General features: G+C 35.0%; 3 protein-coding genes across 4 annotated transcripts in view; 2 read left to right on the forward strand and 1 right to left on the reverse strand.

Moving 5' to 3' along the window:
* The first annotated feature begins 22,011 nt into the window (after window positions 1-22,011).
* Window positions 22,012-25,264, forward strand: LOC111994391 (beta-amyrin 28-monooxygenase). The gene is made up of 3 exons (XM_024026261.2): window positions 22,012-23,013; window positions 24,412-24,599; window positions 24,825-25,264. The coding sequence occupies exons 1-3, from the start codon at window positions 22,059-22,061 to the stop codon at window positions 25,122-25,124; spliced, it is 1,443 nt and encodes a 480-aa protein (XP_023882029.1). The 5' UTR covers window positions 22,012-22,058; the 3' UTR covers window positions 25,125-25,264.
* Window positions 25,265-30,770: 5,506 nt separating this feature from the next.
* On the forward strand, window positions 30,771-40,341 carry LOC136069010 (uncharacterized). The gene is made up of 5 exons (XM_065777025.1): window positions 30,771-30,784; window positions 32,885-32,935; window positions 33,856-33,912; window positions 38,186-38,569; window positions 40,071-40,341. The coding sequence occupies exons 1-5, from the start codon at window positions 30,771-30,773 to the stop codon at window positions 40,339-40,341; spliced, it is 777 nt and encodes a 258-aa protein (XP_065633097.1).
* A 26,439-nt stretch (window positions 40,342-66,780) lies between these two features.
* The window catches only part of LOC112034708 (uncharacterized), a 16,287-nt gene continuing 10,978 nt past the window's right edge, over window positions 66,781-72,089 (reverse strand). The window contains exons 11-16 of one of the 2 annotated variants that reach the window (XM_065777060.1): window positions 70,736-70,924; window positions 70,335-70,618; window positions 69,347-69,548; window positions 69,024-69,263; window positions 67,692-67,777; window positions 66,781-67,185 (exon numbers count right to left, since the gene is read on the reverse strand). In XM_065777060.1, coding sequence (XP_065633132.1) covers window positions 67,029-67,185; window positions 67,692-67,777; window positions 69,024-69,263; window positions 69,347-69,548; window positions 70,335-70,618; window positions 70,736-70,924 — 1,158 coding nt within the window. In that variant the 3' untranslated portion in view covers window positions 66,781-67,028. Of the gene's footprint in view, window positions 67,186-67,691; window positions 67,778-69,023; window positions 69,264-69,346; window positions 69,549-70,334; window positions 70,619-70,735; window positions 70,925-72,089 lie in introns of those variants that run through there. The other variant, XR_010630301.1, reaches the window with a different exon arrangement.

Below are 72,089 nucleotides of genomic sequence, written 5' to 3' on the forward strand. Positions count from 1 at the left end.
AAGGTAGTGTTCTGGCACCCAATTTTCCTCTTCTTGGTTCCATACCTTGGATTTGAGGTTTAGGGGTGTGGATGTAGCTTTTTTAGCTACAATTCACACCCTTTTCTTTTTATTACTTCCTATCATGTCTTTATGTTTTTTCTTAGCATGTTTCCTTGCTTATGCCATGATTTATCGCTTTGATGTTGTTGGCCTAGCCTTCTTAGGCTAAGATATGTCTAAATTTAATGTTTGTGCTTAGATCCACATGATTTTAGGCTCCTCGCCATGTTTATGCTTAGATCTACATGCCTATGTGTTCTTTGCCATGTTTATGCTTAGATCTACATATTTATGTTTAGATTTACATCCCTATGCTTATATCTATGTGTCTATGTGCTTCGTGCCATACTTGTGTGCTTAGATCTATGTTGGTTGCTATGTCATGTGCTTTTGTAGCCCTTTTGTCCCTTGATATTTCTCTTTCTTATGTTTTGGCCCTTATTGGTGGGTGTAGATTTAGATCATGTGGTCTAGGCCTACATCCGCGCACCTAGGCCTATATCAAAGGGTTTGGATCATTTCCTTTATGCATGTCAATGTTTGCTTGCTTGCTTCTATGGTTTGTGTCAATGTTTGCCTTTCTAGATCTAGGCTTTGCCATCGTTTGGGCCCTCCATGGGCTTGTGCTTGTCGGTCCTTAGGGGCCACTTGCTTGTGTGGTTGCATCCATCCCTCCTAAGGCTTGTTTGGATGTAATTACTTGTGAGATACACCTATGTGGTGTTGGTGTGCTTAATATACACCTTTCTCGGCTCTGTGTGATGTTGATATGCTTGCCTTGCTTGCTTTGTTCCACCTGTTTGGATTTTTTTTCTTCTTTTACATCTTTGCACGCTTGCTTACATGTTCCTGCATGAGTCTGTGTGTCGTCTATACTCCAATCCAATGGAACTATGGACACTGGATCCAAACCTACATTTTTCCTCTTAGGACACCCTCATTTTGTTTAATAACAAGTTTGTTTGCCCCCTTTATACGCGTAGCATGCTTTGTTTGCCCCCATTTGGCTCTTTTTGTTAGTCTGTTATTGGCATGCTCTCTCTTTTCCCTTGTTTCTTCCTTTGCTTGTCTACTGGCTTATTCCTTTTGTTTTTGCATGTACACGTATGGAGCATGGACACTTGGAACAAGGGTGCAACCTCCTAGGCATAAGCAAAAAGGGCAAGGATGCAAGCTCACCAAAGGGCAATGTTCAGTAGATTAGGCGGCCTAGCCCCTCTAGAGCGGTTTTCTCTTTCTCTCTCTCTCTCTCTCTTTAAGCCTCTTCTCTAGAGCATGTATTAGGATTCCTCCTCTCCTTGCACCCTTTGACTTTTCCTGTTTCTCACTTTGGCCACATTCCCTAAGGTATGGCAATGTCTATTTTACATTTCCTGAACCTTGCTGGGCCATTCCCCTGGAATGTTGGCAATGTCTGTTTACTTTCCTACTTTGTGTGATAGCATTATGCATGATGTATGTGTGTATGTGTGTATATATATACATGTGTGGGTGATTGTGCAATTTTTTCTCTTTTTTGGTCTGTCCCAACTTGGTTCAACTTGGAATAATGCCAGAATGATTTTTTTTTTCCTATTTTCTTTTAAAAAAAATTTAGGAATTCTCTAGTCCAGTTCGGGTAAAAATGATACCAAAACAAAATTTTATTTTTTTTCTCTTTTTTGGTATGATGGACTTTCGTGGAGTGACCCTCTCTAGTCATGAGAGCTCTTGAAATTGTAGTGTGGGTATGTGCTCAAGGCGATTGTTGTAGGTGCGCATTTAGTTATATTGTGTGCATGATCATTGCAGTGTGATTGCCTTGATCCATGTCACCAAGTGATATTGATTTCCCCGTGTATGCGACACATATTAACATGCTTGACGCTTTGAAAGGCTTTGACTCATCATAGTATGAGCATGTCAATGGCGTAGTATACATAGATGCGAAACCCTATTGGTGCGCCATAACGCACCAAACGTGAAACTATGTCGGATTTTTGCCATGAAAATAGGATATCCCTATTGCCGTATTCTCATGTCGAAAGCTTGGTAAGAATAGCGTTATCTGTGCTATGATGCATCTGAGGCAAAGCACTACCGGATTTCCACCTCGAAAATAAGGCGAAATGTTGCTGGATTTTCATTGTGGAAATTTGGTAACGATTCTAGACACACTTGTGAAGCATTGATCAAGACTACACCCATTCCGAAACCAAACCTCAAAGCCCAATACGTTTAAAGCCCCAAAAACTAATGCCAATAGCTTGTTTTCAATTGCCAATGTCTAACAATTAAGGTTTTACCAAAACAAATGATTGTCCTTGGACAAGCATTGTACGAGGCCTAACACCTTCCCCTCACGTAACTAGACTTCTGAACTCAAGAACCAAGATTTTTTCCTCATCTATGTTAGATTAGGAAAAACAAACTTTTTCTTAGCCTAGGATCAATAATAAAATCAAATATGGTCAGGTGACCCGTCATACCTTAGAAAAACCTAATGATTGGTGGTGACTTCAATTACCCTTGGTAATTTCCTTAAAATTGACTCAGATTCTAGTCACACACCTGAGGTACGACACACCTCCTCTATATATGTATACTCTCACATCGAGATCGAGAGATGAGAGGCATGTGAGCATCGCCGCGATAGGTGGCTGAGCAGCCATGAGGTGTTGACAGACTGGCAACTCCACTGAGATATTTAAAGAGATTAGCCTTTAGAGCTTTTGATAAAACCATAATCTTTGGACATTGGCTTTCAAAAATGTAGAAATTGGCATTAGCCTCTGGGGCTTTCCATTTGAAATATGCTTTTACTATATCCTAGTAAACTATTTTCAAAACTCAAAAATATTTTCCAAAAATGATTTTCAAAACAGTTTTCCAAAAACCGGCTTTGAGGTATTTTCATATGTGTGAAGCTTAACTGCTTTCCTGAAGCATGCTTTACAGCTTTCCTTCACATGTGTGAACCTAGGGTAGTAAGATTTAATTTTTGCTACACCTTATTTGTTCATATATCTGTGGTGCTTGGAAAGTCTTTCCCATTTCATTTCAAAATGCATGACATCACCCTTCATATTGGGTCGAACCCAAACTCAATGTTGAAGGCTAATGCTGGATGCACATACCTTAGATTGTTATTGGATACCAAATAGGATTTTCCTGGGTTCATAGGTGGACAGGATTATGCTAAAAAGGCCCCCTTGATTCACTCTATCCCACAACTTTTATGAAGGGAAGGATTAGATGATCGAGGTCCCCCCTAAGAATAAGAGCAACTTACCAATTAAGTCGTGTCTTATATAGTTGGCCTAGACTATGTCAAATCTGTAAGGACTAGGAAAAGCCAAATCCGAGTGATCATCCCAGCTTAGGATTGTTTTCAAAATGAGTTAAAGGGAAAGTGTCCAATTTCCGTTTGTAGGTTTGCCCTCTTGCTTACGTCAAAGAGTTATGCTCTACTCCAGGTTCTATCCATCCTGTTTACTTCACATCTTTGATTAAATCCTAGGGAAAAGCGACCTTGTTGCATACACATTAAATCATACCCAATCCCTAAGAGTTTCCAACCCTACAAGGGCATCCATGCATACACTAATGGCTTCACCATGTAAATGTGTACAGATAAAAATTGTGGCAAGTAGCTGGAACTCCACATTAAGGAAGACATTGCTAAGGTTCAAGATCTTCTCCGAGAAGGCCAGGCTATCAAGAATGGAGCTCTTACTATTGGAGCCATTGTCTACAACCCTTGATCTTAGGGCATTGTAAAAAGCTAAATTTTGTAAAAGGTATTTCAATGTAATCAAAAGAGGAGGGTCCATCTTACAATTTTGGGCATGATATGAAAGTTTTGGTTACTAGCCAAGCTTGTGCATTAATTTTGCATCACTATAGAAATTCACCATGATAAATACCCGATCAAGGGTCTAAGCTAATATTTTGAAAATGATAGGTGCATTTTACATAAGCAAGAACATAAACTACGGGTTTCTTTTGTGTTTCCAAATTGTCAAATTTTCAAATGTAAACCCATTTCTTTCCTATACCATTCTTTTCCTTTCCAGGATCCTAAAGAGAAAAGATTGCTCAAAGGAAACAGTCTAAGTTACCATCACGTTGTGATCCCATTATCACTAGGTTACCTTCTGCTAGAGAGATGTCTACTAGTGACCCTTCAGCTTTTGAAGTAAGTGTTGTCGAGTTCATATAGATGAAAGAACAGATGGCAGAAATGATGCGCATGATGCAACAACTGGTTGTAGGAAGGAATCGAGAACCATTTGGTCCCACTTCAAAGGGCTTTACGTCCCATTCTAAAATTGAAAACTGGCCATTGCCAGATCTGAATCAGGGCCACACCACCTTGCCATTCACCCCACAAGGGAATAACTAGGAAGTAGATCCTTCTAAGGATAAGATCTCAAAGTTTGGCTACTGTCAGGTCAAAAGTCAAGTAGAAACCCTGACAGAGAAAATCCATATCATAAAAGGCTCTAGCACTTGAGAAAGTGTCGATCTAGACAGTCTGGCCAATTTCCTCTAGGTCATTATGCCTCCCAAGTTCATGGCACCCGAGTTCATCAAGTATGATGGCACTAGAGATCCTTGCGCCCATTTGCACAAATTCTATAGGAAGATGGCACCCTATGGAGACAATCATCCTTTACTTTGCTAGATTTTCCCTGTTAGCTTGACTGGCCCTACAGCCAAATGGTACATGAGATTGGAAAAGACCTTTAACTAGAGAAAGATGGCTGATGCATTTCTAATATTACTAGTTTAATACTGAGATAGCTCCCAACCACATAGTTCTTTAGAGGATAGAAAGGATAGAAAAGAAGAGTGGGGAATCTTTTCGTGAGTATGCCTAAAAGTAGCTTGAGCTAGCCACCCAAGTGCTTCCTCCTAAGATGGAAGACGAAATGATCAAGTGGTTCATTGATAACCTCAAGCCTCCTTACTACGAGAAGATGATCATTGCCTAAGTCACCAACTTTGTAAGCCATATTCCTATTTGGAAGCATATTGATGAGGGTATTAGGAGCAAGAAAATAGTCGATCATGAGGCTTTGAATTCTATGATAGAACAATAGGCAAAGAAGGCATTTGGCTACAAAAGGAAGGAAGTCGATGTTCGTATGATTGACAAAGCGCCTAAAGGGCCAAAGGGTGTTACTTCTGCTTATACAGCCCCAAATGCCTGACCTTATTAGCAATTGGTTTAGCTGGCCTAGGCACCTTATTGAGCATTCAACCAATGGGGAAGGCTAGATTAACCCTGCAATCCTAGAGGGGAACCTCGAAAATTCTCTCTACTACCAATGCCATGGTAGAGCTTTATGCTTATTTGTTGGAGAAGAAGCTAGTGACTCTGATATTTCCGAAACCTAGAGACACTCCTCCTCTGCTCAATTTTGACCCATCCAAGAAATGTGAACACCATTTTGGAGCCGAGGGGCGTACCTTAGAAGTGTACACAGTTGAGGCATCAAATCCAAGAACTCATCGACAACAAGTTAGTATAGTTCGACAACACCATCAAGCCAAACATCATCACCAATGCCTTGCCTCCTCATTAAGAAGGGAATGTGAATGCTATCTCTATAGTGGGGGAGAAGACCCCAAATTTCTCATCCTTCTCATTCCCTAGGAAAGCCATGTTGTGGGCTTTAGCCTAAGAAAGTCACATTATTCTAGATAGTATAGTAGCTCCAGGTTTCGATTGGGAAGACTGCTCATTCTGTCATAGTGGGGACCAACATGCCCTATTCAATTGTAGAGTGCTCCAAGAACAAGTTCAAAGTCTAGCTAACTGTGGCATCATATGGATCGAAAGAGAGGTCGCACAAAGGAGCAATTACATGGTAGCTAGCCTATGCCTTCCAAGTACACAAGTAGGAACTAGTCACAATGTTATGTCAGTAGGATTAAGAGTGTGACTATGTAAGATTCCTCCGGCTCCTCCGACTTCGGTTGTTATCAAAGAGATTATAGAATCACCTATGGATTTAGGGGCACTAGATCTGAAGAAAGGAAAAGCCATGCCAGCCATTGAAGGTTTTACTCCTTCGGTCTTAGCATTACTTGCAATTGCAGACCCATCTCTAAGATTTGTCCAGAAGGAAACCCTTGTCATTCTTGCCATTCGAGGTTTTAATCCTCTAATTCTATCAAAGCCTATCCAAGGAATCTCTTGGACTCCTGGCCTAAAAGCTTAGGAAGCTGCTTTGCCCAGCCCAATCATCATCAGTCCAAAGATGTTCTCCCTGACGCCAAATCTACAAACTTAAGAAGGCGTGGTCATTTGTATGCCGAAGCCCTTCCCTTACCAAGATAGCCATCATGGCCCATGGAAATACAATGTGACTTTGATCTCTACTCGAATTGGAAAGGAAGAGGTTTGCTCTAATATCTCTTTAGGCCTAGCTGGACTTATCAGGAGTGGTCGATGTTATACTCTTGATGAACTGGAAAAAAGGAGGAAAAAGATTGGTAAGAGCACAATTGAGCTAGTCAGAAATAGGGTCACCACTGAAGAAGCCGAGGAATTCTTAAAAACCATCTGAAAGGCCAACTATAGTGTGATTCAGCAATTGAACAAATCTCTAGTTCAAATTTCTATTTTAGCCCTGTTACTATCTTTCGAGGTCAATCGTGAAGCTTTATTAAAGGTGTTGAAGGAAATGCATGTTCCTACCGATATTACATACTCCTCCTTCAAGGGTATGGAATCATTGGTGTTGGTCACCAACCAAGTCTCCTTTTTCGATGATGAGTTGCCCTCAGAAGGTAGAGATCATACCTTGGCCATGCATGTCGTGGTCAAGTTTGAAGACATGATTGTCACAAGGGTGCTAATCGACAATGGATCAACCTTGAATGTTTACCCGATGGCCATTCTTGAATGCCTAAATGTGGATATGTTGCTTATTGAGCCTAGCACTATGATCATTAGAGCCTTTGACCACACGCGCCATGAAGTGCAAGGCAAAATTGAGCTAATGATTGATATCAGCCCAAGATCCCTCCTGGTTAACTTTAAAGTGATTAAAGTGGACTCTCCATACAATATGCTCTTAAAGAGGCCTTGGTTGCATACAACAGGTGCAGTCGGGTCGACCCTCCATCGGAGACTTAAATTCATCTTCGAGAATCAATTAATCACTATTATGGCTGAAGAACCCATGACTATCTTCCAGGAGACATCTATCCCCTACATTGATGCCAACGCCTTCCCTAAAGCATCTTTCCATAGCTTCGAGCTAGTTTACATGATTCATAATGCTTCAGAGCCTGAGTTCGGCTGGCCTGCAGTAGTTTTGATGGCTACAAAAGGAAATGCTCAAGTTTAGGTACAAACTAGGTCAAGGCCTCGGAACCATAGGAAGTGTGAGCCTTGCTCTCGTTGAACTCTCAGATAACAAAGGAAGATTCAGCTTTGGGTATGAACCCACTCATAAAGAACTCTTTCAAGCTTCTAGAGGCAAGAAGAGGAAGCACGACACTTTAGTGATGTCTATTCCCCATACGAGAACCACTTTTCCGGTTTCAACTGAGGTCATTATGCCTGAACCTTTCAAGGAATTGGAAGATGAAGAGCTTGATCTGGCTTGCATTATTTGACTTCGTCCCAAAGAGTTCTCCATGAATGCTATCAAATCTCCTGAAGATAATTCAACTTCTTCTATCCGACCAGGGATGCTAGGCGAGGCAGCAGGCCTTTGGATGTTGAGCCTTGCTTTGTGGTTGCATCGGCTAAGTAAGGGAGTATTCCGTCATTGAGTGGTTGGGCCTCCCGATCACCTGAGAGGGTTGGAATAGCATATCTAGTTTGTTTTATGTGCTTATGTTATTTCCTACTTTATTTGTATTCCCCATTTAATTCCCCAGTTTGTTTTCCCAGTTTGTATTCCCCATTTAAGAACTTTGTTTTCTCCCTACCCATAATCCATTAATGAAATATTCTGTGTATTATTCAAGTATTATAAAAAATAAAAATAAAAAAGCATCTCTCTTTATTTCTTTCCTATAAATATGTGTGTGTAAATTATCTTATGTTTCTTTGTATATGTTCCACTCTATAGGATCTACTCTAATTCCCAAGTAGGTACATTGTCCCTTTGCCATAACGAGGGTGTGGATGGTGTGAATGAGATAATAGAGTTGGATCATGATGTTGAAGGAATGGAAGAGGTCCTGAATTTACCTCGAGACATCCTAGAAGCCCTGAACAGAGAAATCAAAGGGTCCAAGCCCAATATAGAAGAAACAGAAGTGATAAACCTAGCCAATGAAGGTGAGACAGAAAAATCGGTCAAGATATGCCAGGACTGGATACCGAGATCACTGTCCTTAGGATTCTAGTTAAACCTAAATATCCCCCAGTGCGGTAAGCTCTTTAAAGGATGAAATCCAAGACTATCTTGAAAATCAAAGAAGAAGTAGAAAAGCAATTGAAAGTCAGTTTTCTTACCGCCACAGCCTACTCTGATTGGGTTGCCAACATTGTTCCTACGCCAAAGAAGGATGGGAAAGTACGCATGTATGTCGATTATAGAGATTTGAATCGGCCCAGCCCGAAGGATAATTTTCCCTTGCCACATATTGATACCTTGATTGATAATACCGTGACTAACATGTTCTTCTCCTTTATGGACAAGTTCTCGGGTTATATTCAAATCAAGATGGCTGAAGAGGATAAATCCAAGACAGTGTTCACCACCCATTGGGAACCTACACTTGCGGCATCATGCCATTCAGCTTAAAGAATGCTAGGGTGACCTACCAGCGAACCATGGTAACCCTGTTCCATGATATGACGCATAAGGAGATCGAAGTCTACGTGGATGATATGATCGTTAAGTCACACACTCCTAGAGATCATTTGATTGATTTGAGGAAGCTATTCAAGCACCTTGTCAAGTATAGGTTGAGGCTTAACCTTAACAAGTGCATCTTCGAAGCTAGTTCATGGAAATTGCTCGACTTCATAGTTAGCCAAAGAGGAATTGAAGTGGACCCAGCAAAACTCTAGGCCATCGGGACATGCCTACGCTGAAAACCAAGAAATAAGTTTGAAACTTCTTAGGAAGGATCAATTACATAGCTTGCTTCATAGCGTAGTTGACCACCACGTGCGATCCCTTGTTCAAGCTCTTGAAGAAGGATATAAAGATAGAATGGACAGATGAATGTAAAGTAGCTTTTGACAGGATTAAGTAGTATCTTTTGAACCTTCCTATTCTGGTTTGCCTAACATCGAGACATCCATTGATTCTCTATCTAGAGGTACAAGAGACATCCATGGGTTGCATGTTAGGCTAGCTAAATGAACCCAATCAAAAAGAGAAGGCGATTTACTACCTGAGTAAGAAGTTCACTAGCTGTGACATCAATTATATTGCCATTAAGAAGATGTGTTACACCCTAGCATGGGCCTTGCATAAGTGGTGGTAGTATATGCTTTACTTCACCATGCGATTGATTTCCTGCATGGACCCTATCAAGTACATCTTTGATCTCCCATTGGCAAATGTTGGTATCCGAATTCGATAATGTGTTTGTGACATAAAAGGCCATCAAGGGCCAAGCCATAGCCAATTACCTAGCAGACCTGTCGACGTTCGGCCCAAAACGGAGAATTGTTGGCGGTAGTATATGCTTTACTTCACCATGCGATTGATTTCCCTCATAGAACCTATCAAGTACATCTTTGATCTCTCATTGGGAAATGTTGGTATTTGAATTCAATATTGTGTTTGTGACATAAAAGGCCATCAAGGGCTAAGCTATAGCCGATTACCTAGTGGACCTGTCGATGCTTGGCCCAAAACGGAGAATTGTTGGCGGTAGTATATGCTTTACTTCACCATGTAATTGATTTCCCGCATGGACCCTATCAAGTACATCTTTAATCTCCCATTGGCAAATGTTGGTATCCGAATTCGATATTGTGTTCGTGACATAAAAGGCCATCAAGGGCCAAGCCATAGTCGATTACCTAGCGGACTTGTCGATGCCCGACCCAAAACGGAGAATTGTCGAGGCCTTTGTTCGACCACCCACCGTGGCGACGCCCCTACTCACGCAGGGCCCATTGAAGGCCCCTATCGATTATTATGCATGGTTCACATGTGGAGCTTTGGGTGCTCCCTCTCTTGGAGGAGGAGTTTATTTGTCTACCTTTAGAGGTGTGGCAGGAATCTTGGCCAAATTTTAAGGGAATTACCCAAGGTAAGTGAAGTCGCCACCAATCGTTGGGTTTTTTCTAAGGTGTGATTGATCACCTGTACTAGTCGATTTTATTACTAATCCTAGGCTAAGAAAAAGGGCTTTTTTCCTAATCTAATGTGGATGGCAAAAACGCCTATCTAAGGACAGTATTTTGTTTTGATACAACATTAATTTTTGAAGATTGACAGTAAAAATATGATTTTGGCGTTCGGGGCTTTGCATGCATGGGGGGCTTTAAGGTTTGGCTTTTGAGTGGGTGTGGTCCCAATCTATACTTTCCTAAGGCATTCGGGCAAAGTACCAGATTTCCATGGTGAAAATCCGGCAGGCGAGCAAGTATATGTATACATACAACATGCACAATGTTAGCAAACAGAGCAGGAAAGTAAATGCCTACATCCTTAGAGCATGGCCTAAAATATAGGTGCAAGAAGGTAAATAGGGGTCGCCATACTCTAAAGATGAGGACGAATGGTACATGGCATGATATACCTAATACAACCTATCTAAGAGAGTAAGAGCACTCACAGCAGTGGTGCTATATAGGTATAATGCTATATTTTTAGCTTAAAATCACAAAAAACATCATGCAACAGTGGAGCTAAATCTAAAAGATTTAGCTTCACAGCTACAGTACACATCTATATTTAGATGTGTACTGTAGCACACAGGTAAAAAAAAAAATTATTTTTTTATTACATTCCTCTCTCACCTCTCATTTAAATAATCTTTTCCCATTTCTATCTCTCCGGCTTCTCTCTTTCTTCTTCTTCCTCAATTTTTTTCTCTCTAGCAAGCCGGCCACTCCCTCATTCCTCAGATCGCCGGCCACTTCCTCAGCTCGCCGGCCACTCCATGCCCCATCGCCCAATCCGGGACCCATCGCCGACCCAATCCGTGCCCCAGCAACCAAGCTCGCCGACCCAATCCGTGCCCCACCGTCCAAGCTCGCCGACCCACTCTCTTAGTCACTCTCACCTCTCTCGACCAACCTAGCTCGCCGACCCAACTCCCGCAAGCCACCGCTGCCGCACCCATCTCTCTTTTCTCTTTGCTGTGATTGAGTTTTATTTTTTTTTTTTTTTTTAATTTTTTTTTTTCTGCTGTGGACTACGGGTGCTGGTGGTGGTGGTGGTGGGGGTGGTAGTGATGGTGGTTGTGACTGTGGCTAATGGTAGAGTGGGTTGTGGGTGGTGCTGTTGATTTTTTTTGGGGTGTGATATATTATTTTATTAGAATAGTTATATTATTTTATTGTAATGTTTATATTATTTTATTGTGTTAGAAGCTAAAATAGATCCACTGCTGCAGCACGTATGTAGGTATAATAGATAAAGTGATTTTTGGTGTAGCTAAATAGCTAAAATTTTGGCCCCACTGCTGTGAATGCTCTAAGGAGGGAGGAAGGAAGGGGATTTAAAAGAGTACATAACCAAATGGGAGAGGCTAGACCCCTAAACCTACTGAACACAGTCACTTGGCTTATATCCACATGCTCACATCCTCGCCATTTTTGCTTGCACCTGGAAGACTATGCCCTAGCTCTATGCGTCCTCGCTCCATGTGTGTATATGCAAATGCAAAGATAAGAGTCCAGCAAACAAGCAATGGAAGGAAAAGATGCAAAAAGCATATGAAAGAGGCATAAAGCTGATAAGCATGACAGACATGGCAAGCAAAGGAACAAGAAAGCAAGCAAACAAATGAAAAGGCAAACAAGCAAGAGATCAAACAAGAAGGAAGATGAGTAAGCAAAAGGCAAACAAAAGGTGGTGTCCACGAGGGACAAATGTAGGTTTGGATCGACTGCCCATAACTCCATTGTGTTAAAGCAAGGACAACACACTAGCAAGTAAGACTCATGCATGGACACGTAAGTAAGTGTGTAAAGATGTATAGAAAACCAACGGGTGGCACAAACAAGCATGGCAAGCATATCATTGCACGGAGTGGAAAAGGGGAAAGGTATGCACGAAGCAACCGACATCATGGTAATGTATCCCAAATGGTTACATCTAAACAAGGCCTCATGGGCATTGGATGTAATCACACAACCACAAACCCACTAAGGGCGTCAAGCGTGGCAAAGCCTAGAACTAGAGTGGCTAACATAGAAGATAAAGCATAAAAGCAAGAAAACATAGACATGCAAATAGGGGTGATCTGAACCCTTTGATGTGGACCTTGGTGTATGGACAATAACAAAGACCATAGGGTCTAGATCCGGTAAGAACCAATAAGTCAAAACACAAGAAAGAGAGACAAAAGCGACAAAAGGGCCACAGTAGCACATGGCATGACAAACATAGCCTAGGTCTAAGCACACGAACATGGCATGGAGCACACAAGCACATAGATGATGGCATACAGCTTGTAGAGAATCTCAATCTAAGCATGTAAACACACCGATCTACAAGTATAAGCATGGAAATATGCATGTGGGCATGTGAATGTACATCTAAGCATGTGGATGTAAGCATAAAAGCATGGGAGAACACAAATCCAAACATAAAAGCATGTGAAGGCATAGGACATAAGCATAGGAGCATAGAACATGCATACAAGCATGTAGATCTAAGTAAGGCATGACCATAGACATGATATCAAGCATATGGTCATATAGATCCAAACATCAACACGTAATAAAGAAGGATATAAACATGGCATAATGCGTAAGGCATGTAGGAAAGACAAATAGACATATAAAGCATAAGGCATGTAGGTGCGTCGGTTGGGCTTTGCGGCCCAACAAGGTGCACTGGGCTGATGTCATCGTGACATTGACAAATTCGTCCTGTTGCACTTTCTAGTTCTAACTTCGAATTTGGAGGTCTTCCCAGACTCTGATTGAGGTGTTCTTGGTGCCCTGAAAGCTCTGGATGTCTAGTTTTCATAACACTAAATAAATTAAAATTCCAACGGTTTGATCAAAAGTTATGACATCGGGAAGCGTGCTAATGCACTTTTCACAATTTTCTTAATATCTCAACTGTTTTAACTCTGATTTTGACCTATGAATATTTGTTAGAATGAGAATTTGATTATCTTTACAATGGAATTGGTTTATCTCATTCTGAGGGCCGGATCAAAATTAGGGTTTTTAAGGCCCATAAAGAGTCAATTTCGAGTCAAACTTGGTCAAAGTTGCTAAAAATCTCCAAGGAGCTCAGGTTTGAAATAAAACCATGAAAAATGTTGTTTTGTGAGGATTTTGACCTTCGGTCAACCTAGGGTTGATTAGGGGTATTTTGGTCATTTTGGCTGAAAAAGGCACTTTGAGTGCTCTGGTGTCCGAACGGGTTGTGCCATGCCATTATATATGTTCTCATGACCCCATGGAGAGAAAATGATATTTTTGGGTTTTTCAGGGTCCAACATGCAAATCGAGGGTGGATGAAATATGGTATCAACAACTGCCCCTTCTTTATTTGATATCTCGAGTGCAATGAGAGGTTTCAGATAAAGAACGTGATTTCGCATTTTGTCGCCCCTAAATTGTGTGCAAAGGCTATTCATGGATCGAGACCAGGTTTTAACTTGATGCGGTCCAGCTGCTGCTTCTTCTTCAGAAAATTTCTTTGCATCTATTTCTTGATACTGGGAAAATATCTCATTCTTTTTCTACAAATATCTTAGTAGCAATGCAACAAAGAAAGCATGCTAGATTTTTTTTTTTTTGGCTAGGTAGAAAAACATGCAAATGCTGGATGCAGAAAATAAAATGCTAGGCAAAAGTAAGGGGACTTACCTGGTGATTAGGAACTTAGGATTCTTTAGGAACTTGGTGATTGTGGGATGGGGAGACGTACGACATCGCCACTAGTTAGCCTTAAAATAGGATTAATAAAGGATATCAAAATATCACGCCTGATAAATGATTCCTACTCGTGGAAGCGTGGAGAAGTTCCTACACCGTGGAAGTGTGGAAAGGTTCCTATACTGTGAAAGCATGGAAGATTATGTTGATCCGTCATTGGGTATCAAGCATCATAATGATTCCTATGCCGTGGTAGTGTGGAGAAGTTCCTACACCATGAAAGTGTGGAAATGGTCCTATACTGTGGAAGCTTGGAAGATTGTGCTGATTTGTTGTTAGGTATCAAGCATCATAATTGATTCCTATGCCGTGGTACCGTGGAGAAGTTCCTACACCGTGGAAGTGTGGAAAGGGTCCTATATCGTGGAAGCATGGAAGATTGTGTTGATCCGTTGTTGGGTATCAAGCACCATAATGATTCCTACGCCGTGGTAGTGTGGAGAAGTTCCTACACTTTGGAAGTGTGGAAAGGGTCCTATACCATGGAAGCATAGAAGATTGTGCTGATCCATTGTCGGGTATCAAGCACTATAATAGATTCCTATGCTGTGGTAGTGTGGAGAAGTTCCTACATCGTGGAAGTGTGGAAAGGGTCCTATATAATTCTAGAAACTACCTTTGAGAAGGCTGATGTATGACTTTAGGAAAAATGCCTTTGAGGGGGCAACTGATATATGTGAAAAATAATGCCTCTAATTAAGGCTTACATGCATAGTTCTAGGAAATCACCTTTAAGAGGGCTGTTGATGTATATAAAAGACAATGCCTCTAGTTAGGACTTATATGTATGATTCTTGATATTGCCTTTAAAAGGGCTGCTATTGTATGTGTTAAACAACGCCTCTAAGTAGGCTACTGATGTGTGTACGAAACAATGCCTCTAGGTAGGACTTACATGTATGATTCTGGATATCACCTTTCAAAGGGCTGTTGCTGTATGTATGAAACAATGCCTCTAAGTAGGCTACTGATGTGTGTATGAAACAATGCCTCTAGGTAGGATTTACATGTATGATTCTAGATATCGCCTTTAAAAGGGCTGCTGCTATATGTGTGAAACAATGCCTCTAAGTAGGCTACTAATGTGTGAATGAAACAATGCCTCTAGGTAGGACTTACATGTATGATTCTGGATATCACCCTTCAAAGGGCTGCTACTATATGTGTGAAACAATGCCTCTTGGTAGGACTTACATGTACAATTCCAAAAATTGCCTTTCAACGAGCTTCACATGTGTGATATTGGTAGCACTTTCATCGCACCGTATCCTCATGGGTTTATCAATTCAATTTGATAGTGATCAATCCATTGAGGGAGGCGAAAAAGGGAGAGATGGGCCAAAATAAAATTGCCCCAATGTAGGTTTTGTGTGGTTCTTGACATGAGAGGAAAACTTCCTGGTGGGACGGACCCATTCTTGCATACTGATTAGCATAAAGTGAATGGAACCGTGCAAAATAATCTGCCCCAGTGTAGTATTTTATGGGGTTCTAGATCGGCGAACCAAATTGACATGGGTTTGAACTTGTTCTGGACGATTATACCACAATGGGTTCCTTGGTTTGCTGAATTTTGGATTCAAAGTTCTAGGCAAGATCCACTCTTGGAAATGCTGACACTTTTGGTCATAGCTACACAAAAACTGCCTAGATGTTGAGTTCCGTGTGGTCTTGATGTATTATGCTTGCTGGGCACCTATTCAGGCTCTCACAGGGAGAGATTCCTCATTCTCCTAGTGGACATCTTGAATTGCATTGGATAAAGGGAATACCATCTATGGTTTGAAAATTTTAGAAATAAAATTGCCCTAGTATCAAGATTGAGACTGGGTTCAACCATGAAGCAATGACTCAGAAATCCTCTATTGGGATGAGTTCGAGAAGCTCGAAAAGTGTTTAGGGCAATGATGCTCAGATGGTATTTAAAACCTGGGGTTGAGCATTTGAATCTTTTGGGTTTAGGTCTTTTTTGAAGATGCCTAGTAATGATGAAGGGAGACTTGCATAAGCTGTTGCAATCTTAAAACCTCATTTTTTCTGGAAATTCCTTGGGAAGAAACAAATAACCCTTAAAGATTTTTTTTTTTTTGGACTTGAAAAGGTTTGGGAGGATTTGAAATCCTTGTTGTTTGAAATATTTGAGGGTCATCATTTTTCCCTTCTGTTTTGATTGGTTTTGAAAACCAAGTTCACAAATTTTGGAAATTCATTCGTGATCATAAAAATCTATTTGAATGCATGTACCATAAAAGGGGCTTGCTAAAGCTGTGTTTCCTATATGGTTTATGAGTGTATGTGCTCAGTGGCTATCATTTACCCTGAATAAGGAACATGCTTGCAAGTAAGGATTTTTAGCAAAGTGCTTGTGCTTATCAAATGAATGGGTGTTCCTTTTTATGCTTATGCAGGGAGAACTGGAATGATGTGTTTGGCTTTTTGAACTCTTCAGGTGGGTTGGGAGAGGACCCTACCCTTTTTGAGGCATGACGCCTTGGCATATGAGGATGATTCTGTTATCAAGACAAAATGTTCAATGTCCCACAACCAAACGATCCTCAATGATCAGTGAGGTCTTTCATTAGGTTGTAACGTGGCCTTGGGGTTAGTTGAGTGCTTGAAATGAAGGATATAAGGATTAAAACTTTCACATGTGGGTGATTATTTGGCATAAGCTCCGTAGACTAAGCAGTTGCTCTCAATCAGGAAGGACTTTCTCAGTTTCGTAATGTAAGGATATGGGTATCCTAGGCTTACAGGAGGATATTTTGCCTGTGAAATTATTTGAAGGGTTTCCTAAAGTGAAGGATTACACTTCATCGAGAATCTTTTTGGGGTGCTTCTCATGCTTGACTAGATCCTCAATTTGAGTCAATCTCTTAAATTTTGCCCATTTCTTTTGGGGCTTTCATTTTGATTTTCTTTGGCCCATGTTTCTTGATTGTTTTGGGCTGAATTTTTTCTTTTTCCCTTTCTTCGCTTAGGGCTTTATTTGACTTGATTGCCCATGACTTTTGTCATTCGATTTGGGCCCTTTTCTCTCTTCTTCTTCTTCTTCTTCTTCTTCTTCATTTTTTTTTTTTTTTTTTTTTTTCAATCAGAGACTCATTTAATGGACTCAAATATTGGAAGTCACCAGCATGAGGTCCTTGTAACCATCTAACCCGCCCTAGTGTAGGGGGTAATCCTTGACTAGGTTAAACAAGAAAAGAATTCGATAGGCTCAACTGGGCTAGCAAGGGATATTTCTCTATAAGCAAGACAATAGTGAAATGAATGCCTTTTTCCATCATCCTGATTGCTTACTTCTTAGCCCTAGGAGCTTATATGCCAAATTATAAATTTGGGTGATTTTTGAAAAACATTTTCTTTTTGGTTCAAAAGGGATATCAAGNTCCCCCCCTTTTTTGGGCTGATGATCCATCAGTCTGTATTACCCATGTCTCGTCCATGCCTGCAACGTTTGGTTCGTCTGGGTGAGTGAACTCGGCGATGAAGTCAGCCAGAGCTTGTGCTTTGATGGCTGTCCTGGGATGGTATTCTACATCGAATTGGCTGAGTTCAATTGCCCATTGGACCATCCTCCCGGCTGCCTCGGGTTTGTTCATAGACTTCTTGATGGGTTGGTCCGTCATTACTAAGATCGGGTTTGCCTAGAAGTATTGTCTGAGCTTGCGCGAGGCTACTATCAAGGCAAAGGTGATTTTCTCAATCCTTGGGTACCTGAATTCAGCTCCTTGGAAAGCTTGACTGACGCAGTACACTGGGAGTTGTTTCCTATCTTTTTCTCGTATTAAGGCTGCACTGATGGCTGTGGACGAAATCGCCAGGTATAGGTATAAATTTTCCCTTTCCTTGGACGGGCTTAGAAGAGGTGGGTTGCTGAGGTAACGCTTGAGCTCTTGAAAGGCCGCTTCACACTCGTCGGTCCACTCAAATGCTTGCTTAAGGGTCTTAAAAAATGGTAAGCATTTGTCCATCGCTCTTGATACGAATCTGTTAAGAGCTGCAATCCGGCCTGTGAGCTTCTAGACTTCCTTGACGGTCTTGGGTGATGCCATGTTGAGCATAGCTTGCACCTTTTCGGGATTTGCTTCTATCCCTCTTTGGGACACCATGAACCCTAGGAATTTTCCGGAGGCGACACCAAAAACACACTTGCCAGGGTTTAGTTTCATTTGGTATTGCTTGAGGGTATCGAATGTCTCCTTAAGGTCGTCTAGATGCCCGAGCTCCTCCTTGCTTTTGACGAGCATGTCGTCGACGTACACTTTCATATTCCTGCCTATTTGTTTGACGAACATTTTGTTCACCAACCTCTGATACGTCGCTCCTGCGTTCTTAAGCCCAAAGGGCATGACCTTGTAACAGTAGAGCCCCTGACTAGTGATGAAGGCGGTTTTATCCTGATCTTCATCGGCCATTTTTATCTGATTGTACCCGGAGAATGCGTCCATGAATGTCAACAGCGTGTGCCAGGCCGTGGAATCCACCAGCTGGTCTATTCTTGGAAGAGGGAAACTGTCCTTCGGGCAGGCCTTGTTTAGGTCCGTGAAGTCCACGCACATCCTCCATTTTCCGTTGGCTTTCTTCACTAGGACGATGTTTGCCAGCCAATCTGGATAGTATACCTCCCTAACAAAACCTGCGGCCAAGAGTTTACTCACCTCGTCAGCAATTGCCTGGTCTCTTTCTGGTGCGAACGTCCTTCGTCTCTGCTTGACAGGTTTCCTCTCTGGGTCTACGTTTAACCTGTGTTGGATGACTTCCGGGGATATTCCTGGCATGTCGTCATGGTTCCAAGCAAAGACGTCTAAATTATCTCTAAGAAATTGGATGAGCCTCGTTCGCATCTCAGGACTTAATGTTGTCCCAATTCTGGTTGTTCTCGTCCCTTCCCCCTCGATCAACTCCACTACTTCCAGTGCTTCCATCTTTTCTTCCTCTTTCTCTTCCACTACCCACGTATGGTTCTCCTTAGATGCTAAAACAGCTTGATAGCACTCTCGAGCTAGAACTTGGTCTCCTTTAACTTCACCAATACCCCCTTCCGTTGGAAACTTCACCTTCAAGCAGTAGGTGGACGTGGACGCCTTCCATCTGTTGAGGGCTGGCCTTCCGATGATAACATTATAGGACGAGGGACAATCCACTACCAAAAAGTCTATCTAACGAGTCAACTGTTTTGGATACGTTCCCACCGTTACTGTTAACGTCACTATACCCCTGGGGTACACCTTGTCGCCGCTGAAACTGACGAGTGGAGAATCGAAGGGACAAAGTCTATTGGGATCCAACCTTAATTGTTGGAAGGCGGAAAAGTAAATGATATCGGCAGAGCTACCGTTGTCCACGAGGACTCTTTTGGTGTTGAATCCTTCTATGGTGAGCATTATGACCAGCGGATCATTGTGAGGCTGTTTTATTCCTCTGGAGTCGTTCTCATTGAAGGTCATATCCTGGTCAATCCGTCTGTACTTGGTCGGGGGTGTCATATGGACACTATTCACATGCCGTTGATGTGCTTTCCTGAGTGACTTGAATGAACCTCCGGTGATAGGCCCCCCAGCTATCGTCTGTATCTCCCTGACCACGTTTTGAGGAGGTTGTGGTTGACGGTCATCGCTTCTGGAGGTGGACCCCTGTTGACCTTTGTTTTCATCCTGGAATTTGTCGTGTTCCCCCTTCTTTACGAATTTCTGCAACTTCCCTCTCCGTATCAATTCTTCTATCTGCTCTTTGAGATCCCTACAATCTTCAGTGTAGTGGCCGTGATCTTTGTGGAATCGGCAGTATTTATTTTTGTCGCGGACGTTGGGAGACAAGTGTAGTGGTCGTGGCCACTTGAGATAGTGCTCGTCTTTAATCTGCGCCAAAATTTTGTCAACAGGCATAACGAGAGGGGTGAATTTTACCGTTCGTGAATTTTTGTCATCTTTCCGTCTAACTCCGTCATTGACTCGACGATCTGGACGATCCCGCTTCTGCCCTCTACGATCGTCTTCCCTTCTTCCTTTATCCCCTGTTCTGTCCGCGTCATTAATAGCTGCCAATGCATCTTCAGCGTTCATGTACTTCTGCGCCTTGAAGAGCATTTAAGCCATCGTCTTCGGGGGGTTCTTCGCGAGGGAACTGACGAGATCCCTGGACCTCAGCCCTGCTTTAAAGGTCGTCAGCTGCACCATATCGTCGGCTTCGTCAACCTCCAGTGTTTCCCTCGTGAAACGTTTTACATACGACCTCAGGGTTTCCTTTTCCCCCTGCCTGATGGTAAGCAAGTGGTCTGCGGTCCTCTTTGGTCGTTGTCCTCCAATAAAATGATGCAGGAAGGAGCTGCTCAACTGCTCGAACGTATCGATTGACGATGTTGGCAACTTCGTGAACCATTCTCGTGCAGCTCCCCTGAGTGTGGTTGGGAAGGAGCGACACAATATTTCATCTGAGGGTTGTTGAAGTCCCAGGGTCGTCTTGAAGGTGTTTAGATGATCCTGAGGGTCCTTCAGTCCGTCAAAGGGTTCGAGCTGTGGTAGCCTGAATTTCGACGGTACTGGGCAGTTGAGGACTGCTGTTGTAAATGGCAAGTCTGTCGCCCGGACCATCCGATCCACACTCCGCTCTGTTTTTTCTTTGATAGCATTCCGTAATTCACCCATCTCCCTCCTCATCTCCCGAAGAACATCTGAATTTTGCTCGACGGGAGTGTTTGGCCTTCGATGGTCACTCCTTCTGTTGCTGTCTCCCTCATCTTCCTGATTTCCCTTCGAACGATTTTCCTCTTGCTGAAGGCGCAATCTCATTTCTTGGTTTTGCTTAGTCAGTTCTTCAACTGTGGCTGCGAGGGCTTGGACTTGTTGGGCTAGGGCTGCAGCATCCTGATTAGACTCCATCCTGTAAGAACAAAGATATAGGATCACTATTCCGAGTTTGACCACGAAAAAGTGTCGTTTCCCACAGACGGCGCCAAACTGATGAGTGTGAACTCGTCAGTACTTGTTCGACGGACGGAGACGATCTTCCAGCCCTTGGAGATGAACACTGGTGTGGTGCCTGCCACAACGCCTCCGATGCCAAAGTTAGTAAAAGAATGTTCGAACAGTGCAGTTGGAAAGAACTAAGAAAATGTCTCAGTGAGTTTTCTGTGTGTATGTACCTGTTCTTCAGCAATGTGGGAGGCTTATATACCCTCTCCTGGCTTCTAGCCGTTGGGTAGTTATGGAGGTTCTTAATGCTCCTTTTCGTAACGCCTGAGGCCCTTTAGTGTGCCATTATTACCTTTCAACGGACTGTACAGTTGTCTCTGGAACCGTTTTGCCTGCATTGAATGGTCCGGATATGTTCGTCAGTAAAGCGTATGTTCGACTCACCTAGCCTGAGTATGGAATCGTCCGTGTTGATGGAATCGTCAGTGCGTCCATGAACTTCGGCAGTCCCGTCATATATAATTTTTTCCAAAAATTTTGGGGGGACATTCGGTCCTAACTTGGCTCCGCCACTTATTTGGGCATACTTGTATGTACACAGGCATGTCACGTGGGCCGCCACGGGCATGCCAGCGTGCGCACGAGGTTGCCACGGGCACACCAGCATGCCCAAAGAAGTTATTTGGGCATGCCAGGGTGCATGTAGTTAGTCGTTATATTTTGGTGTTTTCAAAGAGAGAAGTCAATTAACTTTTTTTGTGTTTTTATGAAGACTGTTCACGGATTAAATCCTCCTCATACTATCAATTATAAATTAATAATAATAAAAGAAAAGAAAAATTATATGTACAGCTTTAAATTATATCTTAGGCGTGCGTATTGATTATTGACTCTGAATTGACCACAAAGTAAATTGCATTTTTGCCGTGAACAGAAAAACTGACCCTCTTCTTAGCCCATATATATCTCAACTAAATTAAGACATTGCAACCAAATTTGCTAGAGCTTTTCCATCGCCTTTCTTGCTCTTGTTTACTGGCGTTACTGTGGAAATAGCTATGGATTTCTTCCCAAACTTGCTTCACCTTGCACTTCTCTCGATTTCCTTTTCTCTCATCTTCCTCTTTTACAAACAAAAGTCCACTCGTGCCAAGTTCCCACCTGGTAAAAAGGGATGGCCGATCATTGGGGAAACTTTGGAATTTGTAATGGTTGGAAGAAAGGGAACCCCAGAAAAATTCATCAATGATAGAATGACCAAATACTCACATGATGTCTTCCAAACTTCCTTACTTGGAGAGAACTTGGCTGTATTTTGTGGTGCTTCAGGGAACAAGTTTCTGTTCTCTAAAGAGAACAAGTACGTCACTTCTTGGTGGCCACGTTCCATGAAAAAAGCTTTGCTTTTTCCTGAAGCTCTTGGAAACTCTTCCAAAGAAGAATCAACTATAATGAGGAGCTTCCTACCTGAATTTCTCAAGCCAGAAGCTCTTCAACATTACATACCTATCATGGACTCCATGGCAAAGGAACACTTGGAACAAGATTGGTCTCCTTACAATAAAGTCAATGTTTTTCCACTCTCCAAGAAGTATACCTTTGCATTGGCTTGTAGGTTGTTCATGAGTATCAAAGATCCTAACCATGTGACAAGATTTGCTGATCCCTTTGCTCTTGTCACAGCTGGTTTAATGTCTGTGCCTATAAATTTTCCAGGCACAGCCTTCAACAGTGCCATCAAAGGAGGAAAAGTTATTCGCCATGAGCTTTTATCAATCATCAAACAGAGGAAGAAGGAGCTATCCGAGAACAAAGGGTCGTCAGCTGCTCATGACTTGTTGACTCGTATGCTCCTTGCATCAGATGAAAATGGCAGAGTTATGAATGAGAAGGAGATTGCTAACAAGATTATAGGTTTACTTATTGCTAGCCATGATACTACTAGTACAGCGATCACTTTTGTAGTGAATTATCTGGCAGAGTTTCCTCAGGTTTACCATGATGTATTAAAAGGTACTTTTTTTTTTGTTATGGTTATAGCATATCTCTATTTTACAGTATGAATTTCGTTTTTTAACCTAAGCCTTAAAAATTTATTAATTTTTTGGTCCTAAACTATTGAAAATGCTGCACCTTTTTCTTTTGGTCCTAAACTCTTAAAAATGTTTTACTTACTATTTTTAAATTTAAAATTTTCACTTTTTTTTCATCTTTAAACTATTGCAAAAGGTTTTTTTTTTTTTTTTAATTATTTCTATTTCTTAAATCTTTGCAAGTTTTTTGAAACCAAACTAAATAGAATTGTTATTTTCTAAAAATGTTTGTTCAAAATATTAAAAAAAAATGGTTTAGAGACCGAAAACGAATTTTTGTTAAAGACAAAAATAAAAACTAATGCAAAATTAAAGAACGAAAACAATATTTTAAACTAAGATTTTATTTTTTGCTTCTATAATATAGAATACTAGTCAGTAACTCATGCAATGCACGAAACAATTAATATATTACAATTTTTTTCTCTCTTTTATTTGTTTATTTCTTCTAAATATAAAATTATATAATAATAGTAGTTATTAATGGATATTTAGTATTAGATTTTATTTTTTGCTTCTATAATATAGAATACTAGTCAGTAACTCATGCAATGCACGAAACAATTAATATATTACAATTTTTTTCTCTCTTTTATTTGTTTATTTCTTCTAAATATAAAATTATATAATAATAGTAGTTATTAATGGATATTTAGTATGATTGTGTTGGTTTATGAAATTATATATTATATATATTAAGTATTTATTATGATTGTCCTGGAATTTTATATATATATATATATATTTATATTGTTGATAACATGGAATAATATATTCTATTATTTCAAGAAAATATGATATTCAAAGCGGGTGACTTGACTGACTTTAAACAAGTATAAATTGGAAGCGATGGTACTCATTTACCGTGTCCTGTACAGTGGAGTCTGTGTCATTGAGTATTATTAAAAGCCACGTATTATTAAATCATTTACAACATTTGGGACCACTATGTTTGTGAAAATTAATCAAATCTTCATTTGACATACACACTAATTGTTGTGAAGTGTGTTTCAGCAAAAAAAGATTGTTGTGAAGTGTGTACAAGAGAGTGTGTCTCTAGACTTTTTGATTTTATTTTGTTTTGTTTTTCTTTCAAAATGGAAGCACAATATAACTGTGTTTTGATAATTCGATGGTAACTTAACGAGGAATGAGGATTTGAACTTTGAATGTCTCTCTTGAAAACATGAGAAGATGCCAATTAGTTGAGTTACAAGCTTTTGATTAAATAAAATATAACTCGTAAACTCAATTTGGTAATATTAATCTAATGAAAGGAGGGCAATTTTTTTTTTTTTTTGATAATTTTGTTAAACAGAGCAAAAGGAGATTGCAAAATCCAAAGGTCCCAAAGATTTGCTAAATTGGGATGACATTCAGAAGATGAAGTACTCTTGGAATGTGGCATGTGAGGCCATGAGGTTGTCACCACCTGCTCAAGGGGCATTTAGAGAAGCTATAGTTGACTTCACTTACGCAGGTTTTAAAATTCCCAAAGGATGGAAGGTATATTACACTTACTCATACATAACCCAAATTATACAGCACTTCTATATGTTTTTTTTAGAGAGTTTCAACCTATGACGTCTACTCCTGATGATAATTTTTACCTCAGATCTCTTATTCAACTATCAGAGACTTTACCAATTAAACTAATTGGAACATACTAGCACTTCTATGTATTTAAATCATGATACTAAAGTGTTCAAATTTTTATTTATTTATTTGTAGACATATTGGACTGCACATTCCACACATAAAAATCCAAAATATTTCCCAGATCCTGAGAAATTTGATCCTTCAAGATTTGATGGGAATGGGCCAACACCTTACACTTTTGTACCATTTGGAGGCGGACCTCGGATGTGCCCTGGGAAGGAATATGCTCGATTAGAGATACTAGTGTTTATGCATAATGTGGTGACAAAATTTAAATGGGAGAAAGCAAATCCAAATGAAAAGATTACGTACAATCCATCACCCATTCCTGTTAACGGTCTTCCTGTGAACCTTCAGATTCGTGAGTTCTAGATTGCACCAACCTTTGGTGACACAACCATCTTTATATTTATGCTTGTAGATTGATCAATAATTCTTGTCACTTAACAAGATTGTATACCTTTTTTTTTTCTTTTTTTTTTCTTTTTTTCTTTTTTTGAGAAACCTCAAGATTGTATACCTATTTAGCAATAATAGATTTTTATGAATAAATAAATTTTGGTTTATCTTTTAAATCTTGTACTTGTTCATCACATTACTAAGTGCATAGAGGGCCAAATATAGGAAGAACAAACAGGGACCGATTGTTTCTAGGGCCAAACCTGGAGATAATTACAATATTCTGGCAACTTACCTTGTTGTCCGGGCTTTAAAAATATTAATTTAGAAATTGATTTTACTATTGCTTTATGATGGACACCAAAAGAATTAAAGTGATTATCTACCGGATTTTATTGCTCATTTGATTTTTGATTGCGGGAACCTTATAGCTCGAGAATGGATTTTCTCCCTTTTTGCACCAAAAAAAAGAAAGACTTTTTTGGTTAACCTTAAGGGAAACGAAACAAAATTAGTAGGTCCAAAACTGATGGATGGAAAGCTTGATTTAGTCCAAAGGAAAAGTCTTGGCTTTTGGTTGGGTCCATAAATTTGAGACAGACGCTTGTATACGGTTAGAATATAAAGATAGTATGAAGATATAGAGACAAGATGAGAGAAAAAAGCAGATTCATTTGACGCATACCATTCAATTTCGTTTGTCATAAAAATGATCAAGGCTGAAGGCACTAGACTATTGCTACATTGACCCGGAAAGATTCTTTTCCACCTAATATGTTTTTGAGCAAGACCTAAGTTTCCCACGATCACATGAATGATTTTATCTTTTAATTTGAATTATTACCATTATTCACGTCACACAACATTCACGCATATCATAGCATGCCAAACATGTAAAATCAAATAATTTTTCCCATTAAGTAACCTAGTCTCCAATCTTGGATAAACGATTCTTGACTAAGTTTTTTCAATATAATTTTTACATTTTCAGAATGTAACTACTAATCGAAGTCATATATTATTTCTTTATTTTGACTAGGAAACAAAGTTTAGTAATTTCTATTTCTCATTCTAGAATCATGTAATTTGAATATTTTTTTAATGGAATAAAGATGTATTTTATCATTTTTGGTTTTCTTGCTTTTTTGTCTTAAGAAGACATGTGGAGACTTCAAATGTAGAATTCTTAATCTAGGGGGGTTATGATGAAACCTGTCTCAACCTCCTCCTTGGGTCATGGTTTCTCACACAGACAACCAAGACACCAAGTTTGCATACGGAGGGTTTGCCCATATGTACACATGTTGCAGTGAGGCTCACCATAACTATGAAAGGAAGGAACACCACATTATTTTACTCCAGAAGTACCTAATAATTTTCTATATTTCTCCTACAAAGAGAGGTCCTGAGAAATTGCAAGAAGCATGCCTCATGTGATTGATGTAAGAAATTTAAATAATAGTACAAGTATTTTCACAGCACTTTTTCACTCACACGTATTTTCAAAACACTTAAACAACGTTATTAGAAATCTCTTACCAAACGGGCTCTTTATCTCTCCTCTCATTTACAAAAGTGGCTTTTGGCTTTTGGATTAGTTCTAAACTTTTGGTGTGTTAGTTAGTAAAGGTTCTGCCTAAAGATCGAGGGTATCAGCCAATTGATCTAGAGGCCTTAAACCCTTGGATTAGGCAGGGGTGGAGCCAAGGGGGGTCGAGGGCACTTGCCCCCCCTAGTCCCACAAAAAAAATCTATTAATATTTCTTCTATTATATTATATAATACAATAAATGCATTTAAAAATTATATAAATAAATAATTAATAAATATGATGGTTTTTTAAACCAAAACCAAAACCCTCTTGATATAACATTTTTATAATTTCAAAATGATTTTTTATGTAAATAAACCCCTATTAGATAAATAATATAATGAATATGTTATTTTATTTTGAATTTTCTTACATTCAAATATTGCTTAATATACACACGAATGAATTGTTATTTTGCAAATTGATCTCAAATACTATATATATATATATATATATATTTATAAATAGGGTTTTTTCCTTCAAGGTGCCTATGCATAGATAGCCTCCCATAAACAAGTAATCTAAACCAATCGGTGATTTTTCACATGTGATTTGACTTGGTTAATTGAATTTTCTTTGCTTGTATAATTTGATATAATTTGAATTTGCATTTAATTTTGAATTTAAAATTCAAAAACGTTTCCTTCTTTGCTATGATATGGTTTTTAAAATAAAATTTTTATTGTTTGTTTACATTTTTTTTTTGAAAAAAAAAAAGTTTATACTCCGTAATATTATTAACTTGGCCCATTTAATCTCGAATTCTACGATAATCCAATCAAGTAAATAAGTAGAGACTGATCCATATATTAAATCATATGAGATTTAATGTTTGACATGACGTCTTCCTGGGCTAGTATCTTGATTCTGGACCTGCGGTCTGGTTGAGCTGGACCTCTATGTAGGGATCAAGAGAGGTTCTTAATCTTGAATTAGGGTTTAAAAGGGAGTGAAGTGGGAGAAGGGAGAAGGGAGTGGGACGCGGCACATTAAAAGAAAATGTTCTAGGGTTTGTGTGAACTAATTGACTTTTATATAGAATAAGAAGAGCTGGTTATTTAAAAAATTTTATTAATTATATAATATATATTAAATGTATGGGTGGCTCAGGTCGGGTTTGGTAAGTTTGGAATTTTATGACCCAAACCCAACTTGACCTGCTATTGAAAAAATTGTTGTAATACAATCCAATCCACCAAGCCCTAAAAACAGACCCAACCCGGCAGGTTGGGTTGGGTCAGGTCAGTTTGGTTTTGGCGGGTTGGCTGCACACCCCTAATTCTACCTATCAAAGTTATCTCCCCAACAAATAAATTATAATAGGAAATAGGCATGTTCACAGGTCGGTTCGAGTCGAGTTTGTGCCTAACTTGGAACTGACCCGATTACTTTGGGTCTACCATTTCTAGACCCACTGTCGACTGGTAAAAGGGGTTAGTTTGGATGGTCGGACCTCCTCGGATACCGGTCGGTCCTCGGTTGGGGTTGAAATTTTTAATACTATACCGGAATTTGCTGAAATCCATCGGATCTGTACCAAATCGAGCTGGATATGTTGAGATCTAGCTGAATCTCGAAGAGATCAGGCCATTTCTCAACTAATCGGACTAAAACCATTGGCGAAACGCTCCTATTTGTGGAAAACGACTACTTTTCTAGTGTAATACGGTCGGGTCAGTTTTTCATGTTCAGACCCGCCAACCGACTTGTCGATCTCAAGTTTTGGGGCAAAGACCTGCCGCTGACCCGTCATCGGTGTCAAGTTGTCCGGTTTTTGGATTGGATCAGCTAGGTTGGCTAGGTGGGTCAGTTGATGGTTTGGTTTGGACACCCTTAATAGGAAATAAAAATTCCCTTTCAAAAAAAATAAAGTATGTAATCATGGTTCCCTGCCCAATAGGATAACGATCTTTTCGTTCCTTCCACTCCCAAAACAAAAGAAAAGTTGTTGAGTACTTTTGTTTTCCCAAATTTGAGTGGAAGACAGATCACACCAAGAAAGCCATTTTATTGGCAGACACGGTGGCATTCATGGGCCACACCATCACACCTCACCAGGTAATTGTCCATTTTTTGTAGTTGTGCTTTTTTTTTTTCTTTTTCTTTTTTTTCTTTTTTTTTGGTTTTGGTTTTGGCATACAAGTGAGATAAAGTTCATTGAAAATCATGTGAACGCTTGCGCCAAAACTAACACAACCTGATATTTTTGAGTTGTGCGTGTGTGTTTATATATATATATATATATATTTAAAGATGGATAGTTATCCCACATTGCATAAGAAGATGTATTATGTATACTATAACTTGTTTTACCCTCATTTAAAAATCATTAAGACTTCTGTGTGTAGTCCGTGGTATATTTTTGTGTTAGAAAAACTATATTCCCTCTTCCATGTGTGTTTGTTTCTTAACAAAAGAATAAGAAAAAGAAAAAATGTGTGTGTATAGAGTTGGACTCAAGTTACACTTAATATAATTTTAAGCAATGTTATAACACTCAATATTTTTAATTGAATATGAATTTTAACAAATCAACCATTGGATTATATTATCTTTGTGCATTCTCTATGCTTGCAAAATTTCAAGATGATTAAATATCAATACTTAGGTTATCAATCAATTGTTTAAATTCAAGTTTATTTAGTTTAAAATAATGCATAAAAGATGAGTTTATGAATTGAATTGTAAATAATTACTGATTGGCATGAATATTGGTATACATGTTAAAAACATATAAAATATGTAATCCAACGGTAGAGTTTTTAAAATATAAATTTAATAACAAATCATTAAATGATGTAGTATTGTTTAGAGTTACATTAAGTGTAACTTGAACACAACCTATATATGCACACTCACATCAGCAGAGGACCTCCTATACACCCCATGCTTCCAAACCATTTTCGGCATGTTTTTCAGGTTGGGCCATGGGCCAAGTTCAACAAAATGTGTGGGCTACATGGGGTTGCCAAGCCAGTGGGCTTGTGTCATCCTGGATTGTATGGGGCTTTAAGACTCATTGTGTGTTCGTCTATTTAAATGGGTCTTTTCCTCTCCAATTTTTTATACTTGGGCTTTCGAGCTCCTTCGCAACAAGGACTAAGAAAAAGTTCATTGAAAAATATAATACCCTATTTTGACTCTACTAGTACACAAACATAACAGCTAAGGGCCTATTTGGTACGTGTATTTAAATAACAGTTTTCAATTTTCTTGAAAATACGTGTAAGTAAAAAAGTATGTAGAAATACGTATAATATTGTTTAAAAACTAAAAACATGTGTTTAAACTTGCGTACCAAACAGAGTCTAAGTTCCTTGAGCTTTCACTATGAACTCAGTATTAGAGAGAATATCTCATGGATGATTTGAGAGTTAAATGAGTGGTCCATAAATAAAGAAATGCTTACTAATGAATTTGATGTACTTCCAAAAGTTACCTTCGCAATTGAGCCTTGTAGCTCAATGAATATTGGCAATTATAGAAACTTAAATTATAAAAAATTTAATAATCAATAGTCTATTATTAAAATTAAAAAAAAAAAATAGTCTCTTACAAGTTAAAATATACCAAATAATGCTACCAAACCACCGACAATTAAAATAGTCTAATGTATTATTATTTTTGAATGGAGTAATATAGTCTATTATATTAAAAAAAAAAATGCATTGATAAAAACTTAGGAGTTGGGCAAAAGCCAAAGGCAAAAAGAGTTTAAAAAATAAAAAAAATAAAAAGAAAGAAAGAAAGAAGAAGAAGAAAGCAAATAGGTACTAATGAGAGATAAACTAAGAACATAATACTGAGATGAGAGTAATAAAGTGGGAGTGATTCTACAACAACGAGAGAGAGAGAGAGAGAGAGAGAGAGAGAGAGAGAGAGAGAGAGAGAGAGAGAGAGAGATAAAAAAAAAAAAAAGAAAGATATATATATATATATATATATACTATTTCTAATTACGAATTTGATAGCCAGGGAAGAAATCAATTCAGTTTTTTCATCTTCAAATATATTACGAAAGCTTAAGAATGACGCAGAGACTGTACATGTGCTAATATGTTTGACAAAATCAACTATTAGCGATTAGTACAATTTGCAATTAACACCATAATTCAATTTGCTTTCCATCTTTTTATTGAAAAGATTGTGAAAGTTCAAATAACATGTAAAACATTAATGAACGTTTAGACCCCAAAATACAAAATTACCAACATAAGCTTATACACAAACAATATATGTGCGAAAATATAAATATAAGCTAAATCCAAATTGGTAAAACACTCCAAACTGAAATTAATCATAACCACAACAATAATTAAAAGGTAAAGTATAAGGGAAGAGAGATGCAAATACAAAGATAACACGGCGATATGTTATCGAAAAGGAAATCAAAGTACTCAGCGAAAAATCTCTCTGCTACCCTCTAAGTGGTCAATAATCCACTAGAGAATGAAGTTGGGATACATGAATAGTAGAAGACCCTCCAAGCCCAATCTACCTAATGCACCTAAGCCCTCAAAACTTCTTACTCCAGCAGGGTTACGGCGAATCTTATCTTCTCTAACTTATCGGATCCTACAATAATCTCCATATTGCATCCACCATCCTTAGCATCTTCCAATGCTTCCCAAAACTCCAAAAACACTCAACACTCTAAAAGGGTGTGGGTAGTATTTGGGTACTATTAGGTTCTAAATGTTTAGAACAATTGGCAAATCGTGAACATAAATTTGTCTAGATATAGATCTTAGAGTCTATAGGTTTTATTAGACAATGCTCAAGGTGATTCAAGTCAAGATTCAAGAACATTCAAACTGCAGGAAGAAGACTTTATATTCTACCTGGTTCGATCGATTGAAGAACAGGCTCGATCAATCGAAAATCGTATTTGCAGAATTTTAAGTCGGCCCAAATAGCAACTTAAGTCCATTAATGATTAGGGTTTCAGATCTACTTCTCCCACTATATAAAGAAAACCTTAAGCCACATTTTTGAGAGCTTTTTGGATGCTCTTGCTGCTCATATTTGTAGTTTGTGTGAATTTCTCCCACTATATAAAGGTTATCCTAAGCCACGTTTTTGAGAGCTTTTTGGATGCCCTTGTTGCTCATATTTGCGATTTGTGTGAATCTCTTGTGAGATCCTTGAGGAGCTTTCCTTCACATAAACTTAGAGGGTTTTCAAGGTAGAGATTATATCAATATCTTGATGATCAACTCAGTTGCTGCCATTGGAGCTTAAAGAATAACAAGCGTGGGTGCTTGTAGCTGATTGAAGAATCCAAGAAAGAAGGAGTCCGTAAATTTGGAGCTTGTACGTGGTCGTGTCAGTAAGTTCTATTGTTGAATAGCATTAGGAAGTCAAGCGGGGAGATTGTAAGTCCTTTTGTATGAACTTCGATTCTTTCGCATAGTGGATTTAGGTTTACCTTGAGGATAACTAGGTCAAATCCTCCCCAGGTTTTTACCGTGTGGTTTCCTGAGTGATCATATCATTGTGTCTTTTATATTTCTGCTGCTTTATATTTTTGATATGATTGTATGTTTGTGATAACCTAGAATTGCATAATTTGACTAAGTTAATCACTTGGCTAATTAACTAGGTTAATCTGGTTGGTTTAAGGGGTCTAAATTTCTAACAAGTGGTATTAGAGCAGGTAGCTCTTTTATATTAGGTCTTTTGATCTAAGAGCTGATCCTTGACCCCTGCTGTTATGGATAATTTGAAGTGTCTTTCTGCTCATATTTGTAATGTTTTGAATAAAAAGGACACTATTGTTTCTGTTGATTTTTTTTGATACTTTTGAAACTCTTCGTAAGGAATTATCTAAATTTTTGAAAATTACTAAGAAATTTAAAGAAGAGTAAAAATTGGCTAATCTTGAAAAAGAGGATTTGATTGTGAGATTAGATGAGTCAAATAAAAAGAATGAATTTTTGAGAAATCAAATTTCCTCTCAAGATGAGAAGATGAAAAGCTTGGAACAAGAGTTAGTTGAGTCTCAAACTAAACTTGAAAATTTGACTAGTACCAAGCCTGTTATTGATAACAGAAGTGCTTCTGTTTCTCTTAAACTTAAAACTGAGAAAGTTTATATCCCTCATTTTAAGAGGAATAATAAAGAAAAGGCTTACTTTGCTAGGTTAGACAAAGGTAAAAGTTCTAATATAAACGCTGAAGTTTCTACACCTAAGTATAAACCTACTGTTAAAGAGTATAATAAATCTGTTTTTGTGCCCACTTGTCACCTTTGTGGTGTTGTTGGTTATATTAGACCAAATTATTCTTTGTTAAGGCAAAAACTAAAATCTGAGACTAGACTTGTTGTTAGGAATACTGATATTCCTAAATTTGTTCCTGTTTGTCACTTTTTTGGTGTCCGTGGTCACATTTGTCCTAATTGTCATAAATTGAAATTTAAGCATTCTGTGTTTCAATCTAGGACATGTGATGATATTTCTCCTACCATAAGTCCATATAAATTATTTTATATGCTTTTGAAAAATTTAAGCTTGTTGGCTTGTGAAAGGAATTTGCAGGATTTTAGTCTTTCTCAGAAGATTAGTGTAATTCCTCAAATATACTCTGCTTCTCATAGATTTTCACCTACAAAGCCGAAGTCTCGTGCTATATGGGTGAGAAAAGATTCTCCAAGGTTAGTGTTGCTGACTTGTCATTGATTTAATTTTTTCAATTAATTGTGGACATGTTTTGTTTTTGTTTTTGTTTTTGGTTGTTTTGTTTTTTTTTTTTTAGGTTGTTTTTTATTAAAAAAAAAATCCAAAAACATTGAAAAGTTTCAAAAAGACAAAAATATTTTATTTTGTGTCTAGTTTTTTTTTAGGATTACATGAATTATGATATCTCTCTTGATTTAGAACATGCTTGATATTGTGGAGAAACTTGAATAGTATGTGCTAAGCTATTTTTATTTTGTGTGACTATGTACTAGTTTGTACATGTACTCACTGGTTAATTAAGAAATTGATATTTCTTATTTGTATACCCTCTATAACTTAGTTAAATACTGTCATGCATTGCATTTGCATTGTTCTTTTAGTATAATGTGTACTTTTTGTTTTTGGTCTTAAAATTTGCTTTTAAACCAAAAAGATTGTTATTTGTTTTGTATTATATATCTTGGATTTATAATCAAGGATTAGTCATATTATCTTTACATAACAAGTTTATGTACCTTGTTTAGCTTTGATGAGCTTATTTATTGCACTTTACTAGTTGAGCTTTGTAGTGCATGTTGTGTGGGAAGATGTTTATAGTTTTTGATCACATGATCTTGATTTTGAAGTCACATGTCTTTGACTGTCGGACTTAATCCTTTTGAGAGAGGCATAAATAACCATCTCACCACTGTTCATTAGCCAATTATGAACACCTTAGTGCATATCTTAAGATTCTGTACTCGAGAAAGTGTAGTACATGCACAAAAAGAACATAAGGTGTAGCCTCGGTTTAATTTCTTAATGCTTAAAATTGGTGTATACTATTAGACTTGATGCCAAATCACATAATTAAAATTGGTGTGTACATTATGAGACAAAATTCAAGAAATTTACATGATTGCAAGCTTATATTCTAGGAGATGTGGGAGTTATAGGATGTAACTCTTTAGGTGATAATCTCTTTTAAATTCTATATGATGAATTTTGTAGACTTTGTGATTAATTGTTTTTCACATATTACTTTACATGTATCTCAAGCTTTTGCTAGTTGCACACACTACACAAATTACTCTTTGCTAAGCTTGGTACATTATATTGTGTGTGATTTTGTTGTGGCCATCCAAGATTAAAAGTTTCTTGATTTCAATGCAAAATGTGCATAATGTTTGCACTTTGAGGACAAATTGATTGAAAATCTTGATTTTGGAAGATGTGGGTTAAATTCAAGTGTTTTTGACAAACTTTTCGTCTCATACTCATGCATTTTTTATAAAACAATGTGCTTTGAGGAGTTTCTGCATTAAAATGCTCTGTTTTTCAAAAATCTGATTTTTCCAAACTTTCAATCGACCGAACCTGTTTTTCGATCAATCGAAATTGTGATTAAAATTTTTAGTTTGAGTCTGCTTGACTCGATTGATGTTCAATCGATTCTCGATCGATCAAAATTGAAATATTTTCAGTTTCTATGTTTTTGACCAAATTTTTTTTTTCATGCATCATTTGTGTTTAGGATTCACATGCATTGCATTGTTTTTATATCCATCTTACAGTTTTGTAGTTATATCTCTCATTGTTTTCACACATAACATGCATACACTTTACTAAATTGGATATTCAACTTGATTTAAAAATTGATTGATTAATTTTTGAGTTTTGTACATTCTAGTATATGCTATTTCTTATGTGTGAACTGCAGAAATTTTTTTTTCTTAAAAGATATGATGGATAATCAATGTGCAAATATTTTCTCTACTCATGCAACTGTTTATAGGTCACATAGTGCCATGTTTTCATTTTATTGAAAGAGAGAATATTTTTTTCTTCATGTGTATTCTCAACTTAGTTTTTTCTAAAAACTTGGTTTGTGTCTTTTTATTTATCTCCACCCTTCTTTATTTTTCCCCAAAACTTGTTTTGTTTTTCCTATTTTTATAGGGGGAGAAATTTTTTTTAACCTTTGTGGTTCTTAGGGGGAGGTGTTGCTCTTCTTAAAGAGAGTTGTCTTTATTTTCTCTTACTCTGTTGCGTATATTTTTTGTCTACCTTCTGATTAGGTAGTCTTTGTCAATACGTGACAAAAAGGGAGAGACATAGATGACCTGTTTGTTTTGTTTAGGGGGAGAATATAAAAACTTTTTGATGTATCTAACTTAGGGGGAGAGTTAGAATTTATTTTGATTTATATGTTTCTTGTTTCACTTCTTATTGATTTATACTTATGAGTTCTTCATTGGTATATGTCTTTATTTTGTGTTATGTGAAATCAAGAATTTATTTTTGTTTACTTGTAATTTCCACACATGCGTTTATGCGTTTTGTTTAGTGTTTTAGGAAATATACAGGTTGATTCAATTGAGCTGCTGTCTATACTTGCAATTGATGGATAGTAGTTAGGTTGAATTTGTTGTAATGGGCATTTTATTGTATTGGGTTGTTCTTGTATTTGAGCATTTCATTTTGTATGAAAGTTTTGTCATGAATTGCCAAAGGGAGAGTTTGTTAGGTTCTAAATGTTTAGAATAATTAGCAAATCATGAACACAAACTTGTTTAGATATAGATCTTAGAGTCTATAGGTTTTATTAGATAATGCTCAAGGTGATTCAAGTCAAGATTCAAGAACATACAAGATGCAGGAAGAAGACTTCATATTTTGCCTGGTTCGATCGATCGAAGACCAGGCTTGATCAATCGAAAATCGTATCTGCAGAATTTTAAGTCGGCTCAAACAGCAGCTTAAGCCCATTAAGGATTAGGGTTTCAGATCTACTTCTCCCACTATATAAAGGAAACCTTAAGCCACGTTTTTGAGAGCTTTTTGGATGCTCTTGTTGCTCATATTTGCGGTTTGTGTGAATCTCTTGTGAGATCCTTGAGGAGCTTTCCTTCACATAAATTTAGGGTTTTGATTATATCAATATCTTGATGATCAACTCAATTGCTGCCATTGGAGCTTAAAGAATAACAAGCGTGGGTGCTTGTAGCTGATTGGAGAATCTAAGAAAGAAGGAGTCCGTAGATTCAGAGCTTGCACGTGGTTGTGTCAGTAAGTTCTACTGGTGGGTAGCATTAGGAAGTCAAGCGGGGAGCTTGTAAGTCCTTTTGTATGAACTTCGATTCTTTCACATAGTGGATTTAGGTTTACCTTGAGGATAGCTAGATCAAATCCTCCCCAGGTTTTTACAGTATGGTTTCCTAGGTGATCATATCATTGTGTCTTTTATATTTTCGCTGCTTTATATTTTTGATATGATTGTATGTTTGTGATAACCTAGAATTGCATAATTTGGCTAAGTTAATCGCTTCGCTAATTAACTAGGTTAATCTGATTGGTTTAAAAGGTCTAAATTTCTATCAGGTACAAATCTCCTCTCAATGGATATAACAATAGGAGAGAGAATGAGAAGAGACTACAAAGATTTCTCTATAAGAATGAGTAGTTCTCTCTTTAATGAGGTGGGTGTCTTGTAGAAACCTCTCTTAGGGTTTTTCTCTTTGAATAGCTACGCTTACATTTCATGGGAATAAGTGTATTTATAATAGGGTATGAGATGGAATGTGAAAAGTCAGTTTTCATCTAAACAGGGCATTTTGGCGACTTGGCCTCGCAACTGGAATGAGTCGTGAGTTTGAGTTGTGAGATAACTTCCAGGCCAGATTGTACTTTTTGTCTTGTAGTTCTCCAACTATCGTGACCCTTCAGCTCCCTGCATGCTTTACACGTGTGGCGACTTGCCAGTCGTAAATTAGTCGTGAGACTCCTCTTAAATGCACACAACTTGAGTTTCTTCACACTCTCTCATACACAACCCTTACATTATTCCCATCTAAAAACAAGGTTTTTATATGCTGAATTATAAGCAAATTTGGTAAGGAATAAAACCAACACATGATTGAATAGATTCAACTTTATAGATTGAGAGTTAAAGTTAAAACACACATCCTTTCAAATACTGAAGCTAGCTTAAGAATGAGGTGGACCATGCTAAGTTTGACAAGATCAACTAATGATAATTAGATTATTGTGCTTGTGCCCAAGTTATTTATCTTTTTTTTATTTTTTATTTTTTTATTTTTAATAATCGAGCCTAAGTTATTCACTAAATAGAAACTTTAGAAGGGATAAGATTTAGCCAGGCAACCTTGTTTAATTAAGCTGAATCAGACTGTTTTAAATAAAGATCAACTTTTGGTTATTGCAGTGGTGCCTCAATAAACGATGAGTAAATTAGGAATTTAATTTGATTTATTACCGCTAATGTCAGGTTCATGAATTAAGAGACAATACCAAGAGACATAGGAATAGTGTAGCTATGACACAATTCGAGACTAGCATTTTTCTTGTTGAATCGAAGATGAGAGTGTGAAACTTAAAACAAGTTCAACGGTGGAAAGAGAGTTTTAATTTCTTTATACTATGAATTGCTTTAAACTACCCGTTTTCTTTATACTAAAATTTCTTCTTTAAAAGGAAAGTAACAAGTAATAGGCGGGCAAGGTTGTATATATGTGAATTTTACTAAGCTAGTTGTCTCGCAAATTGAAATTATGTACATAGTAAAAGCTCTAAGGTAACACACATAAGGTAACATGTGTGTGGCCCCAACCGTACTAATACAAATCTACAACTACATAGTTAAGTTAAGGCATGTGAAAATGAAACCTCTCATGTCCTCTCTTTCCAACTCTCTGGAGCCTTTCTTGCATTAAAAAAAAAATGTATACATCTTAGCGACTTCTTCAATGGTTTTCCCTCATGACGTTCTTGGTTTCACTGCTTTTCAACTTCCATACCTCATATGGTGATGTTGGTACTGCAGGCCTTTATTCTCCACCATATTTACCAACGGCATGTTATGGAAGCGATGCATTTCAGTTCCCATCAAGCAACTTGTTTGCAGCGGCCGGTGATGGAATATGGGCCAATGGTACAGCATGTGGGAGGTTGTATTTGGTTAGGTGCATCACTAGTACTTCAACACCATATGCTTGTAATCAAAACCAGACAATTCAGATCAAGATTGTTGATTATATTGGTCAAGCCCCTTCAGCTAATAACAACACCATGGTTTTGTCCACGACAGCTTTTGGGACTATTGCAAATTCATCTACCACTTCTTCCTATATCAATATAGAATTTCAACAGTTAGCTTCTTCAATATCCTTTTCTGTTTTCTTTTCTTATTTCAATATGAATGAACTTATTTTGTTAAAAGTTAAAAAATGGGACCAGAATACAAGAACTCCAAACTCATCAACAACTACAACAGACCAAACATAAACACCCTAAACAAAAGAAACAAGCTCATTAGTGCTAAGCAATAGGTACATCAGCTACAAACAAGCCAGATATACTGATCAAGCATAACTTCACAACCTTCTTCAAATTCTTCTGGTAAAGAAGCATTGATAAAACATATGTTCAATTTTCAAATTTGGGTATCATTATAATAACCAATATAGGCATTACATACCTTGAAAGTTCATCCAAATGATTCCTTGGGTCTTTTTCTTTCTTGATTCTAGTAAGATCTGAAACTAAAATCTACTTCTGTTCCCCTCCCTTTCGTTTATCCTTCTCACTCTTGCTGGTCCGTACATCTCTCCATTACTCTCTCTCTCTCTCTCTCTCTCTCTCTCTCTCTCTCTCTTAGGGCTTTCATTTTGTGTTTTGTTTAATTTGAAGGACAAAGTTTGTTTGTAGGCAACAACTATAAACTCTAAATAAAAAAATTAACATTACTATATATTTTAAAATCTTAATATTGGTTTGTATATTTGTTATGTTCTTAACATATACGTCAAATTTTATTCAAATCGAATGTTATTTATTATTCGATTTATAAACTTATTTTTAAATATTTGATTTATGAACATAGTTTTTGATTTTTGACATTCTTGAAAATTTTCAAGCATAGAAGATATAATAAGTAAATGAAATCTAATAGTGGATTTGTGAAATTCACATTTAATTAAAAGATAGAAGGGGAGTTTGTGTAAACTTTGTTCAAATTTTAATTGTCTGTTTGGATGTTGGAAAACTATAGGGAAAAAAGTTAAGTAGATTAAAATGATGGGTTTTTGGTTTGCAATGTGCGTGGTCCATGCAATTCTCTCAAGAGAGTTTTTTTTTTTTTTTTTTTAAATAATTCGAAGATAATTTTTTTTATTGAGTAATATTTGGATGATGGTAAAATGTGGAAAAGAAGATGGAAAGCAAAAGTGGGGATTTAGATTAAAGTTGTGGGTTTTAGGATGGAAGATGGGTTTTCATTCAGCTATCTAAAAATTTAGTTGTTTTTTTAATCTTGAGAATACTATCTTCTTAAATAATAATAATAATAATAATAATAATAATAATAGTTGTAACTTTGTAAAACTAAGTTCATCTTTAGATCCGTTTTGGCAGCTGGGAAAATGTGGATAAAGGAAAAGAGAAATGAATTTTTAGGGATAATGAACTTTTAATTGCTCTAATGGAGTTTTGTTTTCTTTCTTTTTTATATATTAAAAAAAAAAATGGTGTTTCTAGCTATCATCATCATCATCTTCTTCTTCTTCTTCTTCTTCACATTGTTAAACTATGGTTTCCAACAAACGCTTTGTTTTGCGTGCGCTTTATATTAATATTGATTTTGTTTTTTAGATATGAAACTCAGCATTCTAATCCCAACATGGACGAGAGGAAGAACCAATCCTTACTCAGCTCATCTTTTGCAAAATATGTCAAAGAGCAATATGTAGCCAATAATGGAGAGATTCCAGGAGGTCCACCCGTTCTGCATTCCGCTCCTTCTCTCATGGGAAACCATGAGATGAGTGCTGGTCCGGGGGTTCACGGTGATGATCAATATGTTTCACTGAAAAAAGCTCCAGTGCCACCTTCTGCCCCTATTCCAAGTACACAGGGGCCATGACGCCATTGGCAACCCTGATGAGCTGAGTTGGTGTTCATAAAAGTCGTTGCTGCAATGCTATTTCTCTAGAATAATTCTGACTCTGCTCAATGCTCTTCATTAAACATATATTTCATTTTTCCCTGTAATGTTTGGTTTCAAGTTCTAGCTAGGAACAAAAGGATGTTATATCTTCTTTTGCTAGCTTCAGCTGTAAAACTAAAATGAGCTTTGATTATGCGGCTTATTTAGTACTTCTATAGTTAATTTCTTTAGTCTCTTTCAATTTCAACCGTGGCTGGCTAGCACGCCATAGCTAACCAGACCACTCAGCAAGCCCACATACCAAGCAATTAAAGGCACGGTTGGCTATGCTAGCATGGGTTGCTGGGAAGATGCCCTGATTGCCAAGCACATCGCAACCAATCAAGCTATGATTAGCTGATGACATTGACATCGATCACCGGCCTCATGGTCATGGGTGTCTAATATATTTTTTGCATACCATGAACATCAAAGCACTGGTAACTGCACTAGCCCTTGATGACATGACTACCCGGCAAATAACACTTGTGGCAGCAATGTGCAACAGCTAAGGTTATTGCACTGTGCAAAACCCAATAAATCCCTCACAAAAAGTTTTAACTTTTTCATGATTTTAACTTCTTTTACATTTTAAATCTTTTTGATCACAAGAATTGATGGATTATGCGCGTGCTTTATACTGATCTCACTTTTGTTTTTTTTAGCTCGGCCTCATAATGACATAATCCAAATATGGAGATGGAAGTTCAACATATAGACGCATGTTACACGCACAAATAAATAAATATCACAATCAATAATAAAATATTATATGGACGACCAGAACTGAAAGCTCAGAGTGTTATAAAAAAATTAAAAATATTGTTAATAAAACAAAAAATCATTAGTTGAATCACTCGTTTATAAATTTTGACAGGTTTTTAAGACTTGAAAGAAAAAACAGAGTTGATTGAAAAGGTCATCGAGTTCTGCTCGGTGGGAAAACCTCCGATGTTAAACATAATTGGGGTGGTTTTTACTCCAAATGTAATGTTCATTTTCTTGATGAGAGTTTAAGACTTTTGATGGTCATTATTGAATGTGTTTGAGTGGTTATTTTTCTTTCTTTGATAGCCTACTAACGATGCAATGGTTGTTCATTAAGATGAGTGATCTTAATGATTTTTATGGACTTATCAGTTGCCCCTCATTCCCAAGGTCTAATTTTGCTTGGTGCTGGCCAAGCTTAGGGAATTTTTTTTTGAGTCATTTAGATTCAAACTTCTTTATCTTGTAGTTACTCTCTTCTTCAAGGACGATGGTTTATCTATGACGACCTCTCAATGTCTACCTTCTAAAGGTCTTTTTGGACATTCGAGAGATCATAGCTTGATATTGTAAGTAAGCTAATTTCTTTGGATGACCACACCTTAAGTGGGTCTTTTCGGATGAAGTTCAGTGGCCTCTTTAGATGCTTTCATCATTCTTTCGTTGCTTGAAGAATTTTGATATTTGGACAATCTTATTCTTCCATGATTTATATTCTTGTGTGAAATATTTTTATCATTTGTTGATTGGACGATTTTATTCTTCACAAAAAATGTATCGTTGAAAGATTTGTATTCTTGTGCAATAAATCACTTATTACCCGTTTTATGATTTATATTCTATCTTGAAAATTTTGTATCATAATTTGCTCATCGTATGATATATATTTTACTTTTGTATCATTTTCTACTCATATGATTTATATTCTTGTTTGAAGAATTTGTATCATTTTCTGCTTGTTGAATGATTTATATTCTTGCTTGAAGAATTTGTATCATTTTTTGCTCGTCTTATGGGTTGTATTTTTACTTGAAGAATTTGTACTATGTTTTGTTCGTTGTATGATTTATATTTTTACTTGAAGAATTTGTAGTATTTATGGTCGTCGTATGATTTATATTATTACTTGAAAAATTTGTATTATTTGTTGCTAGAAATATTCCTTGACGTTATGTCGTTTTGGACCTTCTTGAGGCCAAGTTTTTATCTGCATTAAGTGGCACATGCGCTTGCCAAAATTTGGTTAAACAACAATTTCAAAACAATTCATACATAAATAATAATCTACCAATGGCCAAGTTAGGCCTTTTTCTTAATGAGCTAATATTTTGATCGGACCAATTATTGTCATCTAGTAGTATATACACTTTCACATGAAATCTCACTAGCTATAAGTTTTATAGCTTCTTCAAAAATAAGCTTTGTAACGATAATATTTCATGTGAAATGTTAACTGCTATTTATTAGGGGGTAGGAGTTACACATTTGCTGATCATAGTGGGTAAACATTATCAAGAGAAAAATACGTTTTTTTCCTTATTCTTTCCCCTTTTATCCATGCTAAACTGAGCTTTTTGTCAATTTTGATTTTATTTATCATCATTCCAAGATATATTAATAATGTTAAGCATTCAAAAAGAGTTATTCCTTACTAATAGCTTTGTCACGTGGTTGCACCATATAAAATCTTGTTCTAAAAAAAAAAAAAAAAAGGCTTGGTTAGTTGACGAAAGTAATGAAAATTTAGTTCTACATAATGTTCATTAGTTTATTATGTCTTATTAATTTGGCGGGTTTAATTTTATGAAAGTTTTATGAATTTTGCAAGAATAATAATAGAGATATAAATTTTTATACAAAATTTTTATAAACTGCTAATGTAGTGAATAGTTATTAGTTAGCTCAACCTCTGAATCCAAAGATAGAGGTGGAGTGGAAAAAGAATCCATCATGATTGGTCAAAGACCAATACGTAGCCAATAAAGGAGAGAATTCAAGAAGTCCACCAGTTTTGTATTCCCCTCCTTCCCACATCGGAAACCATAAGATGAGTGCAGGTCCGAGGGTTCATGGTGGTAATCAATATGTTCCACTTGATAAAGGTCCAGTCTCACCTTCAACCCCTAATCCAACCTCCCATGATGCAATTCGCAACCCCTGATTTATATGAGTAGTGGTGAAAAATTTTCTGTTGGTGCAGGAAAAAAAGAACCAAGCTATAAACATTTATTTCTTCATTGCCTGTAAATATTGTTTCGTTTCAAGCTCTTGGAAAAACAGATGTTATATATTCTTTTCCTAGCTTCAGTAGTACTACATGAACTTATGCGATATTTAGTACTTAGTTAATTTCTTTAGTCTCTTCCAATTTCAACCGTGGCTTTCGGTCTCTTTCAATTGGCAGCGACCCAAGGCTAGCTTTCCATGCACCAATCAACCCATGAACTATCGTTAATTTTCGCAGTATATATTAATTTCTAATTATTAATAATTTGATAGCAAGGAAGAAATCAATTCAGTTTTTTCATCTTCCAAAATATTACGAAAGGTTAAGAATGACACATACGGTGCTCCTAAGTTTAACAAAATCAACTAGAGTGATTAGGTTAATCACGTCGATCAGTGCCTAAGTACTTCACTTTAGGAAGTTAAGAAATGGAAAACTCATATCCATCAATAAATCTTACTCGGACACATGTGATAAGTTTGACAAAGATCGACTCTGGTTGTAAACTAATCCTTCTTGAGAGATCTTAATTTTTGCCTATAAACATTAAGTAACAGGTTTGGAGGATCATAATAATACCGTTGTCTCTTGTCACGATGGGTAGCCATTCCAGTGGTGGAAAAACCACTTGAAAGTACTCTTGAACATCAAAATCCAAATGTGTAAATGCATAAAAATCCAAAAACTTTTCCTTAAAAAAAAATCCAACAGTTTTACATTTAAAAAAAAAAAAATGGGAATTGCACCTCTAAATATGCATTTGGATGAACTTATTTTCTTAGGTTATTTTGTTTATTGTGCAAAAGTAGATAAGATTTGAAGTTAAAGTTAAAACATATTTCCTCAAAAAAGAAAAAAAAGAAAGAAAAATGTTAAAACATACTTTCTTTAAATACTGAAGCTAGCTTAAGAATGATAAGTTTGACCATATTCTCTAATGATAATTAGGTTATTGTGCTTGTGCCAAGTTGTTCACAAATTAGAAGTATAAGAATAGATAGTATTTAGCCAGAGACCTCGTTTGAATATGAAGGATTAAAAACTCATCCATTGATAAATTTGACTCAGACATGTGCAAATTTTGACAAAGACCATCTTGTGGGTGTAAACTAGTGTTTCTTGACCAGAGATCTTAAATTTTGGCAATAAACATTAAGTAATAAGATTTGGAATATCATAATAATGCATGCTCTAATATTAAAATGATTTATTTCAAAACCCTATTGTAAAGTTGAAATTTATCAACCATCTTGTTGGCTTTATTCCGTGCTAATTTGCTTGTAATTTAGTATTTAGTAACCCTGTATTTAGGTAAGATTCATGTAAGGATAGTGTGTGAAGAGAGTATAAAGAATTGCTCATCTTTGTGCAAAGAAGCAAGGACTCGCAGCTAGGACTCGCGATTGACTCGCAGCTAGGACTCATGACTAACTCGTGGCTTGCAAGTCGCCAAATGCTATGCACGTGAGAAGCATGCGGGGAGGTGAAGGGTCACGCCAGCTGTCGCACTACATGACAAAAGTCCCAGGCTAGCTAGGCCGTTATCTCGTGACTTGAACTTGTGACTTGGACCAGTCGCGAGGCCAAGCTGCCAACCAGCCCTGTTTGGGAAAAACTGACTCTTCGTATTCCAAACACACACCACTATATATAGACCCTTATACCCACGAAATGTAGAGAGCTTTCAGAAAGAATTTTGTGAGAGAAACCTTATAGAAAAACAAGATTGCCCCATCCCCAATCTTCACTAAGAGACTCTTCAAATTGCTCTGCTCTCTTCCTCTCCATTGATACATCCTTGAGAGGTTCTTGACCAAATTATTTTCTCATCACATCCATGTCTGTTAGAAGGTTCATTTGGTGCTAAGGGAAGCAGTTTGGAAGGGATCAATGGTTATTAGTTGATGCTATGGGCTATAGTGGAATCCGGTAAGTTAGAAAAGAAAAAGGTTCAGCGTAACCTCATTGGAGTAAGAAGTTTGGAGAGTTTAGGTACCTGGATAGATTAGGTTTGGAGAGTCTATTGCTGTTCATGTATCCCAGCTATATTTTCTAGTGGATTATTGACCGCTTGGAGGGCGGCGGAGAGGTTTTACGCTGAGGGCTTCGGTTTCTTCTTCGATAACACATCGAGTGTTGTCCTTGTGTTTGCATCTCTCTTCCTTTATCTTTGCCATTTATTTTATGTTGTGGATGTGATTATATTTGGTTTAGATTGTTTATCAATTTTGTGTTTAACTTATATTCATATTCTACACATTAATTGTTTGATAATAAGCTTGAATTGATATTTTGTAATTTAGGGTCTAAATGTTGAAGGGTGTTTTACACACATTTTGAACATTCACCTATAATGAATTATTAACTAAAATTAAATTAGATAAACTATGAGAGGAAAATAATAAATTATTACAGCATTCAATCTAAATAGATAGGTCAATAGAAACAGTGTTTTACAAAAAAATTTTAACATGACTAAGTTCTGCACGCTCAATCCTCTTGTGTTGTACTTATGTATGATTTTGGACTCTCCATTAATCCAATTCTTTACAATTATTGTAATTATCATTGATATTATGGTTTTTTTTTTTTTTTTTATAAATCTAGTTGATGATTTGGTGAAATATTTTTCTTTATGGCATGGCATTAAAAAATTACCGCAACTTAAATTTAAAAGAATTTTTGTTCGTAATGTTATTTTAAATTATTATTATGCTTCAATATTTGATTTTCTTAGTTGAAATTGTATACAACTTTTTTCTATAGCACTTTCAAAAAAAAAAAAAAAAACCGCTTATTTTATATATTTTTAACTAGTTTGTTGGGTCTGTCGGAACTCAGAACCCAGAGAACAATATCCTTGCATTCTTGGTTAAGGTTAAGGACTTTGATTGGGTTCAAAATTCAAAGAAAGCCAGAGGATATCAAGTTTTTTTCTTGACACGCTGACCTATGACCTATCACATGGTGGGCGCCGTCACACATCCGCTGTGTTTATGCTTTTGACAAAAATAAAAAACATTTTTCTTTCTACTTTTTAAATTTATTTGGCAGATTAGTTACACACTTGAAATAAAAATAAATTTTTTTAAGAATCTCTTTTCTTTTTTTTAATAGTACTTTAAGCAAATAAGCACTTCTACAAGACTCATCCTAATGCATTCCACGTGTATATATATGCTCTTTCCAATTTACAGTAAAGTTTCAACATATATGTAAAGCTTGTGAGTGACAATAAAGCTAGCAGTACTAGGATTAACATATACCTTTCAGAAAGGAAAAACATTTATTATCTCATGATTCTCATATCATTTGCATACTTCTTGATTATTCAATTCTCATCTCATTTAGGCTAACCTCTTTTCCTTTTTGACAAAAAAAGGCTAACAACTAGGTTACATTCTTTTCCAGAGTAAATCAAAGGAACATGATATTAGCATCTAGCATACAATTAATTATGACTCTTACAATCTAATCAAATATCATCAGCAAATATATATATAACTTTCCTCTTTTTTTATAATTCCACATCAGTTAGAGAAAATAAAAATACACGCATGGTTATTCAATATCATATAAAAGGGATGAAGGAAATTATATAGGATTGATTTATCACTTCTTTTTCTCTTTCATTATTATCTATTTAAAACACAAACTTCAGATTCGTTTGGGAACAATTTATTTAGCTGAAACTGAAATTTTTTTACTGAAAGTACTGTAAATAAAACTATAAGGCAGCTGAAATAGTATAATGAGACCTATGAATAGTATCAAAAAGTGCAATAGGACCCATAAATATTAACAAAAATAAGATAAAAACTAACTTTATAAACCAGTGTCAAATGCACACTAAACATTAAATATAAACCCATCATTATCTTTAGCTTTTCAACATTTTCATCTGTGGTGGTATTGCAATTAATGCAATAGTAATGGATTGTTGAGATTAAAAGTTGAAAAAAAAAACAATTTTTAATTTGAAAAATTGAATAAAAAAATTTAAAAATAATTTTAAAAAGTTGAAAAGCTAAAGTTAAAAAATAAAATGTAAAAATATATGTGAGTGAGAGAGAGAGGTAATTGCACGTGCAATACCCTATCTAAATCCCAAAAATTGGCTCCAGTGTTTGACATATATGGAGGACACTTACCCCACATGCCTGGCTCATTGCTGACCATCTCGAATGGATTGGCCAGCTTGTTCCCATATTTGCCCTACACTCCACCGACACACAAAGCAATTAGGTCCCATGTGACGTGGCATAATTTAAAAGCTAATCTCTTCAACTCTATAAAACACAAAATAAAAAGTCTAGGACCCTGAACCTTTGCATAAATGTATCAATTCAATCACACATTTAAAAAATATATGCATGTCAAAGTGATAAATGGATAGGTTGAGATGTTGCGTGTGGCTAATTGATATAAAGGACTAGGAGATATTTTCTTTTTGGTATTTTAGTTCATAATTTGATAGCAACAAAGAAAGTAATTTATTATTTTTATCTTCAATTTTTGTGCTTTCTTGAAAGGACGTGGTTGAGCAAGAATGGTTTTTTTTTTTTTTTTTTTTGGTTTCTATATTTTGTTAATTAAAAGTATTGAATCTTGAAAGGACGTGGTTGAGCAAGAATGGTTTTTTTTTTTTTTTTTTTTGGTTTCTATATTTTGTTAATTAAAAGTATTGAAGTTGAAGTTAAACCCTAGTTATATTTGGAGAGAATCTGGGGGACAAATTATAGGTTCTTCCAATTACCGTTGCTTAATATATGCATGGTTATTGGTTAGCGTATAAAATATTGAAGCATGTCCTAGCAACAGCAGACCATTCCTGCAGAAGTAGAAAAAGAAAAATCTAGAACAACAAAATAAAGATACGTACATGCACAAAAATCCAAAATATCTCTCTCTCTCTCTCTCTCTCTCTCTCTCTCTCTCTCAATCAAATGATATAGCCCTAAATCAAATAAAGATGCGTACTGCTCGAGTACGTCCAAGATCTTTCAAGTTTCAACGTCAGTTAAATGATATGGCCCTAAATTAATAGTCGCTCACGAACCATCCCCATCTATCGTGCCTTCATCTCAAGATTCTCAAACTGATAAAGTATATAGACACAAAAATATTTAAGAACAAAATTTCACATTTGAATGTGATAGATTGTTAATTATAGATATAGTTAAAAAAAAATGATATCGCTGGCTATTCTAAATAACAACTAATAAAAGCATATAAATTTAACTATCTTAGAAAATATTATAAAATTGTGTGTTTATAAAAAGATCAACAAATTGCATTTAGATAAAAGCCGCTAACTCAAGTTGTCTTTTACTCAATTTTATTTCCAGAAAAAAAAACGTTGTAGGGAATAAGGACTAACTTTAAACAAACACTATTGGACAAAGCCTCAGCCCAACCAAAGCTATAGCCTATATGTGGCCTAAAACAAAAAAGAGTGATGTGCATGCAAGTCAAAGACAAAGGCTAGCGGCCAGATTTAAGTCACTTCGAGAAATTAGCCCATCTCAAGAATTAATAATTTTGTTCCTCTAAGCAAAAGTTCAAAGCAATAGTGAGATATGTTATTATGTATTCTGATATTTCCTTTAATAGCTGGACTATCAAGTATCAAGGCATCGAATCTATCTAGAGTATTTATTTAATTCAATACTATAAAAGTATATACATTTTTTATGATTAAAAAAAAAAAAAAAGATACATGAGAATTGAAGATTATATATATAGAGTTATACTTAAAGTCTGTTTAGAATCTGCTTATTTTACTGAAATTGAAATTTTTTTTTGGCCGAAAGTACTATAAATAAAAATAAAAGTTAGTTGAAATAATATAGTGAAACTTATGAATAGTATCAAAAAGTACAGTGAGACCTATAAATAGTAGTAACAATAAGTTGAATAGTAAAATAAATTGGAAAAAATTAATTTTTGCTAAACACACACTTAAGCCCAAAAAATAATTTGAAAACAAAGATGGCAACCACATCACTCATTACAATAAAAATAATTTTTTTATTAAAGGTGTGTTTGTACTTTGAATAAATTATTGCAAAAATGTATTTTAAATTTAAAATAAATTTTTGTAAAAATGTTATAAATAATTTTTGTAAAATGGAGTTTTAAATTTTAAAAACACTTTTTTAAAATTCTCAAATAATTGTCTAATTAAATAGAACTAAACAAAACCTAAGAGTGTGTTTGGATACTACTTATTTGCTAAAAACTAAAAATTTATTGCTAAAAATACTGTAGTAAAATAATTTTTAAATGTATAATAAATAGTGCTGTAAAACTCAAATTTACCTAAAAATCTGCATTTTGCTAAGTTTGATGGCCATAAACAATACCTATAAGATCCACTAAAAAAACGCAAGATGCATGCATTGTGCAAAAACGCCTAATTCAAACGCACAGATAAAAAGTTGAAACATTTGTGACAAAACGATAGGACTTTGTGATAACATCAAATAGACAGAAGTCTTAACAACGAGGCTATTGAAACCACTCACTTCGTCCCTTCACGGACCCATTTAACGGCATATGTCTTCCTTTACGTTACATCATTTTCGATGTTACCTACTCCTCTCCTACCACCAACTATAAATACACGTTCTAGCTAATGCATTTCCTCTCAAACTCTCTCTCTCTCTCTCAGGCAAAGTTTGGAGGACACAGATCTCTAAGTGAGCTTAGAATCTCTGCTATTTGTGAATTTTCATAATTTCCTTGAATGTCTTTGCTTATATGAACTGCTAATTCTTCTTAATTACAGAGAAAAATGGATAGGTCTCAGTTACATCTTCAATGGGTGTCCCTCATCTTCTTGGTTGTGACTGTCCCTTATCTTCTTGGTTTCACTGTTCGACTGTAAGTTTCTTCAATACCCTTCGATCTGTTTTCTTTTCTAATTTTTATATGAATAAACGAACTTTGTTAAAACTTGGGGCCAAAATACAAGAACTCCAAACCCCACAACTACAACATCAACTCCCAAGTCCTTAAACAAAAGAAACAAGTTCATCAGTGGTAAGTAACTACAATTTACATCTGATACAAACAAAGTTCTGGTATTCCTTTGAAGCCAGATGTGAAAGATGTTGCCTAGGCTAGTCTGTATTTTGGGGTAGATTTAAAATTTTGCATCTTCAACATGTTATCCCCCATTGAAAGCACCTTATTTCTGCAACCATATGGTCTTCTAATCAAGCATAAGTGCATTACTTCACAACTTTCCTTCAAATGCTTCTGTTGAAGAAGTATTGATAAAAGCTATGTTCAATCTTCAAATCTGGGTGTCATTATAACCACTATATTATGCCATACCCTGTAAGTTCATCTGAATGTTTTTTTTTTCTTGGTTCTAATAAGATATAAATCTAAAATCTATTTTAATTTCACCTCCTGCTATGCCTGAGCTGCAGTTTAGGATGAATGAACTTTTAGTATGTGGTTGGCAAAAATTATTTTTGCCAACTTATTTCTGCTACTATTTATGAGACCTACAGTACTTTTTGGTACTATTCATAAATTTTACTATACTATTTCAGCTAATTTTTACTTTTATCTACAATATGTTCAGCAAAATAAGCAGATTTTAAAGAGAGCTTAATTGCTGGATTTTTGTTTTTCTGACTTAAAACAAATGGTGTTACTGAATATTATCTTCTTGTTCATAGATTTTTTTTTTTTAATAGTTATATCGATCATAAATTTAATATAAATATCTTCTCTCTCTCTCTCTCTCTCTCTCTCTCATAATTAATGAACTGATTTCACAAGGGGAAGAATACATGAGATACATGTCGTTTTTGTTGTCCTTCAATTCTCGTTAGAGTTGTTTTCTTTTTTGTTTAATTGATTTTGAAAGATTTTTATATATTCATGGATGGTGTGATTGGTGGAAAATATCAGCTTTTCTTTTTCTGAAAAAAAAATTTATAATATAGTTTGTGACAAGTGGTGATAAGATGAAATAGCTGTTCATAATTATATCTTTTTTACATCTTTCATAGCACCTATTCAATAATATCTATGAAATATGAAATATGGTCAAATTTTTCAATGGATCTCATTTCTTTTTAAATTTTAATGGGCTTAATTAATTGATGTGACAAATAAAATATACATAAAAATGTTATTCTAGAAGGTGTAAAATTTGAAATGAAATCAATATTAATTATTAATTCTATTAAAATTTTAATAAAGAAAGAGGTTTAAAAATGAAATTAACTTGGTTTTAAAAGTTGTTGAATGATTAAATTGACATAATTAATAGTTATGGGATTAAATTGATATTTAGTTAACAATTTGATGATTAAACTATTAATTTAGCCTATATTGTATAATATTTTTACAATATGGCTAGTGCCAAGTTGAGACAAAAGGACTAAAGGAGTATGAGTTTATTACTACTAATCTACTATCATTTTTTTCACCTGTTTTGTCTATTCACTAGACCCAATGAGTCCACAACATGTTAAAGCATTCACAATGAACTTATCACAGTTTTAATTTTAAAAAATTTCTAGAAGTCTTTTTTTTTTTTTTTTAGCAAACTATCTTTCTTTATTTAATTTTTTGTGTGTGCTCTATACTAATATTGCTTTTTGTTTATAGATCTGAAGCTCGGCCTCTGAATCCAAACATGGAGGTTGAGGGGAGGAAGAATCAGTCATCATTTTCAGCATTGATCAAAGACCAGTATGTTCCCAATAAAGGAGAGATTCTAGGTCCAGGAGGTCCGCCAGTTCTGTATTCCCCTCCTTCCCACATCGGAAACCATGAGATGAGTAGTGCTGGTCCGAGCGTTCATGGCGATGATCAATATGTTCCACTGAATAAAGGTCCAGTCCCACCTTCTGCCCCTAATCCAACCACACATGGGCCATGATGCCATTGGCAATCCCTGATGAGCTGAGTAGTGGTGCAATATGTCTCGTTAGTCCATAAAACTTGTTGTCGCCTGTAATGTTAGCTGCTTCTCTTTTTTTATTAAAAATGGGGACTTTTATTCAGTAATGGTAAAAAAAAAAAAAAAAAAACATAGATACAGAAAGCATCGCAAGATTCGCAACTCGCAAGTATTAGGCGGTAACACACCAATCCTATGCAGCTTAAGAATCCTTACAAAGATAATTAGGTTAGGAGAGCCGCTATCCCATCCAAATTGTTCTTCTTGGCATGTGGCCCACTCAGCCTCTATTTCATGGCCTTCCCAGGCATGTAATATTCGCTATCCATTACACTTTGAAAGAATAGTTTTTAAATTCGGACCGGACGTTAACTCGATTTAATAATCAGGTCGTTGGTCTCTAGATCAACCAATAGATCACCAGTTGAACTGCAAGATTAAAAAAATGACACGCCAAAATAACTAATTAAAATTAAGTATAAAAAACAAGCCAACTAATTTAAAATAAAAGGATGTCATAAAATCATATTACATTATGTTTGTTTTTAGACCCCTTAAAACACAACTGGATTAACCTAGTTAATAAGCCAAGTTATTACTTAGTCCAAATTCTAGATCTAGGTTAATGCAATCATATAATCATATCAATGTAAAGTGCAGAATATAAAGAACACAAAGATATGACGACCCAGAAAAACCAAACGGGTAAAAAATCGAGAGAGGATTTAATCTAACTATTTTTAAGGTAAACCTGAATCCACTATGAAAGAATAGAAGTTTGATAATAGCAACTTAGACCACTAACATTCTATTACTACCCACTAGTAGAAAACTTACTGACATGACCACGTGCAAGCTCCGAGACTATGGCCTCCTTCTTTCTTGGATTCTCCAGCAAGTACAAGCACTCCTGCTTACATATCTTTAAACTCCTTAGTGTAGCAACTGAATGATCATCAAGCTATCAATAAAATCTCCTTCTTGATAATCCTAAGCATGTGTAAAGACAACCACCTCTCAGATCTCACAAGAGATTCACACACACAGCAAATAGAGTAACCTCTAAAATGTGGCTAGGGTTTACCTTTTATACCTATGGCAAAACATAAAACCCTACACGTCATATGGGCTTAGGGCTGAGTTGGAAATTCTATAGAAAAAATAATTTGCACGACTTTCGATCGATTGAGTCAGTTAGAATTGCACACTCAATTCTACAGTTAACTTGATTCAAACTTTACATAAAAGACATACTTTGAGCAAAACTAATTTATAAAATCTTTTATTTTCATTACCCTTCAAATTCAGAAAATAGCACTGCAATGTAATTTTATTAAAAATTACAAATCCGGATGGGGTCATAACAACCCATCCAAGTTGCACAGGTTGCGAAAAAACCTTCAGGTTTTACTAGGTTAATTATATAAGTAATCCAATTAAATAACTAGGTTATTGGTTTTTTTGCTAAACAACTAGGTTATTGGTTTGATTGGCTGAGTCAGGTCAAGTTTAATAACTATTGAAAGTTTTAGATTATAGTTTATATTTTACTCCACTTTCCAAGAGGCCGGTGACCACACATTTCTAGTAGAAAATCTTGTACCATTTGCACCACTTCCAAAAGAGTCATCAGACGTGTATGGTTAAAAAACTCAATTATAGTGCCTTTTCTTTAACTGTTCTTTTATTTTTTATTAAATTGATAAATATATATAATATAACATATGAACCAAATATATATTATTGATTTGCAAAAAATATATATGATTGGTTATATGATTATATTATTTAATGCAAATGATTGTCGTATTGTATTTAAAATCTTATTTTAGACTATGAAAAATTTATGGACACAATTTTTATATCAAACTCTTACTATTGTAGATTTATGTACAAGTAATGATTAATGAAAAATAATCCCACATATCATCAAATTGTAGCCAAAAAAAAAAAAAAATAGTAACAAAAGTGTGGTTGTAGAAAATTTGTTAAACTATTGTTGATTGTCAAAAAAATTTTTTTGATTAATCGTCTCATTTTTTATGCGACCCCCCAAAAAAAAATTTTGACTGCATCACTGACAAAAAATATATTAAATTCATATGGACCAATAAATATTCATTTCAATCCAATCACCTATTAAAATAGAACTAGATTTTATTTTGCATCCCAAAAATGGTTTATGGCTGATTATGTAATAAATTTTGTTGCAAGCTTCCTCCTAATAAACAAAATCAAAGAGCTTGTTAAAAAATCATCTTCCATTTTATTGCGAAACCTAATCTTAAAAATATTCATGGTTGCAAAAGTCAATTATTTTAGTTGGTTCTCCCAACATCTACAAATTAAATAAAAATCATTCTAAATAAATCAAATAAAAATAATATTTATTATCTCGTTATATATTATTTATTCTTCTAATTAAAGACTAATTAATATTCTCAAGTCAAAGTCAAAGTCAAAGTCAAATATTTTGTTGCATTCTCCCTCTTAAACGCTATTTGATAAACTTTTTTTTTTTTTTTTTTGAGATTATTTTCTAAAACTTTAACAAGATTTTCTATCCAAACTCTAGTTTTGCTCTATTGATCACAGGATTTCGCCTCATGAGATCTTCAGACTCGCATAGTGAACAAGAACTTTATTCATTAACCAAAATAATACCCATACCAATTACAATTCTCATAATCCAAATACAATAATCATAGTATTTTAATTAATAATTTGATAGTAAGGACACTAAGAACTCTCTCTCTCTCTCTCTCTCTCTCAATATAGAACTCAGCTCTTTATTGATGCAAAAATGAATACAAGCAAGAACGGTCTAAAACTCTAAATTGTTTTTTTTTTTTTCCATTTTGATTTCCAACTTTTTTTTTAAGGTTGAAATTAAATATAAACCCTAGTCAATTATGAAAAGAATCTAACAGAGGTTTAAGAGATTCTTCAATGGTGTTCACACTATGAAGGTAATGAAAAACAGAGAGCAAAAAGAGAAAACTTTAGACAGAGATTAGAGAGAAAGACGAAGAGAAAATTTCTGTAAAAAATTAATTCTTTCTTATGCTCTTCATGTCAAGTACAGTATATATATATATATATATATATAGCTTACCTGATCTAGTAACAGACTCAGCTAATCCCTAAAATCTAGGGATGGATCCGTATTTTACGGAGGAAGATTAGGAACTAACTAACTAATCTTTACCTACCTTAACTGCCCAACTGATCTCAAGAATACACAGACTACACGGTGTAAGTGAAGCTCATTCCCCAGAGATGAAAACGCAGCGTTTGAACTAACATTCTAAGTTCTAAACGCAGCGTTTTATTTAAATACATTAACACTATATCATGAGATAAAAACGCCACCGTTTGTTGTAGTGTTGAAAACTAGCCGTTGGGTATTTGATTGGAACTAGCCGTTGTTTTTTTTTTTTTTCCATTTTGATTTCCAACTTTTTTTTTTAAGGTTGAAATTAAATATAAACCCTAGTCAATTAGTCATAAAGATAAACCCTATTCAGTTAGTCACATTAGTTGGAGAACATAAGTTTTGTACTGGATACTGAATAGTCCTTAGACACGGAGTATTCTTAGTTTGACAAAATCAACTAGTGGGGGTTAGGTTAATCATGCAATTAAGTGCCCATCTTTGTTACTTTTAATTAGGACCTTAAGAATAATAGAGAGACATTCAGGCAAGCAACCTCGTTTAAATCCAAAGAATTGAAAACTCGGACTGTGCTAAGTTTGAGAAAGATGAACTTGCAATGCCTCTAGAGTCGGTGATAATTCTAAATAAAAACTAATAAAAAATAAAAACTTAATTATTGTGAAAAAGCTTTCATCAAAATAACATTAACAAACACCTCTGTAGGGGACCACTTTTAATCTCTAGCCTGCAACGAGATCAACAAACCGCACGTGGTATCCAAGCGATAATTATAACTTTGACCTTGTACTCTCCGCCTTCTTCTTTTTGATTAAAGAAACACACTGGACAAAGCCCTTCAGCACCAACCAAATCCAAAAAACAAAACTTTATGCGGGTAGTTGGACTAAAACAAAGCTGGTCCCATTCAAGTAGAAACACCAAGCTATCATAGCCTTCTTTGTAGAGAATATGAGTAGATATCATATTCAAGCGTATATTTGAAACACGTCCCACATTTTTCAAAGACAAGGTGTTGTATTCAGAGTTAATTTCAACACAAATGTCACTAATTCTCACAATATCGTCATAATTGTTATTATCCATCTTCAATTTCCTAAAGTTTCCACAAAGAGCTCATTTCTTGGAGTGATATTGTAGGAATCAGTTGAGTCAATTATCAATTCAACATTAAGATGTGAAACATTGCAACATTCATCATCTCTTATAGAGCATACCATATCTTCAATTGTCAAGATAGCTGTGGTACTTTTATCACTTGTCTTATTCTGATTTTTCTCATCGATATTAATGATGTCAAAATCGTTAGTTGGGTTACTCGTCCAATCCGGAGCATTAGACGATCTTGTAGAACCTGCAAAATAAAGGAGGGATTGATCAAAGAAACCACCGGATTATTTTTGGTGGGAGAACTTACAGTGTTTAAGTTAGTATCAGTCCATATCTTTCGTATATAAATAGTGTTTTATAGTGGTTTTTGACCTACTTTATCTAGTGAGAGAGATTGTCCCTTTTATAGGTGACTTAGGTAGCTGTTGTACATAAATTAAAGTGATTATTACTTTGATTGTAATGTTCTTTGTCCTAATGAGAGTTTAAAACCTTTAATGATCGTTATTGAATGTGTTAAGCAATTATCTTTAATGACCTATTAATGATGCAAGGTCGTCCATTAAATCTTCCGTATTAATGAATGACCTTAATAATTTGTCCGGACTCATTTTCTTTTTTAAGTTGACAATTTCTTTTTATGTGACATTTTTTTATTAAGTCAAAACACTTGGGGTATGTTTGATAACTGTTTTTTTCCCCTATTTTCTGTTTCCAAAAACAATTTTCTATTTTTGAAACTAAAAAACTTGTTTGGCAACTTAAGATGGACAAAAAACAAAAATTGTTCTCAAAACTCAATTTGTGAAGGAAACTGAAAACATGCAAAAGGCTGTTTTCAATTTCTAATTTTCAAAAGTCAATGAAAACACACATTTAATTTAATGAATCTGTCTCATTTAATGAGTTAGTATTAGAGTTCAAATCCTAGTAACAACATATTTTAATTTTTTTTTTTAAACTATCTTTTTAATTTCAACTAACTAAACATATTTTTGATTTCAAAAATACAAAAAAAAAAAAAAATTCATTATATTCTCAAAAACAAGTTTTTGAAAATAAAAAATAAGAACTGTTATCAAACATATTCTTAAATTTTCATTGAATTTTCATTTCAATTATGTCCCGTTTTTATCAGACATCTTCCGTAGCTCAGCACTATCACGTTTAATAGGGGCATGCGCGAGACTAATTTAATGCCTCCAGAGCCAAGAGCTACTCATCTCTTCAATTCCTTCTCACCTAAAATCCAACCTGTCTAAAATTCAACGTCTCCGTTCACTCAAAAAACTCCAATTAAACAAATTTACCGGAATTAAAATTGTATATTACTATCACATCACCAGTCTTTTTTCTTTCTTTCGTGGATTGAACAGATTGTCACATCATGCCAGCATGACACAGATGTCTAGAGTCTAAGGAAAACATATGGTTCTCGAAATTGGAATTAAACATCGGATATGTACACTACGACTTATATACATGGTTAATTATTAGAGTGTTTTTTTTTTTTTTTTTTTTTAATTCAATGTTATTTTTAGGTTTTTGGCAACCTTTGGCTAGTAGAAGCTCTAGAATTTTGTACAGGATATTTTTTAAAAGGTATAAATTACACAATTTTTTTTTTTTTTTAACCTTTAGATAATTAGGTATGATTCAATGTTATTAATTCCGCTCCGGCCGAAAAATACTTTGCTGGTAAATAAATCGGAATAGTAACCTACCCTATTTCACTTTGAAAAAATTTCAGGTCATTTTGGTCTATTTTGGATGTTTCGGGAATACCGACTGAAATTCAAGATTTCACCGGCATAAAGTTTGTGCTTAAAAAAAATTGTTCTTAAAACCAAAACAAATTTACATTCTGTACACCGAAAAACCTCAAAAGGAAAAAAAAAGAAAATAAAATAAATGAACAAAGGTACTTGTACAATAAACTATAAGTTCATTTGAAATATTAATAAAATTATTAATTATTATTGTTTAGTTGTTTCATTAATTTGTTTGTCTTTTATAAACTATAATTTGTTTTATTGTTGTTTCATTAATTATAAAATTATTATTAATTGTTGTTTAGCCTAACATAATTTAATTTGTTTGTCTTTTATAATGTATTAGTTAATTAAATTATTAATTATTGGTGTTTAGTTGCTTCATTATTATTATTTTACTAACTACTAGCAGTCTAACACACACTCTTCTGTGTATTAGCACACATTAGCACACACTCTACTGTGCATTAGCACACACTAGCACACACCCCATGTGCACTCACACCCCTGCCTCTGCATGCCTTTACTTCCCAATTCAAATATCCCACCCCACACCACACGGCCCCATGGCCCCATCTACCCCCACTTAACAGACAAAATTCACACAAAATGAGCCAATCAGATAAATTCACAAATCACAATACACTAAAAGACAAACTCACCAACACCAACTGACCAACACAGAGACACACCAATGGATAAAGTCAAAAAAAAGGGGCAAATAAATTGAATAATTATAAAGACTTAAAGAAAGAGAATCAGTTCAAAAAGAAAGAGAGAATTAGATAAAGACTTAAAGAGAGAGAGAGAGTCTCATTTCAAACTTTCAGTAACTCAGTTCAAGAAAATTAAGAGCTCTCTCTCTCAGACCATAGTCCACACTCCACAGCAAAATCCAAAAATTAAGAGAGAAAAAGAGAGAGAAGTAAAGTGTAAAATACCCTAAGGGAGGCCTGAGGGGCGGCGCCACGGGTCGCGGCAACACATCGAGGCGTCGGAGGCAAGGAAGGATCCAAGGCCAATTGTTGGTGTTGCAAGCTCTGATCTAATCGAATTGATCTCTAATGCCCAATCCAAGCTCTATTGCTCGAGTTTCAGGCGGAGGCGCCATCGCCGCGTCACGCCTATGTGCTTAGTGCTTGATGATGAGGTTTCAGGTGGAGGCGTAAGACACTGTCGTTGATGAGATTTTTTTTCTTTAGGCTAGGTAAGGTTTTTGATTTTAGGTTTTGCTTTGGCTTTACCATCTAATGATTGATGAATCGGCGGACGCGTATTCGTATTGGGTTTTTTTTTTTTTTTTTTTTTTTTTTTTTTTTTTTTTTTTTTTTTTCAGAATACGTTTGGGTTGTGCCTGTTGGGTATTTTGTTAATAATTATTTTGATTTAAAAATTTGGTTGGGGTTGGTTTTGTTTAGGATTGATGTTGCATTTTTTTTGGGCTTGCTCTGTTACAATTTTTTTTTTTAATATTCTATATTACAATTTTATTTTTATTTTTTTAGATTTTAGTAAATTTGTTTGGCATATTAAGGGTGTTCCTATTTTTTTTTTAAGGGTAAACAAATAAAAAAAATTTAAATTATTATATATAAATTTTTTTTTCCAGGTCAAGGTGTTCCTGGGAACATCCAGGACTCAACGTGGTGCCGCCACTGCTTTGGGCTATTAGCCTATTTCATGAACTTTGATACAGAGGAAAAGAGCTAAGTAACATGTTACTTGCCAATTGCCAATTTTGATCAAATTAGATGAACATATGACATATTTTTATTTGTAGAGTATATAGTAGAGCAGGAAGAGTGTGATAGAAGATTTGGACTCCATTATCAGACTCTGACTCACATACTAGTACCAAGGTAGTCAATACCGTACCAGTATCGGCCGTACCGGTATGTATACCGGTATCAAAATATCAATGTTTCATACCGGTTTAAATACTGACTATACCGGCCATACCGGCCAATTTCGAGCAATACCGGCCAGTACAGAAAAAAGTTTTTTTTTTTTTTTTTAAGTTTTCTAATTTTTAAATTTTTGTTAGGGCAGAATGATAACTTATTTGCATTAACTTATTAGTATTATTTGTTTTCTTAGTATGCAATGGTAACTTGTAAGCTTTCTATTTTTTATATTGTGCTTTTTTTTTTCTTTCTTTTAATTGATACTTAAGTCTAAAACCATGAATAATTAGTTCTAACTTGAGGAAATGTTTTATGGTAAATTTTTATATTTATTATAACACACACACACATACATATATATTTTATTTATTTATAAATATAAAAAATAGCGGTAAACCCGAAACGGTACACCGATATTGACCGGTATCCTAAATATATCGTACTACTAGCCAAACTGGTACAACCTCCGATACGATATGGACTTCCTTGACTAGTACACTTATTCAATCAGAAAGTGAACACGCACTAGTTCTCTTCTCTCACATGATGACCTTATGGTCATGGATTGGGCTAAGAAAGGAAACAAGTTAAAACTATAAAAAAAATTCCAACCAATAACCAATGAGCTTTATACAAAAAAATTCTTAGTTATTGCCCAATAACTCTCTGTTCCCACTGCCTTCAATTGAATTTAAACTCTACCCTTCCTCAGAAACACTGCCACTGGTACTGCCAGCCAGCCTCCAAAATATTTTTTAATACAATAGAGCAATGCTAGGGTCAACATGCATGGCAAAAATGGATTTTTGACCCTTGCGCTCAAAAAATGTAACAAAATTCCACTGTTTAGAAACTATCTAGCAAAATATCTTTGTTTTGAAACTCGATTTTAGAAAATCGAGTTATAGGCAATCAAACTTAAAATAAATAAAAATAAATAAATAAATAAAAATTTATGGAACTCAAGTTCCATGTGAATTTTTTCAAATAACTCTATTTTCATCAAATCGAGTTTTACATTGAAACTCGATTTCCTAAAAACCGAGTTTCAAAATAGAGGCATTTTGTTAGATAATTTCAAAATATGGGCATTTTGCTACATCTTTTGGACAAAATGAGCAAATTTTCATTTTGGCCCAACATGCATAAATGATATAGCTTTCAAAAAAGAAAAAAACTCAGAGGTTGTTTGGATTTGTTGTTTTTCATCACTTATTACTCTGCTTTCATCATCCATAACTCAAAACTAGTGGGTCCCATGGCTGAGTAGTTTGTTTTGATTTGTTTTCAGTTTTTGTTTCCATTGTATATGTAAAATAATTTTTTTTTATTCTTAATTTGTGTTTTGGAAGAATGTATTCAGTATTTGTACAAATCAATAAAATTAACTTTCAAAATTTGAAAAATGGAAAACAAAAATCTTATCCAATTATATATACTGTTGGCACTTTTCTCTTTTTTTCTTTTTTGAGTAAACAAATTGCACTTTTTTTTATTAAAAAAATACATTTAGTCATGTCCACCGTACTTTCACTATGTTTGTTTGTTTACTTTCATTCGTTCAAACATAAGGGATAGAAAGCAAGTTTCAACAAAATTAATTCCACTAATTGGAAAAGATATAAGAGCATCTCTAGCAGATTCATCAAATTTTTATACTGTTTGGAGAATGAACAGTGACTTTTACCTTTATCTACCAACTTTTTCAAATATACTTTCTAACAGATTCTCTATCTTATTCAAATATTATTTCTTCATTCATTATTTATTCTTTTTTTAACAACTACACATCTTTCAATATTTTTTTATTCAACACCTAATTATTATAATAGAAAAAAAGAATTTGAAGAATGAACAGTAGCCCATCAAACTTGATGGGCTACTGTTCATGCGAATCTGTTGGAGCATACACAATGCACAAGTTCTCCAAAATTTGGCTAATATACCCAGATACCAATGCTCTTGGAGATACACTAAGCACTCTACTTCATAAAATGAATCGAACTAATATTGGAGAAGTGGAACTTACTCCTTTTATAAATGTAAGATAGAAGGTGAGATTATGAGTTTCAAGATTTATCAGGTGTGTAACTAACCAAAATGATAAAAGAAAATATTAAGTAGCCTTTGAAGTTTGAACTAATCTTCCGACATGATTATAAATAGAATGGGTTGTATTAATAGCACCAAAATACTCGTTTAAAGCGTATTACAATCAACTTGGGTAAGGACTGGTTCCTTGTATTAGTTTAACCAATGGATTACCATTAGATCACTGATTCTCAAAAAGTTTTTTATTTTTATTTTTATTTTTAAATTTAGAGTTAAATAATACAAAACAAATTTGAAGTATATTATGCTCATATGCTATGTTCTCCCTCTATCTTCCTCCGTCTAAATATTAATATTGTATACGCTATACTCGAGTATAGCACGTTGGTGTTCTTCGACGATTATTATTAATTTTTTATTATTATTATTATTATTATAGTAAAAGAGATGTTAGAAAAAATTGAAAGACAAAATGATGTAAAGATAGAAGCTATACGTAAGAAGTTAGATATAAAAGAAGAGATAGAAAAAGAAAGACAAATGAGTACTTTAGTAGAATTAGTCAACAAAGGATGGACAAATAATAGTCGTAGGAATAATGATAGTTTAAAAGAAAAAAATTGATGAAAGACTAAAATCAATTGAAAGATCCATGATATATACCCAAAATGATAGTTTGGCAGAATTAACTAAAAAGATAGAAATTTTAAACCCACCTTTAGATATAGACAGAAAAAGAGACATAACAGTTTTAAATACTACTGAGTCATCAGATAATAAGAAAACTGGCAGACATATTAGAGATACTATTTGTCATAAATGTAAAAAATATGGACATACTAAAAAAAAATGTGATAGACATAATAAAATTGTTAAACAAATTAGTAAATTATGGTTTGAGAAAGATGTAATAAATGAATTAATGGAAATGTTTGACGTTAAACAGAAAGAGATAGACCAAGTAAAGAAAAAGGAAGAACTAAAATCAACTAACCCACTCAAAGTCAATAAAAGAAAAAGGAAACAAAAAGATATAATAACGAAATTAATAGATAATCTACCCAGTCACCTAAAAGATAAAAAAGACTATTTACTAAAATTGAAAGATTCTATAGTCATACCTATTGCTTGTATTAAGTGTAGGAAATATGGACACCATGTTACGGAATGTGGAAAAGGAGAAAAAGATAAGAAGGAAAAGACAAAAATGAAACAAGATGGAACAAACATAAACCCAGTAACTCTACAAGACTTAATGACAGAAGCAAAAATAATAAAATAAGAAATTAAAGAAGATAATTCCACAGACATAGATGAACAAAATATTGTAGAAATTATAAATTTAAAAGAATTTTCTAAACCCATGACAGAGCCCCCTTCATTAGAAAAAGATGTTTTAGAAAATGATAACAATAGACAAAATTTCTTGAGTTTAATTGACAAAGTAATTTTTCAAAAATGGCATACAGAAATCACTTTAGTAATTAATAAAGAGTTCTCTTTGATAGAAATTGCTTTGATAGACTTGGGTGCTGACATGAACTGTATACAAGAAAGACTAATACCTTTAAAGTATTATGAAAAATCATCTAAAAAATTAACTCAGGCTAATGGAGAAAAGCTCATAATTTACTGATTTGTTTAACAATTTTATTATGTCTATCACATTGTTTCTTAGTATGTCCATATTTGTTACATTTATGACAAATAGTATTTCTAATATGTCTGTAAGTTTTATCATTATCTGATGACTCGATAGTATTTAAAACTGTTATGTCTCTTTTCCTGTATATATCTAAAGGTAAGTTTGAAATTTCTATCTTTTTAGTTAATTCTACCAAACTATCATTTTGGGTATATATTATGGATCTTTCAATTGATTTTAGTCTTTCATCGATTTTTTCTTTTAAACTATCATTATTCCTAGGACTATTATTTGTCTATCCTTTGTTGACTAGTTCTACTAAAGTATTTATTTGTCTTTCTTTTCTATCTCTTCTTTTATATCTAACTTCTTACGTATAACTTCTATCTTTATATCATTTTGTCTTTCAGTTTTTTCTAACATATCTTTTACTGTGTCTTTTCTTATTATTCATTTTTCTTTGTCTTTATCAATTACGTCTAGGTTCTTCTTTTGCATTATTTCTATAGTACTAGGATTCTTTCCTTTGGCTCCTATACGTGTTGTTATTTCCATTACTATGCCATCTTACTTATTATAGCTCTCTTGTCTTTCTATGTCATCTTCTTATTGCATTATTTTTGTAGGACTTCTTTCTTTCTCTACTTCTATCATTCCTAACTTCTTTTGCACTATATGACTATTTTCTTTACTATTTGTCAGAGTTGTTTTTAGTGTCCTTACATTATTTTTTTCATCAATTGTCTCTATTAGGCTATTTTTCTTACTATTTTTTTTATATCTATCATGTTTATAGATATGTCAGTACTTACTAAGTTATTCTTTTATCTATTATGTCAATTATCTATCACGGTTTTTGCTAAAGGTGATCTATGATGAGGTTCAAATTCTCTTTCTTTCTCTAACTCTGAATTTAAAGCTTTCATTCTTTCTAAAAGGTCCAAAAAACTATCATTTTTTCTTTCTACTTTAGTGTTCGCTATGGATCTTTCCACAGTTTCTAAAAATTCTAATTTTTTATTAATCTTTTCTAACAAACTATTATTGTGTCTATTAGTCTATTAGTTGATTTTATCTTATTATTATTATTATTATTATTATTATTATTTTTAATGAGCTTTACATATTTTTGTTTCCCTTGCATGCACTTGACTTGGATCAAATGCTCCTATGCACAAGACCATTATTATTTCCATTTTCTAATGAGCTTTACACTTTTTTTTTTAGTGCTCCTATGCACTTGAATTGGATCTAGTGCTCCTATGCACAAGACCCAATCTTTGCCTAATTTATTATCCATATGATAATAAGAGGAAAAGTGCTGCGAGCCACACAAGAAATTAGAAAAGTACACATTTTTTGCAATTATTTCAAAATTTCTCATTAACCAATAGACACTACTTAAAAAATGAATTGGATTAGCAAATTTACCAAAACGAGAGTGAAAAATTTAAGATGATTAAAAAGTAAAAAGTTAGATTTTATTTTATTTATTTATTTATTTTTTGGTTGCATTATCTTGACTTTTTAATATTCATAGGACCATAGCCAAGTGATAATTACATGGTGCAATAACCCTATTTATTTATTTTTTTAATCTGCAGTAGCCCAATCTAAATCTTCCTCTTATATATATATATATAGAGGTAAAATGTTATTAGTTTTTTTTTTTTTTTTTGCATTATCTTGGCTTTTTAAATCCATAGTTATATATAGAGGTAAAATGTTATTAGTTTTTTTTTTTTTTTTTGCATTATCTTGGCTTTTTAAATCCATAGGACCATAGCCGAGTGATAATTACATGGTGCAATAACTTTTTTTTTTTTTTTAATCTGCAATAGCCCAATCTAGGGCCTGTTTGGTACATGTGTTTAAAAACTGAAAATTGTTGTTTGAAAACATTGTGAAAATACATGTGGATAAAAAAGTGTATGAAAATACGTGTAATGTTATTTAAAAACTGAAAATGGTTGTTTGAAAACACAATCCAAACACCCCCAATCTTCCTCTCATATATATATATACCTTAATACGATTCTATCTAAGCCCCTTTACCCATAGGTATAAGGGCTCTCATTGAACTTCTTTTAAGGTCTACTATGGAGCCCTTTGTACGAGGTACGTAATGACTACCCCAGGGCTCCCTAAGTCCCTACGAGGGCTGCCTGCCACTCCAATTCACCACTGGTTAGGCATATGGCCCTCTCTAAAATCCCTATGTTAAGCAAACAGCCATGTCACAAGGTTTTCAAGGAGAACCACATACCTATATATATATATATATATATATATAAGAGCTAACTTCTAACACAAAACCAAACAACAAACTTCTCTCTTATATTCTAAACAAGCAATAACTGTTTGTCATTATTAATGTAGGTATTAACCTAGGTGCGCATATGATTAAAAATGGTGTCTAAGATAAAAATTTGAAAGAAAAATTTGACATTTATGAACACAAAAATAGTGATTAAATGTACATTTTCATTTAATATGAGGGTCCTACGTTAAATAAGGCAAAAACCTATGTTAGTATGTAATATAATATTGATATCATTGAAGAGAAATTTTGAAGGCATAATTTTTTGCAACACCTTATGTCGCAACTTTGATATGGTTCACTGTGAGTTGTAGAGAAAAGTGACAAATCAATGAGAAAGTAACAATCAACCATTCACAGTTAGCCACATCAGAGTTGTGGCACAAAAGTTGCATTAAATGATATACCATCTTGTAAGGTACAAATAAACACAAGTGCTTGCCTGCCGTTGCTTAGACTAGGGGCAAGAGAAAGTAGCCCAAAAAGATGACATTTCCATAAATAGAATTAATATTCAAATTGGAGCATTTCCCAGTTAAAAATGAACTATGAAATCTATCCTCTATACTCCTTGACATACCTTTCTCTAAATGGAGAAAACCTGCACCCTATACTCTATGACTTTATACAACTTTGAAAATATTTACAAGGCAAAGCAGCTGAAAATTTGCTGAAGCAGAGTCTTATAGTAACATTGCAATGCCTTTTTTTACTTTATGTCATCAGCTTGGCTCGTGAGCCCAAAAAGCATCTGGATCTGGACAGAAGAGGGAAAAATCTTCAATTTCAAGATTTGCAATGTGCCAGTTGACGAAACGAGCTTGTATTGACTTGAATATCAGAAGGATGGTTGGCAAAAGCCACCATTTATCATCCTCCCTGTCAGCAAATACAATTAAAAGCTTTTAAAACATTTGACCAAAGGAAGAAAAAATTTCTTAAAAACAATAAAAAAGACGCCAAGAAAGAAGAAAGCCTAAACACCAAAATATAGCCCAATCATTTTTGAAAGAGAAAGAAACTTTGGTATTTAAGGCAGAAGTACATATAGGCTGATTTTTATACATGTGAGACCAACAACACATTTTCATCCAAGATAGTGATTTATGTGATTATTGACTAGGTCACTTAAATATCCTATAGAGCATAGGGTAAGAGTTCAGCCTTGAAAAAAGCAGTTATGCAAGTTCTTATTCATTATACCTACAGAGCAGGAAATCAGTTTGCAAACTGTGTTGCTAAACACAGGTCAATTGTGGAAAGATATGAGAACAAGAAAATCTACTCCTGACCTGGGATGTTGTCCTAGATCCCAATTGTGATTTTGCAAAAAATTTGAGTTATTTGCTAAATATGGTTTTGTAATATGAAATTAAAAGGCTCACCTTCTAGTTGTGGATGCACTTGACTTGTCAGGTGGCTGGAGAGAGGAAAATCCGTAACGAAAAATGCCACAAAGGAAAGCCACAGCCTGCAGAAGACAGTCATTACATGACACTATCAAAGATAATAGATATGACCAGAAGATTACAAATATCTACACTATGAGCCTTTTCAACTGTGTTTAGAACTGCACAAATAATAGCCCACTGTCAGCCCCGTAATCATTTATAGCAGGGAAGTAGCAAATGTATCTTTTACATCCCAGTAATCATTTGCAATGACTATGATATAAAATTGTTCAAGAATGAAAAATAAGTAAACGTGGCAGAAGATTGACAAGTCTGCACTCTGCAAAGCACAGTTCTATTGTGCAAACCAGCTTATAGGTTTCATATGAAAGATTTTCATGAACTAAACTTCAAAAATTAAAATTATGTTAATATACAAATGTACTTTTTGCTGCAATTCTATCTTTAAATTATACATGTTAATAGATCAAGGGAAAAACTGAGATGTAAGCAAAATAATGGAAATTCAAAAACGAACCAAAAAAAAGATGTTGGTATGCAAACTTCTCAACTACAGAAAATTATATAACCAATCACCTAAAATTATGCCACAACAGTAAGAAGCATGAGTAGCCTGTATCACAAACTATACATAAATACGTGGCATGAGATGTGTTTCAAGGTTGAAAAATGTCAGAATAGCAATTGTGGACTAAGTTTGGCTCCAAACATGTTTAGAGCCTTAAACGTCAACCCCCAGATGACATGTCATTTTCATGTGCAATGCACATAACTCACTTAACCACACTTAATCCAACCAAGCAAGGATATGTCATCTCCCTTTGGAGGTTGAAGCCTAATGCTCCAAACATGTTTGGAGCCAAACTTACTCCACAATTGCTATTCTGACATTTTCCCACCTTGAAACGCATGTCATGCCACATATAGTTTGTGATACAGGCTACTCTCTTCTTCTATAGAAAGCATTACATCTCTTTCAATAGAAGACTAATTCCTATTCATAGTAGAACTTAGATTTCTTAAGACCCTAATAAAAGTTGGACACCTTGGGCTTTTATTACTAAGCCCAACTAAATAAAACCCAAAATAAGAACCAATGGACCATTAGCACAGGTATCCAGAAATTAGGAAATCACAAAATAGCCCCTGAAAAGGGCTCTTCTTTATAAAGGTTCCTATGTTATAATAAAAATGTAAGCCAAATTTATTAAGTTGCTCCTCACTGGCACTGATAGGAAAAAAGAAAAAAAGGAAGGCAATTGGTCAAGCTCTTGTTAAAAGTACCAGGTACTTGGTATAACTTACAATATTTGACAGAGATGTAGCATTCCACAATGCATAAATACGTGCAAGTGAAACTCTTCTAGGTTCTTTACTGAATAAGGCATTTAATCCAGCTGGAAAGGGACAAAGTAGTGATAGGGGAAGAATGAGCAACACAGCAAGGAAAGCCCCAATAGAGATCCAATAGAACTGAAGCAACATAAGGAGGGTGACAGAAAGATCTGACAAGAGCATGACAGTGATCAACAGCTGCAGGCTGTCCTGAAACACAGCAATTTCAAGTATTAGAAAGCAGAATTACTCAGTAAATTGTAGCGGTGATAGACGTATTATCATCAAAGTACCTGACGACCAACAGGTCTTGTATTGTGCAATAAGAGAGAAAGGGGAAAGAGAAAATCCCTTTTAAAATCTAATGATCTCAATGTAACATCATTTATGAGTCCTCCATTAATTCCCCTAGTTATCCTTTTAAGAGAAAATGCTTGACTTGTATGAGCCCAAGTTTTCTGCTTAAGACTTTCTCTTGGAGACGCAACCTTTTTCCTGAAACATTATTCAATAAATCACCAAAAGAGTCAACTTATAGTTTTCATTGTTGGACTAACAAATATATATTCTGGACTAAAGAATCAATTAGATCCTTTGATATCGTGGGCATTCACTGGAGACTAGGAGGACAGAGAAATTGCTATTTATCCTAACCACAGATGATGTCAATGAATGAAGTATTAAGTCTACCCTTTTGATATCATTGTTGAAAGATAAACTGTTATATTTCCCTTAGACACAGATGAGTTTAATGCCATTAAAAATCTACATCCATAGGCAGTATTATTTGTTAGAATAATGTTTAAATGATTAAATCACCAGTTTCCAACAGTTTAAACTTAGGGACAAGTGGTAGTTTATCATGGTTTCAGAGGAGAAGGTCCTACATTTGAATCTTGTCTCCACCAATTCATTTCTTCTTTTCTTTTCTCTGTTTTTCTTGTCTCTCTACTTAAGGACAAATAATCATATCTACAACATTTTCCATCCCCATAAAAAATTTCCTCAGCAACGAATGCAGAAAACTGTCTCTGAGGTAGGCTGCATGAATGGCATAGAATAGAAGGCATAGTTGTCTCTTGTCACCAGAGTAAGAAAGTAGGTAATCTACAGATAGTTGCTAGTTGCATGCATTTGAAACAGGTACTAGGTGATATAAACTATTATATGGATAGTTTATGATGTATTAGTCTTGCAATGTGCAAAATCTATGGTGCAAGATGTATAGGAACTGTAGGTAAAAGCTCTGGTTCAAGCAATCGTGCAACCACTTAAAGTTACCTTGTAGAGTCATCACTACTGTCCAATAAATCAGGTTGGAGCATATCTTGAAAATAATAATCACCAAATGCTACCAAAATACCCAGCTGATAGTAACCGGAAGCTGTTGCTTGAAACCATCCGAGCTCAATTTTAATCCCATGGAACTCAAGCTGAGGGTTTGCATGACTATTTATCCAGTCAATAACAGGTATAAGTGCAGAACGGATGGAGCAATGCCTCACTGTCCTCAACTGAGCATTCAAACCAGCAACCAAACGTGTCCAAACAGTTGCTGGAACATGCTGGGAAACAAATACAGTTTTCTTTTTGTCAGATATAAATATTAAAAATTATATTTAGAGACACCAAAAAAGAAATAATTTTGAAGCTATTTAAAAGATCATAAACAACCAAGAAACCTGGCCAAGAAGATTGGTCAACAATGTATCACTGTGAAGATTATAAGGTGACATATAGCTTCCAGCCCCACCAAAAATTATACACATAGGGAATCTCTTCTGAATAATTGATACCATGTCCAATCGCTTCTCATCACCTCCTAGGAAAAAATCAATGTATGCCACCATCAAGTCTGGTGTTGCCCCAACCTGTATTAATGTCCACTCGTATTAACTCATGTTAAAGAAAATGAAATTTTGCAAAGTTCAAAACTGAATGGAAATCCACACTTCCAAGGGATATTTTGTATATAGTTTTAGCAAACTAGTGAGGATTACAGACACATGCCTCTTGTTTGCTGACTGTCCAGGACAAATAGAGGAGGTGACTTCCTAGACATTTTAGAAATAATTAACCCCTCCAGAGATAATGGATATGATTAGTATCTACATTTATTTGACACAAAAAAATAGAAAATAAAAAACCTAAAGAGGAAATGAGATAGAATCCAAGCAGTATAACAATATTTAATGACATTTAGAATGTCCTATAACCTGTAACACTAACGAACATCAGTGGATACAATAAGGACTCTCAGAATTTTTTTTTTACCTCTTTACAGTTGACCACTTACATTTCAAAAGCCCACTAGCCAATAAGTTGAACAAGAGTAATCATTGACACAAGTTGATGGTGGGCATTAATATTGCCATGTGTTACAAAGAGAATTCATGTTTCAGTGACAATGTTTGTGTCGCAGTCAGTCTCTCAGATTTTATCATATGACTCACATAGGTGTGTGACACTCATAACCACAAAATGTAATGTATGTCTCATTAAGCAAAAATCTGGAATCAAGTTTTGGTGTCCTGATTTAGAGATGATGTAAAGCAAAAGATAATCAGATGATCCAAACCCATTCAATAAGGTATAGATACATTATTACGTAGTCCATTGTTCCAAACTCGTCAAGTGAACACATGGCTTGACTGGTAAAAAGGTAAACAAAGAAGACAAAAAAAGTTGAACTTCTCACTTGAGTAAAAAGATAACTCACAAAATTTAGAAGCAAGTCAAGTCAAAATTTTGAGAAAATATATCAAAATCAAGGCATCAAAGAAAGAAATTTTTTTCTTCCTTCACATTGTGTTTGGATGAAATAATTGGTAATTTTTATAGAAATTTTAAAATCATTGGATTTACAATCCCATCAATTACTAATTTTATTGATTAGCACATATAAAGAAATCATATTCATCTAAACTAAGCAAAAACTACATAAACAATATATAATTATCAAATCTAATGAGAGTTGGTATCGAAAAAAAAAATCTGAAAAATTTAGCCTGAGTCTGCAATGAACACAAGTTATAT

Source organism: Quercus suber, unplaced genomic scaffold, assembly GCF_002906115.3.
Source record: "Quercus suber isolate HL8 unplaced genomic scaffold, Cork oak 2.0 scaffold_147, whole genome shotgun sequence".
NCBI classification, from domain to species: domain Eukaryota; kingdom Viridiplantae; phylum Streptophyta; class Magnoliopsida; order Fagales; family Fagaceae; genus Quercus; species Quercus suber.

What these genes read in the sequence shown, in the direction of transcription:
- LOC111994391 (XM_024026261.2), top strand. Translation starts at nt 22,059, where the DNA reads ATGGATTTCTTCCCAAACTTGCTTCACCTTGCACTTCTCTCGATTTCC. An exon ending in TTACCATGATGTATTAAAAG is followed by an intron (nt 23,014 to 24,411) that starts GTACTTTTTTTT and finishes TTTGTTAAACAG; the next exon opens with AGCAAAAGGAGATTGCAAAA. An exon ending in AAATTCCCAAAGGATGGAAG is followed by an intron (nt 24,600 to 24,824) that starts GTATATTACACT and finishes ATTTATTTGTAG; the next exon opens with ACATATTGGACTGCACATTC.
- LOC136069010 (XM_065777025.1), top strand. An exon ending in AATCAAGGATTAGTCATATT is followed by an intron (nt 33,913 to 38,185) that starts ATCTTTACATAA and finishes TTCCCTCATGAC; the next exon opens with GTTCTTGGTTTCACTGCTTT. An exon ending in ATCAATATAGAATTTCAACA is followed by an intron (nt 38,570 to 40,070) that starts GTTAGCTTCTTC and finishes TTTGTTTTTTAG; the next exon opens with ATATGAAACTCAGCATTCTA.